We start from the raw sequence: 72089 nt of genomic DNA on the forward strand, positions 1-72089 counted from the left end.
ACAGAAAGGCCGAAATGTATGTTTATAACATAACTCTCCAGACTAAGAGATTGGGTGTACTTCTCTAATTTTGAATTCAGACATATTTTTCAGTTAACTTTTCATTATGGAAATATTGAGATAAATCATTTGTATCACTGAAATTTTGTCACTATTAAGAAATTTTGCATGTATTTGTGTTAATATTTTCCATGATATGGCTTTATAGGTATAGGGAGGGAATCATTCCTCCCTCCCTATTTTTGCCCTCCAAATATTTTACCCCATATTATTATATTAGTATAGTCCTTCAGTAACAGTTACAGGTCCAACATTCTGCTATTTAAGTGTATCATGCCCTTGTAGTTACATACAATGGGAGAAAACCTAATATCACATCATCATGGAATAGTTCCCAGTATCACTGGGAGTCCTCCTTTTATCCAGGTGTTGAGATATATACTGCAATCTTTTTGCATTTCCCAGTGTACTAGTCTCTATCATATAGTGCTTCTATGAGAAGATATTTACAAAGATTTTTACCTATGTATCTATTTGGTTTGTATTATGCTTGAATGTTGCTTTATATCAGAGAGAGCATAAGATATTTATCCTTTTGGTGATTATTATTTCATTAAGCACAGTGGTCTCCGATTGAGATCATTTGGTACAAATGGTAGAATTCCATTTTTTTTTAATGATGAATAGTAATCCATGGAGCCGATGTACAACAGTTACTTTATATATTATTCTTTCCACAAACATCTGGGTTGTTTCCACATCGTTGTTATTGTGGATTGTGCTGCTATACTTATGGGATTGCAGGCCACTTTCCCATATTAAAATTTCACTTCTGTTGGACATATTCCCAGGAGTAGAATAGTTGGGTCACAGTAGGTCAATTTTTAGTTCTCTGAGCATTCTGAATACTGACTTCCATGGTGGCTTCACTAGCCTATTGTCCCACCAACAGTAGAATAAGATACATTTTCCCCACATCCACACCAGCAGGTGTTGTTAGCGGACATGCAAATTTAATTCAATCTTCTCACTTCGTTGTACTCTCATTTGTTTGTTTTGGCTTTGACTGCTTTTGCTTTTGGTGACTTTTCTTAGTGTTTACCAATCCCTATATGTTGCAGAGTGCTTCCTATGTTGTTCTTAAAGAGTTTGATTGTTTCTGGGTGAAGATTTAGCTTTTCCATCCATATAGAGCTGATATTTATATAGGTGGGCCTCTTGTTTCTTATCTCTGTAGACTGCTATCCAATTGTTCCAACAGCATTTGTTGAAGAAACCAAACTTTTCCTTGAGTTATTTTTAGTTCTTGTAGAATATTAGCGCTACATGTGTGGCCTCTCTCCTGGGATTCCTTTTCTATTCCCTTATCTTCCCTCTTTCTCTGCCAGCACCAGACTGTTTTGATGACCACTTTCCTATAGCATGTCTTGAAGTCTGGAATTCTGATTCCTCCAGCTTTATTTTTATTCTTTAGGATAGCTTTGTCTATTTGTGTCCTCTCCTGTTTCTAGATGAATTTTTGTATCATCTTTTCTATTTATGAGAAGTGATGTTGGGATTTTATTTGGGATCAGAATGGTTTTGTATATGATTTTTAGTAATATGGACTTTTTGGTGATATTGGTTCTACTGATACAGGAATATGGGAAATGTTTCCATCTTTTAATGTCTTCTTCTCTTTTCCTTTTTTAAATGTTTTGTAATTTTCATCATAGAGGTCTTCCACATATTTGGCTAGGTTTATTACAAGATAGTTAAGATTCTTTTATATTATTTTTAAGGGAACTACTTACAAGTTCTTTCTCAGCTAAGGAGTTATTTGTGTATGTTAGGTCAAGAAATTTATATTCCTTAATTTTGTACATTGCTACCCTGCCAAACTCTCTTAAGAATTTCAATAGTCTCTTAGTCTAGTCTTTTTGCTTCTTCTAGGTATAGAGTTACATCATTTGCAAACAGGGGTAATTTTAATTCCTCATTTTCAATTTGAATTTCTTTAATATCTTTTTCTTGTCTAGCTCTAGCAAGGACCGCCAATATTATGCTGAATAGCAGTAGTGAAAGAGGACACCCTTGTCTATTTCCAAACCTTACTGGAAATGCTTCCAGTGTTTCCCAATTCAGCATAATTCTGGTGATGGGTTTTTGTATATTGGACTAATTGTGTTGTACAAAGTTCCTTCTATGCATATCTTGCTTAGAATTTTTACCGTGAAGCGGTGTTGGATTTTATCAAGTGCCTTCTCTGCATCTACTGAGATAATCATATGATTTTTATTCTTCATTTTCTCATAAGACGCATCACATGCATTGGGTTTTTTCTATGGCAAATCATCCCTGCATGCCAAGGATAAATACCTGGTACAGGCAAATGATCTGTCTCATATGCTGTTAGATTCTGTTGGCTAGTATCTATTGAGGATTTTTCATCTTTGTTCATTAGGGATATCAGTCTATAATTCTCTTTCTCTGTTCTGTCTTTATATGGTTTTTGCATCAAGGTGATGTTGGTTGCATGCAAGGTTTGAAAGGATTGCCTCCATTTCTATTATTTTGAATAATTTGTGGAGGACAGAGTAAGTTCTTAAAACTTTGGGTGTGATTCAGTGATGAAACCATACCTTCCAGGATTTCTCTTAGTTGTGAGGCATTTAATTACTGATTCAATTTCTGACCTGATTATATGTCTATTGAGATATTTAATTACCTCATGATTCAGTTTTGACATGCTGTATGTATCCAGAAATCTATGCATTCTTTTTTTACATTTTATTATTATTATTTATTTTATGATACAGTTCCATATTCCCATATCCCCTCCGGAATTCCCTCCCCCCACCTAGTTCCTCTATATCATTACTAACATATAGTTCTTCATACTCAGTCATATGTCCATCATTGCAAGCATGGACAATTGCAGAGAGTCCAGAATCCTATTTTCAAGATATAGGAAACAGTTTCATTGTGATTCCATCTTTGTCTGGAAGCAGAAATGCATACTACACTGCATCCTCACATCTGGATGTTAGTCTCCATTTCACAGCTACTGTACATCCCCATAAATGAAAAGTCATAATACAAGTCTTAATGCATAATCAAAAGCGATCTTCACCAAGACACGTGATTATCAAGCTCTCTTCAATTGAACATAAGGAAAAGATCCTTAAATATGCACGTAAAAAATCAATTGACATATAAAGGAATGCCAGTTAAACTCACAGGAGATCTTTCACAGGAAACTGTACAGGCAAGAAGAGAATGGAGTGGCATATTGCAGATTCTAAAGGAAAACAAAAGCCGGCCAAGGATAACATATCCAGCAAAGCTTTCTTTTGTCTTTGAAAATGAAACAAAATTCTTCCACAGTAAAGAAAAATTAAAAGAATTTTCCTCTTTCAAACTTGCCCTACAAATGATACTTCAAGATGTTCTCTTGACAGAGAAGAGGAATAGCACTTACCAAAACCAAAGGCGAACAGGAAGAACATCCCAGTAAAATGACAACAGAAGACTAAACCAATCCAGAAAACTTTGCATTTCTTCTTGGTCTTTTGATTTGTTGGCTTGCTGTTGCTAGTAATAGTTCCTGCTTATTTTATGTATGTCTGAGGCATCTGTTGTTACAGTTCCTTTTTTAATCTCTTATTATATTAATTCATCTTATCCCTCCTTTTTAGATATTATTTGGGATAGTGGAGAACCTATTTTGATTTTCTCAAAGAGTCAGCTCTTTGATTTGTTGAGCTGATATATTTGCTCTTTTGTCTCCATTTGGTTTATTTCCTTAGTCTGATTATGTATTTTTCTGTTAATCTTGGGATTATATTTGCTGCTCTTTAATAGCTTCTTCAACTATGTGGTTAGCTTGTTTGCCTGGTGCCTTTCTAGTTTCTTAACAAAAGCACTAATTGCAATGATGCTCCCTTTTAGGACAGCTTTGACTATGTTCCACAAAGTTTGATAACTCCTGTTGATGCCTTCAATGATTTCAAGGACTTTCTTTTTTATTTTTTCTTTGATTTTTTCTATAATCCATTCTTCATTTTACAGCATGTTATTCAGTTTCCAAGTATTTGCATGCCTTCTATTCTATTTTGTTGATCTCCAATTTCTCTGCCTGACCAAGAAAATACAAGTCTTAATTTTGATTTTTTTTTCCCCTTAATTTGCTGAAACCTTTTTGGTGGCCTATAATATGGTCAGTACTGGAGAAGGTTCCATGTACTGAGGGGGAAAAAAAAGTTTATTCTGTATCTGTAGGATGGCAAGTGCACTAGGTATTTGTTTAGCCATTTCTTCTATTGTCTGGGTGAGTTCTTTTGTTTGCTTGCTGAGTTTCTGTATCATCGGTCTGTCCATAGAAGTTAATGGGATGTTAGGTTCCCTCACTGCTACTGTTTTGGAAATTTTTTTTCTCTTTAAATCCATAAGTACTTGTTTCACGTAAGTAAATGCCCTCACATTTGTTGTGTATACATTTATTATCATGATTTCCTCTTGTTGAATGGATGCCTTAATCATGATTCTGCCATGGCCTTTGTAACTGAGGCATCCAGGTCACCTGTTTCTATTTTCTGTGATCCTGTGTTGTGACTGCACCATTGTCTGCTTACCCTTTCACCTGATCGTGGTTCCAGCCGTGTCCAGAATTAGGAAAACACTAACTGTGACCTTGTCCTAAATCATACAGCTATCAATGGAGGCCATCACACAAATTTTCTTGTTTTCCTCTTTTTGTTTCTTGTTGTAATCTGTTAGTAATAAGGTCTGGAAGCAACCTGGACCTATTGTTCTTATTTTGATGGAACTCTTGGAATACCAATTTGGTATTATTTTCCAGGTGGGACAAGTGCAAGACAGAAATGAATTCTGGCAGGTTGCTTTTTTTTTTTTCAATAAAGGATAAGTACGTTCAGTTTCATTTATAACATGATGTAGATATAATCAGATCATCACAAAATGGTATACATCTCTATTTCTTCTAATGTCATTATGTAAAGGGTTCCAAATTTGCAGTGAAGAGAAATCTTCATTATTTATAAATATATTCAGTCAAATGATACTCTACAATATTTTTAACAAGTGCACCTTTCCCTATTTTGTGTCCCTCAGTAACTTAAACTTATGATAATCTACTCTGAATTTCACACGTCTTTGATGTTTTGGGAAGATAAATTATTCTTATTTCTTATTTTTTAATTAGTTGAACCTCACTCAGCCAATATTAAAATTTCAAATATGTATTGGTCAGGACTTTAATCCCACAAATAAAGTTGAAATCAATCTTTCTTTGTTTCCTGAAAGAGATATATTGTCATGGGTAAATTTTCAACAAGTTAAACATAGCTAAGGAGGAAGCTTGCCATTTCTATTTGTGCATTACTCAACACTATGAGCTTCTAGAAGCATGTAGAAGCATAATTGAGGTTTGTCATTTGAGTGGCAGCGCTCCAATTTCCTGAGCTGTCACTGCTACCTACCTGGGTCTTGCACTGGCAGGCAATTGCAGTCAAGGGCCAGCTTGGGAATCAAACCCAGCACTATGATTTGAAATACAAGAATCCTAACTCTTCAAACTCAAACTATATTCCTATTTTTTTCTCTCATAGGCATTATTTGTTAATGTAAAACTAACATCCATTTCTGACAATCTTTCTAATGGTGGTGAAAAGTAGAATTAGATGTTCATTTTGATGCACATTTTTTGAAATCATGCCTATTTTTTTACAATTCATACCTTCTAGAATCTTTTTAATTGAGGGAACTATCTATGAATTTTATTTTTATACGAAAATAAATTGTGCTTTAATTCCACTTTAAATGAGCTTAAAATGAACTCATTTTATTCCTTCTCTTTTGATTTTTTTTGTGTAGAAACTTAAAACTAGAAATTTCAGTCTATTTTTGAATTTAAATTACAACAAATTGTTTTTAGATTTTATACTCATTGACTTCCTTTTTTTATTTAATATTATTTCTTTTAATGAAAAGGAGAATGAGAGTTTTGATTTTCTCTTTAGAGGCTCCGGCCTCAAGTGTCCGGACCAACAATGGCTGTGCCTGGGGGCAGCCATGAGCGCCTCACTCAGTGAGAGTCCCCGCAGTGGGTGATGGGAACCTAACTGCTTCAGCTAGTGCTCACTGCTTCCAAGGGAGTGCAGCCAAGCAGCCAGCGCTCAAACAAGTCATGTAGATACAAGATCGGAGCATCTTAGCTACTGTGCTCCATGCCCATCCTGTCACAACAATTCTTAAAAACTTTAAGACTGATAAATAAAAGGTGAGATAGAAATTGGAGGAAACGTCAGAAAATCTAACTTAAGAATCAAGGTTGGGAAATTAGAGCTTTGATTTTCTGACCAAATAATGCGTGTTCTGCCTGGATTTGATACTTACATCCATTATTACCCTTTAAAAAAATGCTCAATGTAAGGAGAGATATTATTCCACTAAAAACAATAAAGATTTGGGAGGCATACAATTTGCCCATTTTATTAAATGGTGTGTTGTTACACTCACTGATAAAGGGTAATAAAAGTTATAGAGATTTTCAGTACTTAGTGTGAGTTGAGGATAGTGGAAAAATATGAAATGACATTCATAAATTAGATAAACTTAGAATTTGGAGCCTCATTTGGAGATGAGATGAAGTTGGTCATGTTTTGCAGTTATTGAAATGAAGAACTGCCGGGGAAAATGATGACAAAAGATATATACTGCTTAAAGAAAGCCAAAAATATGAAGATCCAATACAGTGTTAGATCTGTACAATGAGTAACTGCATTAGGAAAAATAAAGAAGAAAGCAAAAGCTAGTTTCCTTCAAATACAGGTTTAGTTACAAATATGCTTTCAAGCTGACCAGTTATATCTAAAATTACATGTAGCTCTGAATTCCTGTTAATGCTCACTGCAATTAAAAGGGAAACTTTTTTTTAAAGATTTACTTATTTTTATTACAAAGTCAGATATACAGAGAGGAGGAGAGACAGAGAGGAAGATCTTCCCTCTGATGATTCACTCCCCAAGTGACCGCAACAGCTGGTGCTAAGCCAATCCGAAGCCAGCAGCCAGGAGTTCTCCAGGGTCTCCCATGCGGGTGCAGGGTCCCAAAGCTTTGGGCTGTCCTCGACTGCTTTCCCAGGCCACAGGCAGGGAGCTGGTTGGGAAGTAGAGCTGCTGCGATTAGAACCGGCGTCCACATAGGATCCCGGCGCGTTCAAACTTTAGCAGCTAAGCCACACTGCCGGGCCACAAAGGGAAATATTTAGATATGAATAATCCACCAGAGCACAGTCAATCCTGATGGGAAAAACCTCTAAAATAAGGTTAGATTTCACCCACACATTGTGCTGTTTCTTCAGATTAATACCTCAGTGTCACATCTATTCCGAATGTGATAAGAATGTTTTATTAGTTCCATATAATAATTTAATCATGTATGCTCTCTCTTAAATAGCAAGAGTTTGAATGCAAATCAATTAAGACAGAGCTTTTTTTGTAACACTCCAGTGTTAATATTATGCTGCTTCTTATTCTGCATAGTACAGTAGTAATATAAAGGTGCCACTTCCAAAGCTCCCTACCATATTTTCTCTAAATTTGCCAGACAACGAGTGACATTTTTTGTTAAAATACTTCTAAGAAAGAACATAGGGGCAAGGTACAGTAGTTAAACACAGCTTGAGACACCCTCATGCTATTCGAATGCAGGGATTGAAGCTGCAGGTTCCTGCTTAGGTACACCCCCAGAAGGCACCACAGCCTTCTCACAATTCAAGTCCAACCCTCTATGTGAGGGATGCCGATGGATCCCTGACAAAGCTTTACAGCATATTCAGGGAAAATATGCAATTATGGAGAGAACTGTGAATCCCTGATTGAATAGAAGTCCTCAGGAATTTCTATTCTTTTTCCTTGATGCCCTAGACATGTGCTGGTCCCTCCACCTCACCTTCAACAAATTAAAGCATATTAAAGCATATTTTAACATCACTAAAAAATTTCCCACGTTCTTTTTCCTCCTCAAGTTAGCTTTGAAGAGTGCATTAATTTCCCCTCAAGATGATATTTATCATGAGGGACAACAAACCATGAAGAGCAGTGGTGAACAAACTAGTTCTCTAATATTAGATCTGAGTTTTGGTGTCACATAATCAAGGAGACTTGATCACTTGAACCTCCAACTTCCTTTTAATTTATTATGTTATTTGAAAGAGAGACAGAGACAGAAAGATCACATCTATTGCTTTACTCCAGAATTGTCCATAAGTACAAAGAATAGACCATGGAAAGGGAACGCCCACGTGGTGGCAGGAATCTGATTACTTAACCAACCACAGCAACTTGCAGGGTTGGCCTTAGCAAGAAGTTGTGAGTCAGGAGACAGAGCGAGGGATGGAACACAGGCTTCTGATACAGGATGTGAGTGTCTTAACTACCAGACTTAACACCTGGCTTCCTTGATTTCTCTTCTAATTGTAAAATGAACTTATATTTTATATTTCATTTTCATTTTTTTCTTTAGCAACTAATTTTACTTAGGATTGTGTTATATAAACTTTTAAGAATACATAATTAGAAAACATAATTTTCAAGGAGAAAAGAATAACAAATATATAATATATAAACACAGCTCAGGAAAGAATAGCTATGTGTACTGATTGAGTTTAAATGTTTATTTTGATCTAATGGAAAGGCAAGCAGAGTAAGCAAGACAGAGCGAGAGAAAAAGAAATACACAGTTAGTTCTTCCATCTGCTGGATTACTTCCTAAATACCTGTAATAGACTGGCTTGGTGCAAGTTAAATAGGACCATGGAACTTTGAGTCTCCTGCCTGGGTGGGACAGAAACGTACTCGTACCATGACTTCCTGTCTCTCTTAATGCACACAAACAGGAAACTATAATCACAAGTGGAACCAGGATTCAAATCCAGGTGCTCTAAAATGGGATGTTCGTGTCCCAAGAAATTTAACCACTGCATCAAGCACCTATACACACACACAACTTGCAGTTATATTTATAGTTATATAGTTATATGGAGGCAAATAGATAACTCATTGTGTAGAGATAAGTCAAAATATAGATAGATAAAGATAACTCTATATACTATTTTTAATAATGATGAGATCAGGTCATAAGTATAGCTTTTTTTTGGTGAGAGTTCCAATATGAAATTATATATAAAAATGTTTTAAGCTCCACGTAACACTTTGAAACACCACTTTGTTTTTAACCAAGTAACATATAATTTCAGCAAATACATTTCTTGCCTCAGTAGACTTAGTATGATGTTTTCATACCAATTCTGGCTTCCACCTCACAAAACAGGTAAGAAACAAAAAAACAAATTCAATTTCTTGCAGTCTGGGGAGGACCTGAGCTTTATACATCTGAATTACTTAGACAAAAGACCTTCCAGCTCCTTACTTTTTATTACCTTGACTTTCTTAAAGAAGATCCTGAAACTTTTCAATTTGTAAACAGCAGTTTTATATGCATACGCACATGCATATTTTCTAATACAAATTTAATCAAATTTGCCATAAATATTCACATGATTTAAAAAACACAAAAGCATTAAACATATTTTACATTCTTCCTAATACAGAACATTTGAAAAATAACTCAAAGCAATAATTCAAAAAATACTTCTATTCTTAATATATGCCTGAGTTCACTGACCTTCTATGTGTGTTCACAGGCATGCAAAAGAAACACCTGGGCCATGCCAAAACTGAAATAAAATTGTACCACCTGGAAAAAATAGTGCACATATCTGTAATACCTTCATATACCACACAATCTAACAGAATTCATATGTGAAGCAATGGAACATGTTTTATGGATTAGTAACTCTAAGCCTTTTGGCACAAATTGAGCTTTTCTGTGTCTTTGCACACTGACAACATGCAAACCTGAATCCTTGTCAGTTTGGTGTGAATGTTCTTATCAACATGGCCCAGCCCACTTCAGGGTCATTCTTCTCATATTAAATCATCCTTTCCCATAAGTGTATAGTCCAACATTGACCTATCATCATTTTTATGGTAATTGAAAGAAACTATATTTTTCTTATTGTAATGCAAATTAAAATTAAGAATGTGTTATCCATAGGAATGAAAAAGTTTGAAAGGAACACCCTGATTCAGTGTTGTTTGTTACATTGTCACTCAAAAGAATTGAAGGGGTTCAGTGATTTGAAATCAGTTTATTGGAAAATGTGTATTAATGAGAAAATATGACATGAAAATATTTGCATGCCTATGAACTTAGCTGTTAATTTCATTTACCCTAAATATTTTCAAGTATTCTGGTATTTTCTACCATCTTCACAGACCAAAAGTATCACAGCATCAGACTGAATTTCTAAGAATCTTTAAATTTCATGAAAACTTTCTATTCTGCAGTAGTGTATCCATCCAGAAGGCTTTTCGACCTTGGAACTTCCCATTGATTAAACTGAGGGCATCTGCGGTTATCTCATCACCAACTTCGTAAAGATAAAACTTCTCCTATCACTCCTACTGCATGTCTTCTCAAGTTCTCCATCCCAGTGGTCTATAACTCCTTAGTAAATCATGCTAATGAGATTTTTGACCCTGCACTGGTAATTCATGCTTCTGCTTTGTTACTAAATTTCCTGTACACTGTTCATAGTTTCTTTGAAATTTGTACTTTACCTCTGCCTTTATCATTGCCTGCATGCTGTCAAAGGCGTCTCTGTCTCAATCATTGATTCAACAACCTTCTTTTTTGTTGGGGTCCATGCAGTGGATGTGGGGGACACAAAGGTGTGAAGAGAACTGTTCCTTGCAGGCAGGGTCACAAGGAATTTCCCGCTGCATGGCAGGGGGCCAGCGGATGTCTCTGCAACCACCTAAAGGCAGCTCCACCTCCCTTTGCATGGACACCAGAACACAGAATTGTGTAATCTATTCAAGTATTGTTTGCCACTGAAGAGTTGGTTTTTTCTACCAATGTGAGCTTGGAAGTTGATGTTACTGATAAGTCTTGCCAAAGCGCCTTTTCAGTCCATGCTGTCTCTGTCTCTGCTGCCCTCATTTGACCATCCTTGATCTTTAGGTTCCCCCTTTTTTGTGATGCATTTCCTCCCTTAACTGATTCAAGATCAAGTTGTAGAATAAGGATTGTAGTAGGAATGTGTTACTGATTGATAGGCACCATCTATTGAGAACTTCTATTGAGAGGTTTAAGGTGAAAAGAAATGCTAGAGGTTGTGACTGTTTCTTTATAAATAAAGGGGACAGCTTTCTTTCATTGTCCATTATGATCCTGAAATTATAGTGGTCTATTTCTTTTCTTTCTCTACGCCTACTCCACGCACCATTCTGGAGTTCCTAACTCGGCTAGAGCTGGACTCCGGCAAGCCACAACACCACTATTCAAGTAGTGTCTTTAAGAAAAGAATTTTTAATAAACATAAAATGTCAGGAACCATGTACTATAGCCACACTGAAGCCATTTTGAATATAGAACTATGGGCCAGTAGAAAACCCCTGGCTGGCCAGATGCTTGGGAAAGAATTTATGAAACTAATCACATGCTTGGCTTCAATTGTTTGTAGCAACTGCTTCAGAATGTGATTTATGCTGTACCTGCCGACATCCTGTTACTGGTTATCTACACTATTGTTGATATGTTGGTTACTATTGTTGATATGGTGGCTGCTCAAGAACAATCAGTCTTGAGACCATGGTTTGTGTCCCAGTTTCTACTTTCCTCCCTGAGCCTTAGTTACTGATGAATATAAAAACCCTCAATTAAAATCAATAAACTGACAGTTTGATCAGACATCCTGTCTTGCTGTCCATTCTTCGTGTCTCTTGTCCAGTCATTCTCTCCTAGGGTGGTTGCGACCCCTGTTGACTGTCCTGCTGGACGGAACAATAAAAGGCAGAGTTACAGAAAGAGGTACACACACACACACACACACAGTAAGAAAGTGAGAGAGAGCTCTCCCATTTGCTGATTCAATGGTTCACTGTTTCACTCACTACATTGCCGTAACAGTCCTGTATCCAGGACTTGGATGCTTCCTCCAGGTTTCCCATATAGGTTCAGTGGTCCAATCACTGGGACATCCTCTGCTGCCCCTCAAGCGTATTATCAGGTCACTGGATCTCAAGTGGAGTGGCAGCAACTCGAACAGATGCCTGCATGTGCTGCTTAACTTGCTGTACCACAGCACATGCCACCCAACTAGCACCTTAGCTACTACTCCAGGTGTCTGTCCCAGGATCAGACCTAAAATTGGAAAAAAATTACAATGACTTTAAACTTCATCTCATTTAACTTTTTTTTCAGTCTGTTACATTTATGATTGCATTTGTGTTCTTATAATGCTTGAATTTGTCATTTTCCCTATTTTCTTCTTGCATAAAATTTTCCCTATTTTCTTCCTGCATATATTGTGAACTACAATTGAAAAAACATTAGGATTAGCTTGGATTTCTTTTTTCCTGTTTTCTATTATGCTTGATGCTTTTTGTTGAATTGATATCAACCTATTCCTTGCTATGGCTTTTGTTTTGAATTATGCACATAGTTATCAGTAATTGTAGTAGAAATCAGGAAAGAATTTGAGGGATTTTACTGTTATGCTGAGCCACTTAATTATGCTGCTTTTTTTCATTGTACCCTCCCCAAACCTGGGTGTGGCCCTTCTGCAATATCCCATTTGTTCTAAACACATGCATTAGGAGATTTCCAAGGAAAATGTTGCCTTTAGTCACAAATCAGTAAACGTCACATGTAATTAAACTATTTTATCACATATGGTTTTCATTTCCCTTTTTTATTTGCTTTATTTTACAACAATTATATATGATGCAGTAACCAGAAAATAAGAAACGATGTTTAAAATACATTTCTAACCATTCTAAAAACATTTTTAGTTTTCCAATAGTGTAGTCTTCTTAGTTTGTAAGTAGCCTCTTCTAAGTGGATGAGCCAGGCTGTAAAAGTGGATGAGCTCTTCTGTGAGCCCAGTTGTGAAAGTCACCACTTCTACACTTGAGTTACAGGGAGGGAGAGACAATGAGAGAGATCTTCCACTTCCTGGTTCAATCCATAGATGGCTTCAAAAGCAAGAGCAGGGCTGATTTGAAGCTGGGAAGCAGGAGCTTCCTCCAGATCTTGCATGCAGATGCAGAGGCCTAAGACCTTGGGTCATCTTCTGCTGCCTTCCCAGACCATTAGCAGGAGTTGTGGCAGAAGTGGAGCAGCTGGGACAGAACTGGCCCCCCTATGTGGAACTGATGCTGTAGGGGGAGGAGTAGCCTGTTACACCACTGAACTAACCCCTGAGATCTTCTTTTGAAAAGCTAGAATGAAATAAAAGACAGAAATATCGCGAAATAGTGTAAAACAGAACTGCCTCAGGTTTTTCTTTGTGTCTGGCCATGTGACTCAGAAGGAGACATCTCTGAGATGTCCTCATGATTTTATTTGTTTGTTTTACTTGGGTTTAGTTGCTTATTTTATTTTTGGTTTTATTATTTTTTTTCCTATATTTGCTTGCCCAAAGCTGGAAATCAATAGGAACTTGAGTTCCCATTCAGTTTTTAATTTCTCAAAATCTCATGCTTACTCATTTTTGTGCTGCCACCACATTATGTATGCGTTTGTTTTGCTGATTTGGAAAGAAAAAAAAAACTGTGCTGAAACTAATTTTCTAATAGACAAATATCTTGCAGTGTTTGCTCATTCAGAAAGCCAAACAGTCCATTTCCCAAGTGCCTTTTGTTTTCTAATATATTTTAACTGGAAGAAAATGATCCATATCTGCCATCAGTTAATGGGATTTTTGACTTACGCAGGCATAACATTTTAGGGATTTTCTTTAAGTGGCTTTCTTCTAGAATTGAAATCTCTTTCTGGAGCTGTTTTCCTTGACCAGTTTATCAAGGAGAAACTCTTTAAGATCCATACTTGACTGCATTTCATGCAATTACCTTCCATCTTCTGTTGCTAATCAGGTTAAGCTTGGAGCTCCTTTGTAATAGTCTACAAAGTGGGTATTCACTCCAACAGTCTTTGAGAGAAGAATCTGTTCTACCCAATTTGCGGGAAACTCTATTGGTATAAGACTGTTTGGACACTCATTATCTTGATTATATAACATGCAACAGAAAGCTCAGTTTCACATGGAAGATATTTTATTCTATGCAGTGAGACTCATATTTCTGACAACATGGCTTTTATAGCAATTTTATTACTTTTAATACTATTACTTGGGGGGGGTGGGTAACATGGTTCATCAGAGATAAAGTTTTACCTTTTTGACATCTTTTCAGTTAGCAGAAGTATCTGTAAAGTAATAATTCATATTGATTTACATGAGGCTTTCACAGTGTACGCTTTCATAATTATCTGTTTAAAAGTCCATATTCATTCAATGAGCCCTTTAAAGCGCCTGCTTTGTGCTTGGTGCACACATAAGTGCTGCAAGTTTTGCAAAATGGAAAACTCTTGTTCCTTGGCCCTGTGATAATGGTATTAAATACATGCCTAAGGGATATAGTTATGTAGTTAAATATTCTGCAAAGAAAAACTACACAGCAATGTCAAAATAGGTAATATGGAGGGGCCAGCATGATGGTTCAACTGGCTAATCCTCTACCTTCAAGCCCTGGTATCACATATGTGCTCTGGTTCAAGTCCTAGCTGCTACTCTTCCATCCAACTCCCTGCCTATGGCCTGGGAAAGCAACAGAAGATGGCCTAAATATTTTGGACCCTGAATTCACAGGAGAGACCTGGAGGAGTCTCCACACTCCTGGATTTGGATTATCTCAGGCACAGTTGTTGCAGACATTGGGGGAGTAAACCAGCGGTGAAAGTTCTTTCTCTTTTCTCTCTCTCTCTCTTTTTCTTTTCTTTTTTTTTTTTTGCCTGTAAATCTGCCTTTCCAATAAAATTGGAAAAAAAAAAGAGAGAGAAAGCGAGAAAGAGAGAGAAGTAACAAGGGGAACCAGCATGGAAAGAACATTGGAGCTGAGGTAAAGATAGATTCTAGGACTTGTCCAACTCTGAGACAAAAGGATAATAATTTGAGAAACAACAACAAAAAAACTTGAGGCCATTGAATTTGGCCTCAGTTCCCCCCTCCTCCTATAATCGTAAATGTTGTCCACGTCCTGGGAAAGACAGTCCTTTGGGGCAATTCAGGACAGATGCAGAGCAGTAGGAAACAAAAATGCTCTTGTGCCTGTTCTGAGTTCTCTGCTTGCCTTGCTGCTTCTCAGTCATTTGACATTCGACTGTCATTAGGCCTAGGCTTTCACGCTTTCCTTCTCTGCTGATGATGCAGTTGATAACAGGAAAGATAGTCAATATATCAGAAATCATTGATTCCTGACTTTCAGGAATCAGTACAGGAAATCCTCCAACAGGAGAGTTAAGATGTCACTGGGGAAAGAAATCATTTGACGTGAACTCAGGCCTCAAAAACCTCATGCCAACCAAATTCTGGCTTCCTCCGTATTAAGACTTTTCGTCCTGTTTTCAGTTTACTTGGAACAGATAGACAGGTGTTGATCATGCATGGCCTACTTTTCCAAATGCCCACCACAGCCATTGGGGGCCAAAATAAAGCCAAGAGCCAGGAACTTAAAACACTCATATCTCACTTGGGTGACAGAAATACAAGAACCAAAACAATCATCTGGTGCCTCCATGGTACACAGAGCAGGAGGCTGGATCACAAGCCAGGCCAGGTCACAAACTAGGGCCTCCCATATGGGATTTAGACATCTCCAATGAAATTCAACCTACTGCACCTAAAGCCCACTCTCAAAGTATTTCTAGCTCTTTGATGACATTGTGAACTGCTAAACCAGTCATTGTTCCTATATCTAGACACTTGATTCAGTGATAGTGAGTAAACCTGTCTAGGAAGCTTTCTCAATTGCTTCTGCTCTCTGCTTCCTATCACACTGACTATACCTTTAATTTCACCCCATCTCTTCTAAGTCTACTTTTCCAGTCACAAACTATCAACATTTCCATCTTCTATTCAGAATCTTCTCTGCATCTGTTGGCTGTTCATTCAGAAGGAACTTCATTTTCCCCAGTTCAAATTGCTCACTCTCTGCTGTCTGGCGGCCTCGCCCTCAGGGAGTGTAACAACAACACTCCTCTCTGCACTGAGACAGATCCAACTTCCTCCAGTTTATGAAATATCAGTCCTTTGACTCCTTTGAGTTGACTTAACCTCTTACTGAGCAGTTCTGGTGTTGTTGTGTCTCTGCACTTTGCTCCTAGATTCTTTTGCTCCAGTACTCCAAGTCATGATTGATTACTTAAGTTCATGCTATCAATTGGAAGAAACATTTTAATATCTAATGTTTTCCTGATTTTAATCGCTTCCCACCCTCTGCATCTATTAACTTCTTGGTGAGTCACTTCTTCAACTAACTTAGATCTCATGGCCGATAATTTCAAAACATTCTTTTATCCCCATGTATACTTCATATATTTTTTTATGTCAAAACCTATTGCTAGTTTCTTAAAACTGGAGCTATGAAAGGCTTGAAATCTTCTTAGGTGTGAATGGAATTTGCAGCAGCTCGTGCAGCACTGGATATCTTGAATGAGGAAAAGCATTGCTATCCCCACTGACGTTGAGTCCATGTGCCCATCTCACCCCATGGATGAGGGCATGTAGGTGTCTTTTCAACTCGTTCCAAGGCATATAGTAAACTGTGGGGAATTAGTATCATATTCCAGAGTAAGGCAAGGGAAGGTATCTGTGGTCTATTTGCCATTGCTCTATGAAGGAGAAATCCACAGTCTGCACAGACTGAGACCAGCCTGGAGAATTGGTAGAAAGGGAACAAGTTAATCATTTAGTCCTATGAATAGATGGCATGTTCCTCTCCTCCACCCTCCCAATAAAACTCTCTTAGATGGTCAACCGATTCCATAAATGAAGCGACACTCTCTGTAGATGGGGAGCCTCACAAGGCAAAGAGTAAATCCCCTGCACCCCATGGTTGTGGAAATTCTATGACTGTACAATTGTCAGAAAACCAATATGGGATAGGGTATGCCTTGGTCTTTGGGCAATCACTGGCTGCCGCTGCGGAAGCTCAGATCTACCTGGATGCCAGGGGAGGTGGAGGGGTGGGATCATTGCAAAGAGGTCCTCTTGTATGCATGAATGGATGGGGTGTCAAGGTACTGTGGACTCACTCTGGGCAGTTGGTTCACTTTTGCAGACAAGGGCTGGAGCTGTGAAGACTCCAGTCAGCACAATTATGTAGCTCCCCCTGCTGAAATAGAGGAGATCCACCACAACCAGGTTTGGTGTCAGTTTGGCCTCCTAACCAACACTTGGACTCTAACCAGAAATCCTTGGCCAACCTGTTACACAGCTCTGGACAGCTGCTAGAAGAGAAAGCTATGCACTAAGTTGTAAAACCACATCTCAAAGAAGAAATCCCTCATTGGAATATCAACTAACATTTACCTTGGTGCATAAAAATAGATATAGAGACTCAAGAAACATGACATGGTCAAGAAATTATGCCAGGAGATAAAGATACTAAAGACAAACCAAACAGAATTACTAGAAACGGAGAATTCAAAAAGTAAAATTAAAAATAGTCATAAAGTGTTACCTACATACATAGTGAAGCAGAAAATACATATCCAAGCTAGAAAATAAATTTTTGGAAATAAATCAGAAAAAAAGAGAAAAATTATGAAAACAGAAAATAGTTTGAGCTCTTTGACATAACATCAAATGACTAAATATACACATCTTATGAGTTCCTTACAGTATGGAGAATCAGAATTCTATGAAAGACTTATTCAGTCAAATAATTTCACAAAGCTCTTTAATTTACAAAAACATATGGACATCCAAGTGCAGAAGCACATAGAATCCCTAAGACACATGATCAAAAAGATCTTTACTACTACCCATTGCAGTCAAACTCCTATCCCCACCCACAAAAAAAGGAGAAAATATTATTAAAAATCATGAAATGTGTGGAAGAGAGATGCCAGACCATCATGCAAACCTAAAATAAATGATCAGATTCACTAGCCATCAGGGAAATGCAAGCAAAAACCACAATGAGGCTTCATTTGACGCATCCCAGTTGGAACGTCAAGCATATAGAAATAAGAAAATAATGGTGAGAATATGGGGAAAACGGTACCCTAACCTACTACTGGCAGGAACACAACCGAGAATAAGCATTATGGAAGAAAGTCTGTCAATTCCTCAGAAATCAGAAAATAGATCTAACATATGACCCAGATATCTCACTCCTGAGAATTTACCCAAACATAAGCAAGCAGCATATTTATCTGTTCTCCTATGTTTATAATAGCTTAGCTCTTTACAGATAATATATTGAATCAACCCAAATGTCCATCAGGTTGCATGAAGAAAGTGTGATATGTAACAAAAAAATAGTATTGAACCATAAAAATCATGATACCCTGTCTTTAGCAACAAAATGGATGCAACAGAAAACCAGTATGCTTAGTGAACTAAGCCAGTTCTGAAAGGATGAATATATTTTTCTCTGTGTGTAACAACTAATAGAAATATTATAAAAATGCAATTTAAATGAATGAGATTCACAATTTGAGATTTGGTTGTTGTTTGCAGCATTTCTCTATACTCTAGGAACAGCAGGTTTTCTTACTTGAGGTTTTTTAAAATTTTAAAATTAATGTAGCATTAAGCTTCTAATTGTAATTGAAGTTAATTTTTTCCATATAAATAGGAGTGAGGTTAGGGTGTAAAGTGTTATTATGTTCCTAAATTTCTTTCCTGAAATGCATAAAATTCATATTATTAAAAATTATTGATGAAATTATTAAAAATTAAATAAAACACCACTATTATATCAACTGCAGATTTCTCATCAGAAACCCTACGGAGAGACATAGTTCAAATTTAAAAGGGAAAGAAAATAACTAAATCCAAAAAGCTGTACTGACAAAAGTCATCATTTATAAGCTAAGCAAAATAAAGATATTTCAAAGGAAATGGCAGTTAAAGAATTTTTTTACCACTCAACTAGTCTAAAGAAATTATACTTGTGATTGTGGAACAAACAGAAACAAACAAAAAGATTATCAGGAATGATAATGAAGGATATGAAGGATATTAAAATAGAAACTCTTCTAGTAAAAGTACAAAGGAAATCCAAAACAAATAATATGAGTATGTATGGAAAAGTGGCAGTACCACTGCATCGCTTTTCAATAACAATTTTGAATGCAAATAACCTACATTGTCCAGTTTAATGATAGAGTTTGGTTACAAGAATTTAAAACTAGGTCCTATCTATATGCCGCCTGAAAGAAATCCACTTCACCAACAAAGATATAAAGTGGCAGAAAGTGAAACCATGAAAAAATACATTACATGAAAATGGAAATCAAAACCGAACAGGAGTAGCCAGTCTACCAGCAGACCAAGTACACTGTAAGTCAAAAACCGTAAGGCAAAAACTGATAGAAGAGACAAAAGGATCAAGAAGGTGTGACAATATTGCAGGCATATGCACCGTTTACTAAGGCAATCAGATATTTAAAATAAATATGAATGGATCTAATGGGAGACATATATTCCAATGCAATTACAGTAGGGGATTTCCACAGCCCACTTTTGCTAATCGTTACACAGACAACAATCAGCAAAGACATAGCAGAGTAAATCCACCCTGTTGACCAAAAGGGTCTAATTGGTAGCTACATAGCCTTTCATCCCACAAATGCAAAATACACATTCTTTTCATCAGTGGACAGAATTTATTCTAGGATAATCATATACTAGGTTATAAAGCATGTCTCAACATTAAAAAGCATTAAATTGCAGCATGTATCTTTTCTGACCACACTGAAATGAAACTGGAAATCAACAAAATATGAAATTCCAAAAATATGCAAATACATACTGTTTTTTTTTTAAAGATTTATTTTTATTATTTTTTCATTGGAAAGGCGGATATACACAGAGGAGAGACAGAGAGGAAGATCTTCCGTCCGATGATTCACTCCCCAAGTGAGCGCAACGGGCCGATGCTATGCCGATCCCGAAGCCAGGAGCCTCTTCCGGGTCTCCCACGCGGGTGCAGGTTCCCAAAGCTTTGGGCCGTCCTCTGCTGCTTTCCCAGGCCACAGGCAGGGAGCTGGAAGGGAAGCGGGGCTGCCGGGATTAGAACCGGCGCCCATATGGGATCCCGGGCGTGCAAGGCGAGGACCTTTAACCACTTGCGCCACCGCGCCGGGCCCGTACATACTGTTTTTAATTTCTATGACATGAGATTGTCATAAGTGCCTTCACAGTTTCTTTTTAGTTCATTTGTAGATGTAATTGAGCAACCAGGCATAACATTTCATAATTCATTGTCTTTTTAAATTCATTTTTTTAAAGTGCTATTTTAGAGAAAGTTCACACTCTACATGGACACAGATCGGGACTCGGACAGGCTGAAGCCAGTTGCAAGGAGCTTCATCTAGTCCTCTTACACAGGAGTACAGGGCAAGCACGTGGACCTGGCCTTTGCTGAGCTGGTCTGGAAGTGGAACAGCTAAGTTAGAGCCAGCTCCAAGGTGGGATGTTGGTCTTACAGGCAGCAGCTCAGCATGCTATCCACACTTTATTAAGTCTCATGCATAAAAATTTTTATCTATGTATATTCAGTACATCAATATTTAATGAAGCATAAATCCGTATTACTTATTTTGATAAAGTGTATTGTTAACTTTATAACTTATTTTTCCTCTTCAGTAATTTGTTGTGCCTATTTCTACCTTTTGGTATTTAACAAACTTCAAGAATATATTTTCACTTGTCCCCTTTACACATGAAGGCTATTTTGACCGTGAATACCCACATTTAATGCATTTCTAAGCTTTGATAACTTTCCTGTTGACATTTTACAGTAAATATTCTTCATTTTTATCTTATGTTTTTTCTGTTACTTAAAGGTTAATAACAATGTAGGGTATGCTCCGAGGTTCTTACTCAAGTGATTTTGATAGTTCAACGGTTATGAATCGGTGCCAATCTTGCCACTCCAAGCACAATGAGGTCTTTGAAGAATTCACTGATTGACATAGTCCATCAGAGAGTCTCCATTTGCCCCGTATTTTGCTGCCAACATATAGCTGAGATGGTGGATTGACCTGTTCTGTCTTCTCTCTTTTCTTGGTTAGGGTTCTGAGTCCAGCATTTCGATTGGGGAGATCTCCAAAGAAACTTTGTCCAGCACCTGGGGAGGGTGGGAAAATTGAAAGAGCCTTCTCCCTTAATACCTCCCCTTTTAAACATGAAGGAAACAATGTGGAAATAATAGTCTTACCCACTTTCCTATAGCCCCTGAATCTTTTTACCCTAATTAGCTATGTAAAGATTGTCAAAAATATAATAATAAAAAAAGGTTAAAAACAAGACTGCTTTGCAAAGTTTTTCATAAATGGGAAAGAAAAATTGTGTTTGTGGCTGAAATATAACTTAATGTGACACCCATCCTCTAATTTTCTTTTTATTTCTCTTGTCATTTCTTTTCAAAGGTATTTGTAAGCTCCTTCTTTGCTGATTTTCATGTATTCTCTCTTTTTAAAATTTGGTCCTTGTTACACTCTTGATATGCAGACCTACTTTGATTAATATACTCATAATTCCAATAAATATTTCTGAATGAGTCAGTATTTAAAATATTTTCTGTTAGGTGATTGAAAAAAAAATCCTAGTCACACAGACAGTTTGACAATATAACACTTTAGTTACCTGTTACTTATTCAAGAGTTCAAATATGTTCATATTAATCTTTTCTTGAAAATATACTTGTAATAGCAAAACATTTTAGGTGTTCAAAAGAGGCTATTTTAAGTCAAAGGGCAAAGTTAATATCCATGGTTAGTAATAAGGATTGTTTGAGGAAAAATACTTTTTGATGCAGGGTTATATAATTACTCTGAGTCATATATCAAGGTAGAGGGATTTTTTTTTCCTACTTTTCACATTGTCTTTCCACTGGTCCATAATGGCAAGTGAAAAATCTCAAGGTTCAGTGGTGGAGCTGGCATCATAGCACAGTGCATTGAGCTACCAATGCAACGTTACTTCTAACCCCAGCTGTTCTGCTGGGAACCAGCTTCCTGATAATGAGTCAACAAAGGCAGTAGAAAATGGCCCACGTGTTGTACCCAGGTGCACAATGGAATTCTGGACTCGTGACCTAAACCAGGCAATCATTTGGGAGAGTGCACCAACAAATGGAAGATTTCACTATCATTCTACCTTTCAAATAAATAAATAAATGTCTAAAAGTATAATACTCCTTGACATTATTTCTCACTAGTTTCCTGTTACTTTATTTCTGAACTGCAAAATACAAACTGTGATAACCTTGAGCCATGCCCTCTGGTACAATAATGACAATTATGAACTTAGCAAAGGCAATTAGATTCTTACCCTCACGATCTTATTAAGGGTAATCACAGTAGATTGGATAATTTTAAAATGCAGATTCCAACTAGTCAACAGAATCTTTCCTGTAAAGAATATTACTTTCTAATAGTATGATTAGAGACAATACTTCAACAATTCATAAAAGAAAAATAATTTTAAAAATAAAGGAAATGTCTGTGTGTACCAATAGTACAACTATAATTTGTTCAAATTTTGTTTATACCTTTGTCAATCAAATTAGGAAGAATGATAAACTGTTATGATTTTAATGATCCATAATTATTTTCAAAATTTTCTGTACATAAATGAAATTGATGTGTTTTCATTACTTATACCCCTTATCTCTATTATGATATATAGACTGAATTGCGATCTTTTTTATATTTATTTGCTGGATCCTCTGTTTAGTGTAGTATAAGCCATTGAATATCAAGTAAGTTAAAATACATTAGCTCAAAAATATTTTAAGACAATGAGAGAAAAAAAAGAATTATAGGGGAGAAAAGGGTGAAGTATTACATTCTTAAAATTATATCTGTGAACTATGTTAAATCCATTCTCCTTATATTAAAAAGTTAAACTAAAAGAAAAATGAATTTAATTCTAAGAGTCAAATAAAGATTGATATCTTTTAATGAATAACACAAAGTTTCAAATCATAATTAATATTACCCCTATAATGTCAAATTTTACATGGGAAAGCATGGAAATTGATTAGTTCAGGAGTTGGAATTTTATTTTTTACAGATTTAATTCTTTACTTGGAAAACAGATGTAGACCTTCATACAAAGATCTTCTATATACTAATGCACTTTCCTAAATGGCCGCAGCAGTAAGAACTGGGCCATTCGGGGCCAGAATTCAGGACTCCATCCTGGTCTCCCACTTGAGTGGCAGGGGCCCAATTCCTGGATGATGTTCTGTTGCCTTTCCAGACACATAAACAGGAAGCTTAATCTAAAGCGGAGTAGCCAGACATGAAGCAGTCCTTCAGTGTGATGTGTGGGTGCCTTACCTGGTTGCTTAACCCACTGTGTTACAATGCTGGCTCCAGAAGTTAGCATTATATACCAGACAATAGTGTTTGGCAAGTGGGAGCATTCAGATGTTAGGATAGTTCAAGCTCCTTGTGAAAGCCGAAATCCTTCTATTTCCAACTATATCAGTAGGGCCTTGGTTTATAACAACCCCAGAGGACTGGCTACTATTCAGATTAATAACAATTTCAGGGAGTAAAGACCCAGAAGCCTGGTAGTGCTGACTCATAAGCATACATTTGTTCCAGGCTTCTAAGGGAATTAGATATGCAACTTCCATGAACATTGACAGGAGACATAAGTTCCCTCTCAGCATGCTGAATACAAACCCCATAATTTGAAGGATCTGCAGCTTTAAGCAAACTACATTGTGATCAAAAATTGCCTATGATGAAATGAAATGATGGAAAAAATGCTTTATCCTTAATTTTAAATGACCTAGTATTTCACAAAGCAACTCAAGCACAAATTAAAATAAGGAACAGTTATACTGCAAGTAGCATTTACGCTTTAACATTTGTGTCTAGCCCTAGCACTCTGATACATTAAAAATCAAAAATCTAGCTTCTTAAAATTCCACTGTGAAAATCACTTTTGTCTGAACTTTTTAAGTCTGCCAATAAGCAACCAAGTTGCCCTGAGTAAAATACAATAGATCAAAGTATGGTGGGGTATGCATTTTGCCTCATGATTAAGAGTATATCCATATCAGAGTATCTGGGATTGATTTCCCACAAACCCTAACTTCAACTTTCTGTTAGTTCAGTTGCAGAGATGTCGAGGTTATATTCATATAATTTGACTCCTACTACCCATGCAGAAGGATTTGATTGAGGTCTGGACACCCAAATCAGAGCTGAGCCTATATAAACCCCTGTAGGCATTTGGGGAGTGACCCAGCAGATTCTGTCTTTGTCTGTGTATGTGTCTCTCTGTCTCTTGTCTCTGTCTTTCTTGCTCTTTCTCCCTGTCTCTCTCTATCTGTATGTCTTTCAGTCTCTCATAATTCAAATAAATAAATGTAATACATATCTTAAAAGGAAATGTCAAATGTCATTGTTTTTATTGAGATTTGAGGACCAACTTTAGTATGTCTTTCCTGTCAGCACAAATGAAGATCACTGAAGGATCATAGAAATCATTGAAAAACAATGTGAAAGCAAAATATAATATTACCATGCATAATACTCTCATCATTTTTTAAATTTTGAAATTAAGGCTCTTGTATCATTAACATGCTTTTTAAATATTAAATAATTAATTGAAGACAACTTCTAAGGTTGAAGAATGTAGAAACAGGAATTCAACGGCAATGCCTTAAGGATATAAAACAAGGTGATATAAATTATGATTAAAAGTATACTTCAAAAAGCTTGTGGAAATGAAATAAATGGCTAAGTGTGTTTTGGTACAAAATTTTTATATCCAATGAAAAACAAGATCTTCCAAAATCCACAGAAAACGAATATTATAGAACAACAATGTCAGGATTAAATATAATTTTTGCAATGAAAAAAAGTTATTTTTAATTTTATTTTTCACACATTTTAAAAAATACCATAGTGTTTGTAACCTCACTGAAATCTTAGTCTGAACATGAGTTACCAATACAAAATAATGAGGTGCACATCTTAAAGAAAACTACCAAGGAAGGCAGAGGAGAAGTGTTGGGAGATGCAGGTGATGAAAGACAGATTTCAAGGCGAACACTGTAACAAGGGAGTGGTGTAAACGTGTCTGCTGCTGAGATTTTGCCAAATTCAGGAGTTTTTCTCACTCATCATCTTCACTGATTTTCATCTCTTTCACATACTTCATCACTCTTACAAGTAGCAATTCTCTTTGTCTCTGCCTGTATAACCACCCCTACTTTTATCCTTGTTGCTCTTTCTCCCTGAAAAATGGTATAAAATCTTCTCAAAGGAACCATAAATGATGTGAGCGCCATTTACAGGAGTTAATTGTTAACAATTACTTAGAGGTACTAGATGCATTGATGATGATGTGGATAATTATGCTATCAGCATTCCAAAATTTAATTTTTAATTAAAATAGGCTTATTACAGTGTTCTACAAAAGCATGGTAATTTTAGGATTATGAAGGAAACATTATTTTTTTCTTGCAATTATTTTAATTATTATAAGGATGCCAAGATATAGGATGTACAATATAATATGAAAGAATCCCTATTGTATGAAATGTTTCATCTGACACATCTGGAGATGAATGTCTGCTGGGTGGGGTGAAATTCCCGATCGCTTCCAGCAGTGAGAGTCACTTGGCACTATGCCACTCAGAACCTACAGATATTCCTAAAATGACCTCTTATCTAGAAACAGTCAAGGCAGAATGTTTTTTGTTATCACCCCTTTCATGCTTTGAAACGCAGCAGATTTATCAAAACTCTTAGAAAGCACCATAAAAGAGCTTCATATTATTTTGCCAGAGTCACAGAAAAAGAACCTAAAAATAAAATTCCCTCTCTGCTCCTGGAGTGTAGACACTTCATGTAGCTCTGTGATTTTACATCACAAGAAATTCCAGGGGAGGCTGTGCAAGCGGGGAGGAAGCCGAGGTCAAGGAGCAGCGTGTTCTGAATCCATGCTTGACTTACTTTGATGGTCTTATTTGTTACGGCAAATGGAGCTGAGCTAGAGGGAAAAAGCTCTCCAATGAGCATAAGAAGCTACTCTTGGTTTTAATTCACTCACTTTGATTTCCCTCAGCAGCATAGATTAAAGATGGGTCTTTCTTTTCTCTTGGTGTGTCTCACTGTGCCACTCACTAGGAGAGAGAAAGAGGCAACTTTAAAGAATTCTTTGTCCAACATGGTCTCTTTAACTACTGAAACATCATCCAGGATGAAGTGCCACAGTGTTTGATGTTGGCTGAACTAGAAATCACTTTCTGTCAGTCAAATACAAGCCCAGTAACCAGGAACCTAGTTAGGAAAATCAGACAAAATGATACAGAAAGGGAGGAAAATGTTCCACATTAAAAATTCAGTTCTGAAAAATAACTATCAGCTCTGAATTAGCTTACTCTGTTCCTTTAACATAAATTTAGAAGTGCCAAGTAGAAGAAAATATCAAAACACCTCAACTGAAATACTCAGGATGGTTATGAAGGGTCAGTCTCTTATCTCCCTGGACTCACAGTGCTTACGCCGCAGAGCTAGCTCGCGGCCCCATTCACCTACCAGTTGATAATGAGTGTCAACGCTGATGTTTCCAAATCAGCAACCATTGCCAGGACTCAAGAGCAAACATGTTTCAAACATATGTTTTACATGGTACAATCAATCCATATACAACTAGTCCATCTAACCTTACGTGTCTGGTATTAATATACACTGTGAGAGTTGTGCTACAGAGAGATAACACGTTTCCCAGCTCATTGGAAGCTCTAATTTGCCCCGTATGCCTCACAGCACTTTCCAAGAAGTGTGTTATCTAGAAGGAACACACCCTTGGCTCAGGCCTTATTGCTTAATTGCATCCTAAAAGCGTCAGATCCAATAATTGCCACCCCAATTTGCCGTTACCCATTGCAGGATTTCTAGCATAAAATAAGTGAGCATTTTTAAATGAAGTAAAATCTTACTGACCTTGAAGGAGGAAATTTCTTTTCCTTCTAATTATCCGTTGTGAGCAGAGAATGCCTAGGGAGAATCAAGGAGCCAGATATTTTTTTTTCTTCTTGTTTTTCATGTGTCCAATGATATGCATTGCAGAGTACATATTTTGCGTTATACCGAAAGGAGGCCACAGTGTACACTGTTAGCACCAAATTTGACAAGAGCAGACAGGGCCTGCCCTTTGGTGGACAAGGACACAATTCTGAATCCTCTGAATGAGGCATTTTTATCTTTTACTTTTCTTCCTAAACGTAGCATTTGTCCTTACTGACTGTGGAATGGTGCACCTTAGAGTAAATGAAGATGTCTCCTCTTTCTTCTTGCAAAATGAAGAAAATATGTCTCAGACTAGTAGTATTCATGATTCCTTTTGTGTAAGGTAAGAGTTTGCCAACTAGATTCTCTAGAACAAGCAATCCTTCCTACTCTGGTTTCTGAGTCTTTTCACTCTTCCTTCGGTCTGCTTAATGCATTCATGCTAACGTGTTGTGTATGTGTAATTTTATCTGCAAGGTGTGCCGTTGCCTCCATTTCTTATCTAGTTAATTTTATACAGTTCCCTGAATTTACAAAGTACAATGAGCTGATGCCTCCCTTACGATCTTATGTTCATGATTCATCCCTTGGTCAGAACTATTGCCATTTTATTAGCCAGATAAGAATATCTCCCCAGACCACCTCCAGTGGAAGTCAGCTTCTCCTTTCTCATGTTTTCATTTTCAAATCCTACTAAGAGAAGTCAATTCGGTGATTTTTTTTTTCTTTCCTGATAGTGCAGTATAGTAGCCAAATCTGAACTCCATATGAGGTTAGGAAGAAAAATTACCTGATTTGTGCTTTCTTCTTAAGATAATTCCCTGTGCAACTGATTTATTTCTTAGAAGAGAACTGGGCTCATCACTCTCTACCTCCTGTGATACTGTGCTGAGGCTGCACCATTGTCTGTGCAACCTTTCTTCCACTTCTGGCTCCAGCAGTTCCCAGGAGCAGGGAGACAGCAGGAGTCCTACCTTGGTTGTTTGTGTTGCTAACCTTGCTGGAACCTGTTGGCTATTAGGTCTGATGTCCACATGGACCTATTTTGACCCTTACGATATCAAAGTTAGTATTATTTTCCCTGTGGTACCAGTGCAATGCACTGAACAGTAAGTGAGTTCACTCCCAGCTCAGAGCATGCGCAGCTCACTATTGTCCCTGTAGTTTTAAAGCCTTTGTCATACCATACAAATTGGCGCCTGATATGCACCGTTGTGTCCATTGCTTTCTTGTGTCTGTCAGTCTCTAGGTGTCCCTCTACTATTCTGTTCTCTCCTATTTCCTGGAATGTACCCCCCATGCTTCACACTGGGTAATGTTTCTCTGTCTGACTCTAGACTTCATTTTTAGTTAAAAAAAAAACCTTATTCATGCAAAGAGAAATATGAAGTTTTGGAAAACTCCTTTGGTAGTGAGGGATTTTTTAAATGTAAGCATCAGTAAGTACTGTTACAGCTAATCAATCTTTTTCTGCAGGCTAAAATGATAGGTTCTCTGGAAAGACATCTATGTCTCAGTAATAACTTTCAATATCTATTATTTATTAGATGTAATAATATAATCCTTTTTAAACAACTTAATGATCTTAGAATTTTCTAAAGCAGATTGAAATCAGGTACATCAAATGGGTAATCAGCAAAAACAACATCCAAAGAAAATTTGTTATTCTGTTTTGTGTTAACATTTTTTTCTGAAGCTAGAAATTTGACTTTTATTTCTCTTACATTTGAAAAACAGTCATTAGATGCTAATTATTAATCATAGCTGTTTCGTCCAAGAAACTATACTTAAATGTTACTCAAATGTACATTCTGTAAACATATTTCCACCCTGAAATAGCTACTTCAACTTTTTTTCTTTTAATTTGATAACAGTGACATTTATGTGAATTCTGAAGGTCACCTGACATTAGAGAATCACAAAACCTCAACTTCTTGCTCTGATTCTGCTCATCATAGAGCCAATACATTACTAAAACTGCTCTCAATCTTAAGAAAAAAAGTGGGAGTTATAACTTTTACTGTTCATTTGAAAAGTTCCTGAGAAAACGAAATACATTGATTGATGACAGGTACTGGATTGAAATTTCTGTAAGAAATAATATACTGCTGGCATTAATGATGAAATTTTTCCTTGTTAGGTAAATTTTTTACACAATAACTTATCAGACACCAAAGTCAATGTTTCCCACTTACTAATTAAGAGATTTTTTTTAAGAAGATATATATTCTTTTTGTGCTTTATTGTCCCTTATGTATATCTGTGCACAGACATGGTTTCAGGATTACAGGAACATGTATATTGAGATTAAACCAGGGTCTTGGTCCTTGTATACACTATTATGTGTATGAGCACCTATTAAATCAAAGTTATTTCAAATGTAAACTTTTTTTTTACTTTTAGAGTTATCACAGTTTTTAAGACATATCAAATCCAAATTTTATTGCACTAACCAATTAACAAATCTTTTTAAAAATTATTTTTTAAAGTTCAGCATTTCCTGTTCCCATCCCAGTTGTATTGTTTTAAGAGGAAAGCAATAATTTGAAACTCATTTAGTCATATTGAAGCATACGGAATCTATGGCTTTTGAGTACGAGAGTAAAACAACTACCTTCAAATCTTCTTAACTATTATGTCTATGTAAATGTATCAAGATTTGTATTCCATTGTTTTGGTTTCTAAAGCACTAATTTTCTGAAACATGCTTTTTTTCTATCAGATTTCACAAAGCACTTTTAGGCATCATTTTGAACTTCATAATTTTTCTCAAGTTATGTGAGCATCAGCCAAAGCCATTATTCCATCTTTGTTCAAATTCTCTTGTAGGAAAATCGTTTTCTCTTTCTTGATTTATGCCTGTCCTTTGTAACTTTACGCTTTCGGATCTCTAATGTCCTTTTTATTCTCGAGATCTTTTCAATGTATTTATAGTACTGACACAGTAGAAAAAACCAGAGTGTTATTATTTTGATGACTAACTTATTCATGTTGCATTTATGAAAATGCAGACTGTATTACAATTCTGCTCTCATATTTGTAAGAAGCAACTCAGAAGGAAAATGGCACTTAAACAGATTTATATTGTGACTGTAGAAAATACTGCTATTCCTCATTTTGTTTTTATTTTTATGTTGATATTGATCATTGTTTTTAAACAAATAATGGACTTTGTAGTTAATTTATATTCTAAAATGTATTGTCAAGCTACAGAGCAAATTACTGAATGCTTGCTTTTTCACTTTTGCTTTTCAAATTAATATTTACAGGGTAAATTTCAGGGATCAATGAGGTAGCATAGTGGCTAAAGTCCTCACCTTGCACTAGCTGGGGCAGGGATCCCATATGGGTGCCAGTTTATGTTCCAACTGCTCCACTTCCCATCCAGCTACCTGCTTATGGTCTGGGAAAGCAGCTGAGAATGGCCCAAAAGCCATAGGACCCTGCACCTGAATGGGAGACACAGAAGAAGCTCCTAGCTCCTGGTTTCAGATCAGTTTAGCTCTAGTCATTGCAGCTACTTGGGGATGTAAATAATGAAATAACCAGCAGATGGAAGATATTTCTATCCCTCCTTCCTTGTGTAATTCTGACTTTCCAATGAAAAGGTGACAAAATATTTTAAAGAGAAGGGTAAGCTTCATTATCAGGCAAGGTACTTAAGTCTAACAATATGAAGATATTTCTTTGTTTATCTTTTTAAAAGATTCATTCATTCATTCATTTATTCATTCATTCACTTGAACACCAGAGTTACACAGGGAGAGGGAGAGACAGAGAAACTGATCTTTCATCTACTGTTTCACAGCCAAATGGCTGCAACAACCGGAACTGAGCCAATTTAAAGCCAGGTGGGAGAAGCCAGGTAAAAAATAGAGCAGATAGAACAAGAACCAATTGCCCATTTGGAATGCAGAGCCAAAGGCAGAAGTTTAACGTGCTGTTCTTAGGCACTGGCCCTTGAAGATTTTATTTTCAGTCCAAACCTATTACTTATGCTCGAAGTTGTGTATTATGTACTATATTTGCCTTTCCCTATTTGCATAACAGGTTTATCTGAAATGATCAACTAGGGACAGGTGTTTGGTCTAGTGGTTAAGTTGCCAGTTGGGAACCCTGCATTTCAGGTGGTTGTTTGTGGGAGCAAGTCCCAGCTCTGCTTCCGATTCCAGTTTTCTGTTAATGTGTGCCCTAGGAGGTAAGGGATCTTAGCCCAAGTGAAAAAGCCTCTCAACCCACAGGAAAGACCTGTACTGGGTCCCCAGTTCTCAGTTCTACCTTGCCTAGCCCCAACCCTACAAGTATGTGCTGAGTAAACCAGCAGATTAGCACTGTACTAATTCTCTCTCTGTCTCTCAAACACGAATCATTAACTACTTACAACACTCTCTCAAATTAAATTTTAAAACAACTAAATGCCCAAATGTATGCTACATTGTACAGCATTCCTTTGCTTTTATATTTCCAGATTGTATTATTTATTAGACTTGAAATTTGGACCAAATTCATGGGGTCTATTACTGGGGTTACTCTTTTCTGGTTTACAAATGGCTGTACAACTAGTCAATAATATATTATGGATTTACACCCATGTGAACCTAATTTTTGTGTTGTCTGTATTTCCTTCAATTGACTATATCCTAATTATACAGATGCCTTATATATAACTTTCAAGATCAGAAATTCCAGTTAATAAAATGTTTGTGTCTTCTTTATAAAATTCATAATTCAATATTTATAGCCTTTTTGACGGACAGATTTTACTCCACATGTTTTCGTACAGCAAAGAGTTTAACAAAATGACTCATAAATGTATCTGGAAAGAAATACATGCATGAAGATAAAATATATCACAAAGTTCTAAACAGGTAGGGATACATTTTTCACCTCTGCCAGTATTGCTAAGCTGCTCCCTTCCTCATTACAATGAATAGAAAAAACCCTTAGCAGTTAGATCATCTCCATTGGGACTCGGAGTTACCTGCCTTCCCATGGGCTGCTTTTCTCCTAAGGTCTGATTGCCATGAATGAGTCTTAGGCACTTACTGGGATTACCACAGTTTATTCTGGCAGTGCTCTTCATGGATAGCATAGCTAAGCTAAAGCATGATTCAGATAATTCTCTGAATGTAAGAGCTTCTTTGGGGGAACCGTCTTCAGAATTTGGAGAATTCTTTCCTACCTGTATGCAATCTGAGTCAGTAACCAGGATCTTTTTTTTTTTCCATAACAGAGTTCATAATAGATCTTAAACAATTCCTTCAATAGCAGTAAAGTTTGTCCTAAGGTACATGAAAGTTGTGTCTGTGCTGAGGCATCATTCTGTCTAAGGCATTTGGTGTTTACAGGTTGTTGACACGGGGAACTGGATTAGAAACCTCCAGTCAAGGTTACATCACACAAAGTGACATACAGGACCCACCCACTCCTGCGACTGGTCTGAATGAGCCTCAAGGCTATCATTAATCATATCATCACAGTGGGACTCTTACTGCACACCACATTATATAAATAAACATCACACATATTATTAAGGCTTGCTAAGATATACATTGCTAAAGAGCAATCTGATTTTACATTTATCCTCTTGGGAAGCCAGGGAAATTATTGCATGTTTCCATAGTCCAAATGTGTGTATATGGTAACAACTGAAGCAGCATTTGACGAAAGTAACTCTGAAATATGTGAATAATAATAGAAAAGATACCTATTACTAAAGTCGGCACAAAGACAACTATAAATACAGCATTTTAAACAAAGTAAGTTTCTGGAAATCAACTTCTGATTTCTCCTAGTTGCAGCAACCACATTTGTTTCATTGGGATCCAGTCTGACTTTTTCCTCCAGTTTGATCATATTCTGTGACTCTGTGTTGTTCTCCCCTAACTTCTGCTAAACTCCATCAGTTTCTTACTCAGAAACACTTAGCTCTTATAGATTAGTCTCTGCCTTGGTTAATCTGATTTTCAAAGTGTGCTTCAAGTTAGGAAGCCCTTCACTTTGTGTGATTTGGAGGTTTACTTGAGTTGAGCTCCCTGCTCTATCCGGAGCAGGAGCCATGTGCTGTTGCTCCCTGCTGTTTCTCTTATCCTGCTGCAGAGATTCACTGCTCCGTTTCATTGACTGGAAATGTCACTCACTAATTCAGATCAGAACTGTAAACGGATTTCCAGGTATTCAGCAGAATTGTGACTCAACATATCATTTTCTTTCGAATCAAAGATGTTTGTTTGTTTGTTTTCTATTTCTCAAGCTCTTGTGCTACTTCCAGAATAGTTAAATGACACAAGTTTTCCTTGAGGATAGCATCTCAGGATTTAGGAAAGTCCAATATTTGCTGCCCTTTTCGGGTCTGTCAGCTGTTGCTATTATCCTACTAGAAAGATTAAGGATCAATTTGTCAGCAATTGACAGTGACCTTCATGAAGAGTACTAGAATATGCATGATATGGAGATATGACTCCTGATTACTAAAAAATACCAAGTACAGGAGAGGAAAAATAAGGCTTTCAAAGACAAAATAAGCTGTACCATTTTGACCTTTTGCTTTAAATTTGTAATGTATCATAAGAAATACAAATTTCCAGATTATTATTTTGTAAAACAGAAATGCCTATTAATTAGATTTAATTTGTAGATATGTTGAAATTTCTTCTTGTTAAAGCATAGACTTTCTTTAATTGATATATTCAAAATTCTTATTGAAGAGCAAGTTTTGTGCCTTCCAGATGACTTTTGCTACACATTGTCGATACTTCAAATTTGGTTTTCATAAAATGGATGTAGCTTTACTATTCTTTTTCTTTTTTCCCATGGTGGACTGCACTCAAGGGGATATGTTATGGATATATAGCAGAAATTAATATGTCCATAGGTAGAAACAAAAAGAAGTAAGCCCTCATACATGCAGTACAAGAATGGACTCACAGCAAAACGACTGACAGTCTCCTAACTTGTTGGGAGACACTCTGGTGGCAGCATGATGGACTTGTGAAAATGCAGGAAAGACACTCATTGTGAGACTGGAGGGAAGAACAGAGAGGAACAGTGGGGGAGGAGAAAGACAGGAAACTTAGGAAGGGGGAAGAAAGATCCCAGTACCAATCAAACTGTATCGTAAAACAATTTAAAAAAAAAAAACTCTAAAATGAGAGCAAGATTACAAAGTTTATAAAGTTTTTTGTGAAATTTTAGAGAACGTGAAAACCAAATAAAGTTGAAGTATTTTTTGCCAATTATCAAGATTTATTCATTGTAATTTCTAAGTAACATCACATATACTATTTTTTTCCCCGCATGGAAGCCATCAAAATAACACCATCTGGGGAGCTAACTCAAACAGAACTGAAGTGCTGAATATATGAAATTATACAATTATGGGCAGTGTTGCCCTAAACAATATATGCACAAGTATAGCAAAGCAATTTTTAAAGGACGCATTCCTGTGTCTCAATACAAAACTTCACACAAATTTCAGAACTATTAGAAAACTCTTATTCAACAGAAAATAAGAGTTTCTCTCTTATTTTTCACAATCATAGAGATGATATTTTTAAGAGATTACTTCCTATGGAAACAGAGAAACTAAAGAGACAAGTTTTTGAAATTCTGCACTGGTGCCTCTTAATTTCATCGATAAGAAAAGAAACTTCTCTCCTTCAGCACCTTGGCACTTACGTTTCTTCTACCAGGGCACCATTCCCCTTACTTCTGTGTGGATCCTGACTTTTTTCCTAGATTGGACATCAAATGTACCATATTAGGAAAGTTTACTATGGTCACCATATAAAATAATATGACTTGGGGACTAACATTGTGCTATATAAGGCTAAACTGCCACCAGCAACACTGGCATCTCATATGGGAAAAAGTTCATGTGCTTCTGCTCTACTTGCAGTCCGGCTTGTTGTTACAGTTCCTGGGAAAGCAGAGGATGGTCCAGTCCTTAGTCCTAGCACTCACATGAGAGACCTCGGTGGGTTTCTGGCTCTCATTTCCAGCCTAGTTCGGCTCTGGCCATTGTAGCCATAAGGGGAGTAAACCAGATCTAGAAGATCTCTCTCTGTCAGTCCTTCTCTATTAATAGTCTGCCTTTCAAATAAAGAAATGTTTTTTTAAAAAATAATATCAAATCTCATCAGCCTTTCTACCTTAGCATGCTTTGTCTTGTTTTCAACTAATCTCCCTCTGTGTTTATTTACAGTTTCACCTCTTTATTCATTTTATGCCTCTTTCTACCAAAATACTAAGTCTGCGAAGAACATTAAACTTGTCTTTTTGCTATTGTTCCTAAAGCATAAACTGGCCAATAGAAGGATCTCAATATCTATTCTTTTAAAAGAATCACTGGACAAACAAAATAGTAAGTTGAAAAAGTTCCAATAGAGCTTGGTATGTTTCACAGGGCTACTGTTACTCACAGGATATTGATTTACTTTGATTTGATTTACTAATGATGTTACATGGCCCATTTCCACTCCGCTGCTTCATAATACATAAAGAAATGAATTGCATAAAATCTTTCCAACTTACTGAGTCTTTAAAACTTCAGTGCTCACGCTAGTTTCTCAATATGGAATAATCTTTCTACCATTCTCTACTCAAGTGTTGACAATAGAAATTCTGATTGCCTTTCAAAGTTTAGATTATACATTTTCTTCAGAAAGTTATTTTCTCAATCATAATGAGTCAATTGTTTCCTCTGAATTGCAATAGCTATTGCTATATTCTTGTATATTCCTTATTCATTTTAATTTTTGTGTTCACTTGCTTCCAGCTACATAATAGAATTCAAAATCTCACTTAATAAAGAAATATATTTATCTCTCAATGCCATGAGACAATCAACATATTATGCACTTAAGGTGCTTAAAATATTTTGTGGAAAAGAAAATAAATGTCCATAATTCACTGGATTAAGTAAATGTCCACAAGAATATGAAGCCTGAGACTGACTGACATTAAGATTAGTGCAAATTCTTTATAATTAATTCATCACACCTGTTATAACCAGGAGATAAATTTAAACTGGTTAACCTACATATGGAAAGAAATGATCTGCAAAATTTTCTCTTGCAAAAACTAGGTTCATAGACTGAATTGTGATTACTTTTTCCAGCAAAAAAAAAAAAAAAGCATCATCATGTCTAAAAATCTGCCATCTTTTCCTCCATAATAAATCACTGGACATTAGGAAATGTTGAAGCTACCTCACACAAATCAAAACAAGGGGCAAGAATACATTGAGGGGCCCAGCAGCATGGCCTAGCAGCTAAAATCCTTGCGTTGAACATGCTGGGATCCCATATGGGTGCTGGTTCTAATCCCGGCAGCTCCACTTCCCATCCTGCTCCCTGCTTGTGGCCTGAGAAAGCAGGAGAGGATGGCCCAAAGCTTTGGGACCCTGCATCCACCTAGGAGATCTGGAGGAAGTTCCTGGCTCCTGGCTACTGATCAGCACAGCACTGGCCATTGTGCTCACTTGGGGAGTGAGTCATTAGGCAGATCTTCCTCTCTGTCCTCCTCTCTGTATATCTGACTTTGTAATAAAAATAAAATAAATCTTTAAAACAATTTAAAAATTAAAGAAAAAAGAATACATTCAGAGTGCACCTCCAAACCATTCAGACACACACACACACATATATAATCTTGCCTGTTGGTAATTAGAGCATGTCAGGCAAGCAGTTGTAACAATGTCCTTTTTCTCTGCACCTTCTTGGTTTCTAAAGCTGCTTCCTGGTGGGTGAGCAACCAATAACCATCAGCATTGCTACCATCCTGAAAAGTATCTGATCCTGTCTTTGAGGCCATTTCTTAACATTAGTGGGAAACAGCACGTATTGACACTGAAATCTATTTAAAAGTGAGGTTGCAGACAACTAAACATCAAGAAGGCACAGCCTTTAAAAATGCACAGAGACATGTTGTGTTGACAGCAGGCACTATCGACGTTTCCCACTGAACAATGCTCTGCCAAGGGCTCAGCAAAGGCACAGGGGAGAAAGGTAGTTGATTTTTCTTAAAAAAGGACCTGCTGTCAGTCAGATTGGCATCATTTGGGACAGCAGGTGCTCCACAAGAGAAAATGAAAGATCTTTATAGACTGCGTTTTCTTTTCTTTTCTTTTCTTCTTTTCTTTTCTTTTCTTTTTTTTTTTTCTTTTCTTTTCCTTTCCTTTCCTTTCCTTTTTCTTTTTCTCTCTGTTTTTGACAGTTTATTGGTGGTAAGAACTAGTTGTAATGAAAGCCCAGTTTACCTTGACAAGATAGCTTTTTCACCAGGCAATCAACCCATTCACCAGCCTGAGACATATTAGGGAAAATACAGAAATCTGACTTTTTCTATCTTGGCTCCTTGTTTTCTGCAAGCTAAAACTGGACAGAGGAAAACCAGGCCTACATTTCAAAAACAACTTCCCAAAGCCAATTACTATCCAAGTATTTATTTTTTGTCATATTGCTGTTTAATAAATGGGGGCCCAGCACCACGGTTCAATGGCTAGATCCTCACCTTGCAAGCACTGAGGTCCCATATGGCTCATGTCCTGGCTGCTCTCTGCTTATGACCTAGGAAATCAGTAGAGAATGGCCTAAAGCCTTTTTACCCTGCATGCACATGGGAGATCTAGAAGAAGCTCCCGGCTCCTGGTTTCAAGTCAGCTCAGCAGCGGCTGTTGTAGCCATTAGGGAAATGGACTAGCAGAAAGATCTTTGTCTCTATCTTTCTCTTTCTCTGCAAACCTGCCTTTTCAATAAAAATAAATAAATCTTTAAAAAATATATACTTAATTGAGACAGACACAAACAAATCTCCTATCTGTTAATTCACTAGCCAAATGCTTACCTGGACCAGATTTGGGGCTAGAATCCAATGCCATAAATGCAGTCCACATCTGATACGTAGCTGTCAGGTACCTAATTGCTTAAACCACCACCACAGTTCCCCAGGGACAGAGCTTAGAGTCAATAGTGGAATCAGGAACCAAATTCAGGCATTCCATTGTAGGTTAGGAACATTCCAAAACTATGCTAAATGCCCACTCCTGCTGTTTTTTGTAGGTTTATCCTTTTAACATCTTTATATTACAGAAATTTGCATATGACATCACCATGTCTTGCAGTATTGCCTGTGGTGCATGAATTGATCTTCAGGTCAGTAGATTAAATACAAGTAACTTTGTACAACAGCATGGAATAAGTCATAATTTACTGCAAGAAAAAGTGACAGTACATAATGTCAAATTTCATGACTCAAATTTCTCTTCTTCTATGATAACAAAAGACTTTTGTGTTGAATTATATTGCAAAAAAAAAATCTATCCTGTCTGTGTGGAGCTCACAGATAAATCCATGGAAGATGCTAAAACTGATAGAATACTACATGTTAATACTGTAGGAACAGTGGAAATCTGTGCATGGACTCATTTGATAAATGCATGTGAATATTTATAGATTAAAGAATAAAACAGATGAAGGGGCATTTGGTTTAAGCAATGAATTAATTTTAAGTCAAAGCTGTCACTATTACAAGTGAAGAAAGGAACAGAAATCTTTAAAATGTTCTTGTTAAATACAAAGTAACAGAAAAAGAAGGCAAGGCAGCATATGCAACGAACAACATCAAGAAAGATTAGATTCAAAATCGAAGTTTTAGGAGGTTTAATTAGATTCACATGTGAGCATATCATCAAAATTTAAAAATGCTCTGTGAATTTCTAAATTTAAAACACTAGTAGGTAACACAAACAACATAAAGATGGCATGATATGCTGAATACTTAAAGAGCTTAAGTTTTTTTTCTGTGTTTTTGAGCCACATGATGCTTAGTTACTTCTTCAAACAACAATGAGTTTTGTGGAAAAGCAGTTATATTCTCCTAGCAGCATTGATCAAAATGTGTTCGATGGAATCAACAGATTAGAAAAGGTTCTGTTGATGCCACAACTCATGAGTAATGATGTGCCACGACTTGATCTGACCTGCTGAGATGCACAAAACATAACTGTCCTCACACACGTGGCCTCAGCATTTGTCAGACTTTGCAAGGATGTGCCCTGCAAAGTTGGATCCTTCTAATTCCCATTCTAAAAGAAAACAACTGTATGGTGCACTTTTAATTATGTACAATCACTATCAGGAATGTTTTTCAGGAATATTCCCCCCCAGGAAAAGTACCTTTGGCAAGACATTCATGAATACCATATTTTTCATCAAATTGACTAATGGTTGGAAGGATTTCTAACATCCACTCTGTCTCCAGGTTTGTGCTGGCAGTGTGGATGTGGTGAGGGTGAGAGGTGGGAGGAGTAACGGATGCAGGTTGCTTGGGCTGAAGACCAAAAGACCCAAAGTCAAGCTGCAGAGCTTGGGCTCACGATTATGGCAGTCAACTACTAAACAAATGATTTCCAGTTGCTCCATTTTGTATCTTTATTTTCTAAACTAACTCTTGAAATTAAATCCATACACCATACACTATGCAACTCATGCAGCAATTCATTTGGCTTTTAGGACATGAATTATTGAACCTTCATTTCCACAACTTTAAAATGTCTTCCTTGTCCCCAAAAGAAACCTATGCCTTTAATATTCACTCCCATCTTCCCTGTATTCAGATCCTTAACATCAGCAAGGTCCTCTCCATGTGTCTATGCATTTGCTTACCTTTAACGTTTCTCCTTAGTGGAAACATATGCCATCATTCTTTCATTCCTGACTTCTTAGAATGATATTTTCAAGATCCTTTCATGTTATATTTCATTCATTTTTATCACTGAATGATTAGCTATATATACATTTCATTTTCATGTATCCAACGGAGTTGTCATTTGAGTGATGTGCAGTTATTTGTCATTATAAGTTTTGTATAAGCATAGATATTATTTATTTCATGTTTATGATGAATATTGGAATTGCTAGTTCATATGAATTGTAGTTTTAACACTTTAAAGTACATATTATTTTTTAAAATTACTGAACTATACCTGTAAACAGGATATGAGATTTCTAATTTTCCCACATTCTCACCCTGGTTAATTATTGCCGTTTCCTATCCATCTTAATGGTTGAGAGATAATAGGCCTTGGGACCCTGCACCTGCAGGAGAGACCAGGAAGAGCCTCCTGGATCCTGGCTTCGGATTGGCTCAGCTTTGACCATTGTGGTCGCTTGGGGACTAGAGCATTTGTAAATTCTATTACATGCAAGAACAGATTGCTGGGAGTCCTGGAGCCAATGCTCCATCACTCTACTTGTAATATTCTCAGCTTTCCATCCTATTAAATGACAAGAGTTTCTTCTTTTGTTGATTTCTTCCCTTAGCTTTCCATAACTCACCAGAAAGCAGCTATTGCACCGGCTTTGATGATGACTCTGTAACTTGGGAAGAAAAGTTAGTTTCTGTCATTTTTCTAGCTCTGTTGCAACCTGTGTTACCAGACACATCCTTCTGATTAAGTTTACAGGTAAAAGAAATGTGGCTTGGGGATTGGAGCTGTTTGAGACGATAATATGTCACAGAGTGTTAAACATTATTAAATGTCCCATCTGATCAAGAAAAATTATCATATTTAAATTTAACATACATATTACATGAAAGTGTAATAGGTATAAAAAATAACTAGTTAGCATTATTTTAATGTCTAACTTTCCTCTTTTACTCTTCTCTCATAAAAATAACGAAAGAGCTATAACTAGTTTATTAAAAAAAAAAGAAATTCTTATTGTCACGGTGTGAATTTAAGCGTATATTTGTTACCTGATAATATTTGGGCCTGATGGGTTTTTATGTCATTTTCATAAGAATTAATGGTAGTCTGGGTCAGGAATTAGCAAAAGATGATGCATGAGTCAGATGCAACCATAAGTAAAGTTTCTTAGAAACATTCGTTCATGTGCTTGTTGTGTGTAGATGCTTCTGCATGATTAACTTTGTGACCAGCCAAGTCTAAACCCATTATCAGCTAGTCTTCTTGAAAGAAACCTGCCTATTTTTGGTTAGCTGCAAAATGAATAGAAACGTAGACATTTCTTGCCAATGGACTCTCATCAATTTAAATAGATGAGAAGAGCTAAGTGAATAATTAGTGGATAGTTTTCATTAGGAAAAATCGTTAAGTAGCTGGGTAGTAAATTGTATCTTTGATTTTAAAACCCATCAGATTATTGACCAATAATAGATTTTTTTTTCTGGAGTGCTTAAATATGTACCTAAATAACATATTTTAAAATCAGGATTACCAATGTAATGTTGTTGAAATCAAACCACCTGATAATTAAAACCTGCCACTTGCTTTATGATTTAGTGCCGTGTTGATTGTCCTATGTTAATACAACTGCATTCAAAAGCATGTATAATGATTTTCTACTCTAAGAAAATTAGTGTGTGGTTAGCCTAATGCATATTGACTTATTTAAGAAGAAATCAAATATCCCACATCAATTCTGTACATAAACAAATGGTTTTAGTTATTTCTCTTTGAACCATATCCTTCTTCTGCACTCCTGTGTTAAAATTAGTTATATATGCAGGGTTAATCTTAAAATAGAAACAATCAACATCATTGGGATCTGTTTACCACCGTGAAACATGTGGCTATGCCAAAAGGGCTCTGTTTGCAGTAAAACTGTCCTGGCAGCTCTCATTTGTTTCTGACACACATTGCAGGTACCTATTTATGTTGCTTTACATCTGACAAGTTGTATACACAATTTGATTGACTATCTGGCATTCATGTCATTTTATTCTTTAAATACACCAGTGCATATTTACTTATAAGTATACTTTTACTTTGTTGCATTCCTATGGTGAAATACCTACGTATCAACATTTCTGTAGGATTTGACCAAATTCAATACCACTTTCCCACACACCTGCTCCTCTCTCAAGAATTATCACTTTCATTAGATGCTCTCAATGCAGGAAATATTAAGAAATGCCAGGTTTAAGTTTGATCCAAATGAAAATTCAATAAACAATTGCAAATATAAGTTGCCTAATCTGATTCAGTTAAAATTTCACCTAATCAGCATCTTCTTTTCAATTCATAAGAACTGTGAGTGAAACAGCATATAAAACTGTTAAATCAGAATGCTTTATGTTGAAACAATTTTTTCCAGAAACACTTTTTCACATTGAAATAAGAACCAAGGGCAGGAATGATGGTGCAAAGCATTAACTACCCTTTGGGATGCCTGCAGCCTGTACATGAGGGCTTATTTGAGTCCTAACTCTGGCCAGCTTCTTGTTAATGCTTCCTGGAGGAGACAGGCAAGGGCTCAAGAACATGGTTCTCTGGCACCCAAGCAGGAGATCAAAAAAGAGTTCTGGATCAGCTTTTATGTTATACACATTTAGGAAGTAAACCAAGAGATGGAAGAATTCACCGTCTTTCTTTCCTTTCACTCACTCTGCTTCTCCAGATAGTTAAAAAAAAAAGTAAGCATTTAAAGAAATTCAAAAATTCAAAAGCAGATTAATTTATATTAAAGTAAGGTTTAATTCTTGCCTTCATTATTTTGAAAAGGAACTAATAAAGGCCAGTGTTGTGACACAATAAAGTTGCCTCCTGTAGTGCTGGCATACCATGTGGGTATGTTTGGTTCAGATATTCCTAGCAACAAATAACACAAACCCTTTCTCCATTTCAGATCTCAGGCAATAGACTTCACCACTCAAGAAACCAATGACCTCTGGGTCAAAACTAGCAAGTGTGCTGTCAAGCCTATTAACAAATTGCCATTGTCTTACCTTTCAAGAGGCTATGTTGGGGAAAAAAATGCCCCTTCAACTTTGGAGAGCCCCAGTTTTCCTAGTGGTCTTCAATCTTTTTTTTTTTAAAGATTTATTTATTTATTGGAAAGTCAGATATACAGAGAGGAGAGACAGAGAGGAAGATCTTCTATGCGATGATTCACTCCCCAAGTGAGCACAACGGCCAATGCTATGCCGATCCGAAACCAGGAGCCAGGAACTTCTTCCGGGTCTCCCACGCGGGTGCAGGGTCCCAAGGCTTTGGGCCGTCCTCAACTGCTTTCCCAGACCATAAGCAGGGAGCTGGATGGGAAGTGTAGCTGACGGGATTAGAACTGGCGCCCATATGGGATCCTAGGGCGCATTCAAGGTGAGGACTTCAGCTGTTAGGCCACACCGCCGGGCCTGTGGTCTTCAATCTTACACTTTCTACAAATGTATAGTGTTCCATATATATAAAAGCACATTTGTTCGTTTCAAACAAATATTTTCTCTATGGTTCTTCATTGAAAACAAACCAAAAAACTGGCATAGGACATTCATCCTAGCTCAGTGGTATACAGGCTTATACCTCTGCCTGTGGTACCTCTGCATCCCATATGGACACCAGTTGCACCGACCACTTCACTTCCAGTCCAGCTCCTGCTCATGGCCTTGGAGGCAGCAGAAGTTGGCTGAAGTCCTTGGGCCTCTGCAACCACGTAAATAGAACACAAACCACCCTGTAAAATGTCGAAGTACTCATTAGGAAAAATTGAAGATATTAATTTCATCATTATAATAGAAAATCTAAAAAGAACAGAAAAATCATATTTGTAGTCAAAAATAAAATTAATAAAAGATTTTAATGTGCAGATGTCTTATCTATTATGTAGAAATTTTAATCAATATAAACAAATGCCACTCTATAATGAGTTTATTTCCAATCTTCTAGTCCTCTGTTTTATTTTTGAAAAGTTAAGTACCAGTGCGTGATTTATTTCAGAGCAACATTTTGCACCTGGAGAATCGGTTGCAATGTAGATTCAGATTCCATTAACTGGGTGGAGCCCGAAATTATGCATCATATTAATGCCTTTCATTCAGGAATCTGTTTTAAATAGTAAAACTCTAGTCAGGAGCACAGATATGCACAGCTGCTTTACATCAAGAATATCATTACATCACAAATATATGTGAAGGCAATAAGTGGTTTACACTGTAATTCTTCATCCAGAAATACATAACTTAAACGCTTATGTTGGGAAACACTTCCATTTAAGATATTTATTGAGTAGTGACATTCCTATTCTTAAATTAACTAATTTAATTTTTTAAATCCTTGTATAATCTTAACATCATTATGTAAGTCATAAATATGATCATACTAAACATTTCTTAGTTCTTCACATTAATCCTTTGAGTAAAACTATATCTCTTTTCCTCATTTCACCAGTGAAAAAGCTGAAATATTGAGAAGCTACCAGTTTATCTAACATCACACAATCCATTAATTATAACAGCCTAGAGACGAAAATATTTTTATATTTTTGATAAAGCTAGAAATTATGTAAAGCTAAGGTTTTCTTGTATCATTTTAGTAGATTTGACCAAGAAAATCATGAATGACTATTTAGCACCAAATGAAAGCTCTTCATAAAGTTCATGAAAAATGTCTTCAATGAAAATATTATGCGTGGATTTTAAAGTTTTGTTAAGCCAAAATAAACTCAACTTTTAGTCCTATTTTCTCACCAATAAACTTATCTTTTGATCTCATTTTTCCACCAACTTTTGAGGTACCCTCATATGGATCTAGAACAGGAATAGGTTTTGTTTTGTTTTGTTCTGTTTTGTTTTACTATGGTGTTTTCAACAATTTTGATCTAGAGTATTTAATTTTATTTATTTATTTATTTTTCATGATACACTTTCTTAGGCTTAGGGATATCCTCTTCTACCATTACTTAATTCTTTGGAAATTTTCTGAGATCTTTTGAAAACTTCCAAAATTTCATTAAAAACAGAATTAAAATAGAACTTTATTTTCATGCAACAAAACTTGTAATCCATGCATAGCTTTTTCATAATAAATATGTTGCACGGAATATTTGCAATCATGTACAAATTTCAAAAAATGTTGCTTTAAAATAAACTCATTTCAATTGTTTTTTTGTAAGTTTTGGAAAAGTGTCCTCTTTGCTGTTATTGCCAATTTTCAGGTAATGCTGCAAAGACCGATTTTAGTTAATAACATCACATAATTAAAAAGTCATACATAGACTGTGTCAACATTAATTTTTATGACATTCAACCAAGCTTCATTTTAATTTTTCTACTTTTTGAGAAGAGAAAGAGAGGAGAGAGGTCATCCATTATAATCTTCAAATGGATGCAATAGCCATGGCTGGTCCAGGTCAAAACCAAGAAACCAGATTCAATCTGGGTCTCCCACATGGGTGGCAAGGACCCAAGCAGATGGGTCACCATCTGCTGTTTTCCCAAGTATGTTAGTGTGGATCTGAAGGAAGCAGAGCTGATGGGGCTAGAGTTAAGCATTCCAATATGGCATGCAGGCATCGCAGGCTGCAGTTTAACTTGCTGTACCCACAATGCTGGACTCCAGATTTTTTTTAAATATCTGTTATATTGTCCTCCTCAATAACAAATATGTGAGAATTGTATCAAATTATGTTAAAATGCAATATCATTAATTTCTTCTAAGAAAATTGGAAATTCTAAGACACTTGTAATGTGAATTAAAATTTTGAATCTTATACAGTAAAATAGCCTAGTATTTTTTCATTATAGTAGTTCATACAAAATTAAATGCCTAAAACATTTCACTTTCTTATTTAAAATAAAACTGTAAAATTCAAAAATACACAAAAATAACTTATTTGAAGTTAAAAACATACACTACAGTACCTAAGCTAGCTTTAAATGTGATGAAAATGTGATCATGGGGAATCAAACTCATGTGTTCTTTTACAAGACACTATGCTGCATACTGCTCATATTCACTTAATTAAACCAGCAATAAATAAGTGCATTCCTAACTATTGATTTACCAATCACAGCTTTCTGAGAAATTTCAGGGAAAAGTGGCACAAGGAAAAACAGCTAAAGAAAAGATAGGTATTCCATTGTGAAAAGGTAACAGAAGTAAAATTTTATCTATAAACAGAGAGAGTAAACAAGACAAAACCCTGGAGAAACCAAGGACACGGGGACTTCCAGAGTAAGGAGGCCCAGCTGCTTGATGTCTTTTACTTAGAGATCCTGTTACCTAGACAAACCAATCTGCACCTGCCACTCAAAGACGTAACCTTCAAAGTCAGCTTTTGCGAATGGTCAGGACTGCATTCTCCTCATAAGGGAATGTCTGCCACAGCTATGTATTAGGAGTGACACCTGACTTTAAAGGTTAATCCACACTTTAAAATAAATGTCTCCAATTGACGTTATAAACATTATAAACAATTAATTATTGGACTTTACTTTATTACAGTGAGCCTCATTTATTAAACTGAAGATCTCATGTTCCAGTTTCCTCAGCAATATAAACTATCCTAAGAGATGCACAGTGAACAAATTTGACATACTTACAAAACTGCAGACACTCTCCTATTCCTGGCTTCTCTGTCCACATTCCATTACTGCTAGGCCTCACTGCTCTTGGAATCCTGAAAAGTATACAAATTAGAAATAAAAATTATCTTAGCACTTGCATCTTCATTGCCTCCCCCACGCAGTGAACAGTGAGTGAGGAATACAGACAGAGGCCATGCTCAGGAGCTACCTGTCGTTGGAATCTGTCCTCAGGATGCCACAGGGCAAGCAGGTACTGGAGAGGCCAAGTGTCAGAGTACAGAAGGGACAGAAGCACATGACTAAGAAAGAGGGTCCGTCCCTATCATGGGCCTTTGTGGGGGCTTGCTAGGGGAGTGGTTATGGAACAGTTCAATACTGCCCCGCTCTCAGTTTTCAAATATGGTAGGTGAATGTCACAGGTGGGCAGAAAGGATCTTGTAGGTGGGGGAGATGTGGCTTCCATGCTCATGACTCTGAAGTAGCTGCCCAAGACTACAACAATTCAAATCGTTGGAGGTTAACTTTAAATTTTAATCTTTAGGAAAACAGTATATTGAGCTCATATGTGGATTGAATTTGAGAACAATTCAACATAGTCAACAATGGATACAGTAATCATTGGAAATTGAGCCTCTCTTCATTTTCAAATGAATTTGAGAAATGGATGAAATGTTTTCTATATTTTCTAAAATAAAATACAGCTTCCTGTAATTTCACATAATGAAGTTGTTTCATTGTTGTGTGGAAAGCCAAACCATGAAAGCTGAAGAGCCAAAGGGATAGGCTGTGCCAGTAACCAACTGATTGTCTCTCAACTCTCATTACATTATCTTTATTTCCCTCTTTCATGTTCTTGGAGCTGAAACTTGTATACAGTTAGCAAAATATTATGCTTGATGAGTAGAGGATCTTGAAGGGACACTTCCAGAAGCAACATCTCTTTCCAAATTTTTACTCTTTCTGTCCTTTTGAGCAGACTTCCATCATTGTAGTAAAAGACAAGACACAAAGTGACACTCAGCCCGCGTAAGTTTTTGTGCTAGTCTCAGACTGTGGATCAACTGTGAGCCAGCTGTGCACCAGCTGTGTCCAGAGATAACCAGAAGGTTTCTCAGTGATCCAAGTCATCACAGCCACACCTCTCACAACGTGGCCTGAATCCTCAGGCTTGTGAAGATGGCTCGCTGCCTCGGGCACTCCCTTCGCTCAGAGAATCTCTTTGAAGTTCTCTTTCATTCTGTAGCAATTTTTATCACATAATAACTCCTTATGTTAAATTCTACATGTTCAAAATATTAGTGCAGTTACTAGGTCATAACTAGACCTTGAGTGATAGAAAAGATTAAAGGCTTAATATAGTAGCTAGCTTTCTGAGCACCTAATAAATAAAATGTTTTAAAATGTCTTAAAATAATTAATCAGTAAAAGAATTACATCCTATATATTCCAATGCGCAATAGGGGGAAGAAAATCACAAGAAAATAAAGTATAAGGAAAATTTAGCAAAACCTAAAGGAAAGCAATAAAAAGTATATACCAAGAAATGCTGTAAAAAAAAACCCTGAAAATATAATCTTATACAATTGGGAGAGTGGATTTATCTCTTTATTAATCAGACATTCTCAAATTCAAATAAAATGTATTTAATTATGTAGATATTTCTGAAAAGACTGCATGTTATAAAAAGGAATTGTATCAGCATATTAAAAATAAAATATACTCACATACATTAATTTAGGAAAATAATTTTTACATAAAAACAAAAATGTAAATGTTATGAAAAAACAATATGTCAAATAAACTTTTCATTAAGTTACACAAAAAGATCGCTTCTTGGTCTTTTGGCTAACATCAAGTGTAAATTACACAAAAAGAGAGTTGCGTTGCTGGAAACCAAAGAACAATTCATATAAGTTTATTTTTACTGAAATATGTAACATTGCAATCTTAAACACTTACTAAATAAATGAGATTAATTAAAAGCTAAAGGAAATTCAGTTAAACGACCACCAGATTTTTAGTTAAATTTCTAAAGTTAAACAACAAAATTGCAAATGATATATCCTTATAAAATATACAAGAAAGATTGTTCAAAAAGTCTCAAGTACCAAATCCTTAACATAACACAATACATTATCCAAAATTGAAAATGAACAATTTGCATATAATTAATAATGCAGTAAAATTTTGAAACCTATGAAGTAACAAAATTAAAAGCAAAGAAATGAACATTTTCTTAATAAAAATGATAGCAACATGTGAGCTTATTTTCATAGTTTAGCAAAAAACAAAATTCTTTTAGCTATAATACTAACGTAGCAATCTGTGAAGAAAAGGTAGATGAGTATGTTAATCAAAAAGAAGGGAGGGGCTGGTGCAAGAGGAAAGCTGCTAACCCAACACTGTGGTTCAGGCGTCTCTTACAGCACTGGCTTTAGTCCAGGTTGCTCCACTTCTAAAGCAGCTCCTTGTTTATGGCCTGGGAAAGCCTTAAGACCCTGCGCCCACACGGGAGACCCAGAAGCAACACCTGTTTCCCAGCTTCAGATTGGCTCAGCTCTGGCTGCTAGGGCCACTTGGTGATGGGAGATGTCTCTCTCTGTCTCTCCTCTCTGTAAATTTACCTTTCCAAAAAAATATAAAGAAATCTGTTTTGAAAAAGATAACTACTTCCTTAATTGTGTGTCAAGTTAGACTTCTCAACCTAATTAAAAATTCAGAACAATAGAAAAGTTAGATGGAAGGACTTTAATAAGAGAAAAGCTATGCATTTTATAAAGCAACAGCCTCTGTTTTGAGCCTAGACTCAGAAACAAAATCACTTTTACACATTTAATTTTATTTTCATTACAAAGTCAGATATACAGAGAGGGGGAGAGACAGAGAGGAAGAGCTTCCGTCCAATGATTCACTCCCTAAGTGGGCGCAATAGCCGGTGCTGTGCTGATCCAGGAGCCAGGAGCCAGGAACCTCCTCCAGGTCTTCCACGTGGGTACAGAGTCCCAAAGCTTTGGGCCATCCTCAACTGCTTTCCCAAGCCACAAGCAGGGAACTGGATGGGAAGTGGAGCTGCTGGGATTAGAACTGGCGCCCATATGGGATCCTGGCATGTTCAAGGCGAGGACTTTAGCTGCTAGGCCACATCGCCGGGCCCACAAAATCACTTTTATAAAATAGCCACCTCCAGACCCATGTTGTGGAGTAGTGAGTTAAACAGCACTGCCTGTGTGAACAGCATCCCCTATGGTTCATGCCCAGTTGCCTTGCTTCTAATTCGGGTTCCCAACTAATGCACTTGAGAAAGTTTGGAACGAAGACCCAAGCCATCTGGGATCTTGGTACCTGCATGAAAGACCTGGAAGAAGCTCCTGGCTCCTGGATTCAACCTGGCACAGCCTTAGGGGTTAAAGATATTTGAGGAATGAACCAGCACATGGAGCAGATGGAAGCTCTCTCAGTAGCTCTGCTATTCAAATAAATAACCCCTTTATTTATTATGTAGCCTAGGCCCTACCTAACCAAGTATGACTTTAAAGTATATTATTATGTGAAAAAAATATTCAGTGAGATATTCTTCATAGTAGATGCTGTTTCACAAATTATGTTAGTAAATATTTGAACAGCATGTGGAGTCCCTTTAGTAGATCTTATAATGTAGCTTTGCTTCTATTTAGCTTAACTCTACATTTACATTGCTTTCTTTAATTTACACAACCTCTTTCTTATGGTACAGTAACATTAATCTTAAGATGCATGTATAAATATTATGGAAATTCAACTCAATCTTGCTGTTTAAAATGCCAGCATAACATAAAAAAATGGCAATATCATGTGATTAATAATTTCTGTAAAGTGATTTGTTAACTCTGACACACAATATCATAAAAATTTGGTTTCGTTCCCTTGAAAATATTCATAGAAGTCTCCTCAGTCTTACCGAAGTGTCACTGGCATCTTGTTATTTCTAACAGATAATGTGAAGTGAACATGGAATAGTATAAGCGGTTAAAACGATCCCTTGGGGAAAGAATGTGAAGAAAGCCATCTTCCTTGGGTCTTTGTACAAACCTCAGATGTTAACCGGCTTCACGTAAACTTTTTTCTTTCTTTTCCTTAGAAATGGTATTCACTTTTTATTTTCATTTGAGAAGCAGAGAAAGCTAGGGCGACGTTAAGAGAGCTCCCAGCCACTTGTTCACTCTTCAAATGCCTGCAACAGCTGGGAATGGCCGCACCAAGGCTGGGAATTCAGTTTAGGCAGAGAACCAACTTCATGAGCAGTGACCAGTTATCTCCCAGATGGCAAATTAGTAGAAATCAAGGATGCAAAGTAAAGCCAGGACTGCAAATAAGGCAGCCCCACATGGGATTCAGATAACACTCACCCATTTTTTAAAAAATTATTATTATTATTTTAAAAATACATTCATTTGGGGCCCGGCGCGGTGGCGCAGTGGTTAAGGTCCTCGCCTTGCACGCCCAGGATCCCATATGGGCGCCGGTTCTATCCCGGCAGCCCCGCTTCCCTTCCAGCTCCCTGCCTGTGGCCCGGGAAGGCAGTCGAGGACAGCCCAAAGCTTTGGGACCCTGCACCTGCGTGGGAGACCCGGAAGAGGCTCCTGGCTTCAGATTGGCATAGTATCAGCCGTTGCGCTCACTTGAGAAGTGAATCTTCGGACAGAAGATCTTCCTCTCTGTCCTCTCTGTATATCCGCCTTTCCAATAAAAAAAAATAATAAAAATAAATCTTTAAAAAAAAATACATTCATTTGATGGAATGAGAGAGAGAACACATTGTTACTCACCCATGCACTCTTCAGATGCTGCAGTAGCCTTGGCTAGGCCCGGCCAAAGGTGGGAGCAGACACTCATCCTCATGTGTCACACGGCTCAGTTTACTTAAACTTTGACTATCATCCCTCCCACTGTTTGCATTAGCAGGACGCTAGACCCAGGAGCCATTGCCACGAACTGCATTCAAACACTACAATATGGGAATTAGGCAACTTAAGTTCTAGGCTAACACCCATGCCCAATCCTAGATTAAAAACAAAATGTAATATTACTACTGTAACAATAATAGAAACACTGTGATCTGTACAGAAACAGACCCTTCCTGGGAAATTACTTTATAAATAGACATACTGTCATAAAAATAGCAAATAACTCTTCTATTCTCTTAAAGGTGTGAAGTGCGTTCCTCTTAAAGAATGAAGTACATTCATGGAAGTTAATAGTTTAAACCAAACTTCTGCCTTTAATACAGTTTTCTTTGTGTTGTCCAGCTCTATTCAGAGTGACTTGACTTTCCTTTTTTAAAAAAGTTGTATTCATTTTATTTGAAAACATGACTTACAAAAAGAGGCAGGAAAGATTGAGATATCACCCTTTTTCAGGTTTACTCTGCAGACAGCGACTTTGCCCCAATGCCAATCACTCATTACTACTTTAATTTTCAATTATTTAAACTATTCAAGTAGAATTCACCCCCTTTTTCCAAATTATCATTTTATATGTTAAAGTTATAAAATAAAGACACTAGGATACAACCTATGTAGTAAATGTCAATGTATTTACATTATAGGCCTTCTATATATGTAACATATTGTCATGAAAGAGCATCTTTCTCAAAGTGAAAATAACCATAAATATCTTTGAAAACAGATTGGGAAAAGTTTTGAGAACTTGTGTTTGGTCAAATATTTTCTTTTTCAAATGGAGAAAAATAAGGGCATAAAAATTGGTCACATGTGAGTGACACGTAGTAATAGTTTATATTAAATAACCACCAAATGAGTAATAGAAAATCATAGTCTTTTTAGGATAATACTGAAAAGGATCAGCAGAAAATATAATTATGTTCCAGTGAACACTTACATTGACTAAAGAAATATAAATCTAGGCCACCTGCCAGGTCATTTTTCATTTATTCTATTGGTTGAAGTAACTTGAGTGGAGGTGGATGCACAGCGGTAACTACTCTCGTCTTCAGATTTACCAATTGGAAAACAGGCAGCTGGGAGCAAGTATGCCGTCAAATCTGGTTGACATTCAAGCTCAATCTTCTGAAGTGTCAGATATCATAAAAAAAACATATTTCAGCAATTGTAGTCATTTAAAAATGAATCACGGAATCTTAAAAGTTTTAGTTTTCCTGTGTCTGGCATGATGGCTCAACAGGCTAATTCTCCACCTTCAAGCAGTGTCCCATTTGGACACTGTTTTTGTCCAGGCTGCTCCATTTCTGATCCAGCCCCATGCCTGAAGTCTGGGAAAGTAATGGCCCAAGTCCTTGGGATCCTGCACCCATCTGCAAACCTGGAAGACATTCCTGGCTCCTGGCTTCATATCAGTTCAGCTCTGGCCTTTGCAGCCATTTGGGGAGTAAAACAGTAGATGGATGATCTTTTTTTCAGCCTCTTCTCTATGTAAATTTGAGTTTCTAACAAAAGTAAATGCATCTGTTAAAAAGTTTTAGCTTTACTGAAAAAGGAAGAAAAATCATGGGCATGAGCAGCTTCAGTGTTTGAGACAACTATGAAACAGGTGGGTAAGAGTTTCTAGCTCTGTAGAATGGATTCAATTGTATCCCCTGCCTTTTACATTTGTTGCAAAACGAGCATCAGACAATGATCTAAAGAACTCCTCTTCATCCCTGGAACTTTTTTACACATTTATAAATGTCAATAATTTACTACTTCGTAAATCCGTTTGCTTAGAAACAAAGCCAACTGTTTCTGTTCCCGCATCCTTGATCTTTTTGTTGATGATATTGATCAGAATAAAATTGAGTGAAATTACACTAAATTTTGCTGTAGTTCAATTCAGATAATGAAAGAATTAAGCTTGGAACTAGCTAAGGTAGCCTGTTATCAGTACCATGTATAAAGGGAATAGCCTGCCTTCTTCATCGATTCGCGCATTTGGTGTTATCTCTACCCCACTGTGTACTCTCCACTCATGGCAATATATAGAACAAAATTAGAGCTGATAATTCATTAGAAGCATATCTTTCATTTTACTTTTAAAATATTTCATTATTCTTTACTTGAAAGCATGTATACACACACACACACACACACACACACACACACACACACACACACATACACACACAAGAGATAGAGATCTTCCAACCACTAGTTCATTCCCCAATTGGCCACAATGATTGAAGCCAGGATAGAAGTCAGGATTCTTGAGTGTCCTCTGGGTTTACCAACGGGGTGCAAATGCACAAGACCTAGGCCATCTTTTGCTTCTTTCCCAAACACATTAGCAAGGAGCTAGATTGGAAGTGGAGCAGCTGAGATGAACCAGTGTCGATGGGATGCCGGCACTGCTGACTGAGTTCTAGCATGCCAAGGTGCCAACCCCTAGAAGTTCATCTTAATGGGCAAAACTGCCATGTAATCTAAACAGTATTGAGCACTCATTACCTGCAAAACACTCTGTGAGTCACTATACGGCAGCAATCAACACAATCAATGTGTGAATACACAGTTACAGGGGCAGTCATGTATTACAAATGTAAACACATGGAGACCAAGTTAACCATAGCCATGGAGATTCTGGATGAGAATAACTTGAAACATAATCAAGAATGTTTATGTAATAAATACTGTAGAATAGCAGCATTATTTGTAGTAGCATATGTGGCTGCACACTAAGTGTATCAATAAGGAAAAGGATATATAAATTATGTTACAAGCATAAAACTCAATATAAGAGTTGTGAAAAATTAAAATACATAATATGTGCTTAGAGGAAAATTTGTTTTACATATTGCTAAGTAGCTTGATATTGTGTAAAAAGTTGATGCAAATAGACCAAGAATTTTCATTTACATTAGCCAGAAAATTTTTAAGAGTAAATTATGCATAATACAGAAAGACACACGAATGATAGCTTGACTGAGAGTAGTAGGAATCAGATCAACATCAATGTTTCACTGTAAACCCTTTTCGTGTTTTCTGCGTTTGGAAGAGAGTACCTATCTTATAGTTTCAAAATTGTTTTTCAGAACAAAACAAAATTTTGGGAAATAACTACATTGCTTGCAGCTAGTTACTACTGCAAAATAGGCCGTAAGAAATAAATTAGACAGCAGGGTCAGTTTTTCGCTATTGCAATGGCCTAGATAATAGAAAATAGAGTTGATCCTGGATCTATCTCAATGAAAAGCAGAAAGCTTTTGCGGAAACGAGATGTAGCATTTAAAACAAAGGAAAGAGCAAGGAAAACGTAACAATTGATAATACAGAAGACGGGGAGAAACAAATTTGTGAGAAAACACAAAATGTTTCTGGATATGTGTTGCTAAAAACAAAAGGAGATAATTGTGGTATGAATGTATGTGACAGATTATGTAAATTGGATATTAGATATTGATAATAACTGAAGATTATTTTTACTCATCAAAAATTAGATTAAAATCATAATTCATATTAGTATATACTTATCTTCTCATGTATTTATTTATTGTACATGTCTACTTGCCATACATTGCTAGAAAACTTTCAAATTCATCCTCACTTTGAATGTATCTCAAAATGATTTTTTATTGGCTTGGATTTCTGAAACAGTATTTTTATGTAATTTAAATTTGAATGTCTTTGATAGGGTTAATTTAAGACTTGCGTTCATTTCTAACATTGACAATATTTATATATTGATTATCTTTAATGTTATTTCCCTTTCCTTGTGTTAGTGACCCAATTACATTCTGCCTTTCCACAGACTATTTTTTTAAATAAGCATGATTTAAAATGCAGTAAAACATTTGAATAACTTAGTATTAAGATTTCTTTTAATGTAAAGAGATATCCAGATGAAATTTCTTAAATGTAATTATGCAAATAGGCAAAACAATATGCTATCACAAACTACTAGTTTTAAAATTCTATGTGGCCTAAAAATATGTTAGACATTCACCACTAAATCTATTGAAAGGGTGCTTTCATAAAGCTTAAGATATCAGTTCCTTTGAAAGTTTCTAAAACTACTGATTAGTGGCTTAAGGAAATGTTGAATACCTTTGTCATCATGCTAGATAATAAGTAAATAATAGAGCAAGGCATGAAAATTGCTCATTGTACAGTGAATGGTATGGATCTAATCTTATTTACATAAGAGTTGGGAATTTTACACTCATGCACACACGCATACACATTTGAGTTCTAAGGTTGTTTTATTTCATCATAATTCTTATATTATTGTTTCTTTCAAAATAAGGAAATGCCTTCTATACTTACGTATATCAAAAGAAAAGGACTACATGATTCAAGCAAGGTAGACTCCATATATTATTATGTAACACACATGCTCTGGAGTATCTCCACTTCCCTACATTGTCTACCTAGCCCCATAAATATTTCAACTTATCTATAAGCATTTCTAGACAAAGGAAAGAAACAGCTAAAGAATGTCATGAGGTGGGTGTGCACAGATATGGGCAAGAGATGTCCAGAAGATAAAAGAAAATACATACATTTGGGTTTATATACTCAGTAATATCAAATTGTACCTAAAACCATCTACATGACCAAGCTCTGACTACAAAATCAAACTACAGGGACCAGTGTGGTGAGCTTAACAGAGGGTCATGGGCTAGTGTCTCAGTTACCCCACTTCTGACCTAGCGCTCTGCTTATGGGATGGGATAGCAGTAGAGAATGGCTCAAGTTCTTTGATCTCAGTACTCACACAGGTCCTGGAAGAGTTTCCTGGCTCCTGGCTCCTGGCTGCTGGCTTCGGCTCAGTTCAGCTCTGGCTATTTTGAGGATTGAACCAATAGATGGAAGATCCTCTCCATCTCTCCTTCCTTCTTTAATTCTTCGTTTTAAATAATAACTAAATCTCTTTTTTAAATAAAATAAGCTGTGATCAAATATGCCACAGACCCTCCAAGAAAAAAAGTTTCAGAAAGATACTTTGGAATTTCTTCTTACAGGGAATGTGGATGCTTTAGAACACCCAACATTAAGCACTATGAACACCCAACAGCTCATACTAGTTCTGCAGAGAAACAGAACCAACAAGACAGATGTTTACATAGAAAGAAATTTACTTTAAGATAGTGAGCCACATTATTTTGAGATTGCTAAATCCAAATTGTGCTGGGTGGGCCTTATGTGAGAGATTCAAAAAGGGTCAAAGTCATGATTCAAGACCAAAAACCAACTGCCAACAGCAGTTCTTTTTGCCTAGACAAAGCCAGGCTTGTTCTGCTCAAATCTTTAACAGGATGAGCCCACCCACACAACAGAGGATGATCTATTTTCCTCCAAGTCACTGGTTTGAATGCTCATCTTATCCAAACCGCTTTCTCAAAAACATCCAGGATAATATTTGACCACATATCTGGGCAGCATGTGACCCACCTCTGTGGACACAAGCTCATACAGCTCATCTCAGCAAATTCTGAAAGAGCCAACATAAAAATTCCCACATTTTCCTTTCTGTGAAGTCTCTCTCTCTCTTCTGCCTTTTGTTAAAAAGATATTAAGAATAAAAATTTTCAGTATAAAAATTGTCAACCATCCAAAAATAGCTCATTTGGAATCTCCCCTGAAAACCTTGAGGAAATTTAGGCATTTGTTCATTTTATTTAACTGATTCTTACCAGCAAAGTTAAATGTGTAGCAGGCCGTAAAGATTCAAAATGTTATCAATTATGAATATTTTATTTACATTAATATTTACCTGCGTGAGAATGTCGGAGTGCTAGTTCTGAATTATATCTCCATACTTAACATTATCAGTAGTTACAACATGTTTTCCTGGCTTAGTCCATGCCACAATTTCATACCATATTTACCAGCTGGTGGGAAGAAAGCATTTATAGAAATTAAATCAATGTTAAAGCATACTTTGATGATATTAGCACTTATGTCAATGGCTGGTATGTCTTAAACCTCATCACACTTACCAACATCTCTATTCCATGTATTGATCCTGAGTTTCACCACTTGAATAAAATTGTTACCTTTATACTTAAAGATTTGGATATGACAGCTTCAAATTTTTCAAAGACTAGAGTTCTGGGGAAAGCGTATTTGATTATTTGAAGGAAGGATAAAGTGCGTCTATATTATTTAGAACAGCACTATTACTGAAATTGGTATTATCCTTCTTTTCATTTTTACAGGAAACAGATTTCTGAAAGATTATAATGGACAGTTCAGTAAGATTTGTGAATAAAAACAACATGGACTTTAAAAGAATATTCATCAAAGAAAGGATATTAAGTGAATAAATTTTTATAGCAGGCTGGTGCAAAAGGGATCTCCAAAAACACTTTAAAATAATTAATTTATTTGTCCAATTAGAACGCAATGTAAAATTATTAGTAGTAGTTTCCATAATACAAAAAAAAAATGGAAGTTCTGTTACCAATAAGTTCACCTAGGAAAATTTTAAGAAGATAAAATATTCGCACTGGGCACAATAGCTCCACAGCTAAATCCTCACCTTGCATAGACCTGGATTTTAAATACGGACATGTTTGTGTACCACCTGCTGCACTTCCCATCCAGCTTCCTGCTTGCAGCCTGGGAAAGCAGGAGAGGACGGCCCAAAGCCTTGGGACCCTGCACCCACGTGGGAGACCAGGAAGATCTTGTTGGCTCCTGCCTTCAGATCCAGCCACTGTGGCTACTTGGGGAGTAAACCAATAGACAGATATTTCCTCTCTGTATCTCCTTCTCTCTGTAAATCTACCTTTCAAATATAAATAAACAAATCCTTAAAAAAAACAAGAATTTTTTAAAAAGTAATGGTAATGTTTATCTCATAAGTCTTTTGAATCTTGCTGATGTATATAATTTTCATAGTATGATATTTTAATAAGAGTTGTCCTTTCTAATAAAATGCTAACTTTTCTTCTTCTAAGATTTATTTGAAAATCAGAACTACAGAGAAAAACAAGAAAGATCTTTCATGCACTTGTTTAACTCACTAAATGGCCTAGACAGCAAAATGGGCCAGATCAGAGCCAGGAGCCCAGAGCTTTATCCAGGTCTCCCACGTGGATTCAGGAATTCAGTTATAATTTGCAAACAACTATTTTTAAGGCAGTGATTTGATTGACATATTTGCATAGCTTTCACACTGAATCTCAAAATGAGAATATGGAATTTACTTCATATGCAATGACAATTCTCTCAAAAACTATTTTGTTGCTTAAATTAAATAAGAATTGCCAGAAAGCTTACATTACAAAGATTTTATGAGCTTTAAAAAAATTCTATTTTTATTTTTATTTTTATTAGGAAGGCAGATTTATATAGAGAAATAGAAATAAGCAGAACAATCTTCTATCCTTCAGTTCATCTCCCAAATGGCTACAGTGGCCAGAGCTCAGCTAATCTGAAGTCAAGAGCCAGAAATGTATTCCTGGTCTCCCATGTGGGCACAAGGTTCCAAGGTTTGGGGCCATCCTCCATTGTTTTCCTAAGCAAAAACAGGCAGCTGAGTGGAAAGTGAAGGGGCCAGAATTTGAACTTGTGCCCATGTGGGATTTCATTACTTGAAAAGGGAGGAATAGCAATTGAGACATCGCACTAGGCCCCTGTAGGTCTTTCAGAAAATAACACGCTTGCTACCAAAATCTTCATTGCTCACAATGACCAAGCTCTGCCTAAAGATTGCTTCCTGTGAATGAACCATTTTTATCCTATGAACCCAACGATTATTTGACGCTTAACCAGGTGGTTTACTTTGACATATGCATAGACTTAATTAAAATGTCAAGATTATATTACCAGTTTAATTAATTTCTCATATACAGATAGGGAGAAACAAAATGTATATGAATGAGTAAATAAGGCTCAATGATATGTATGTTAAAGAAAATGTAGCTGAAAAGAGAAACCATACGCCTGAGTGATGCATAACTGGATGTAATTTTTTTTTTTACATTACATTGGGCGATCCTAATGCTGAACCTTTCAAAGCTCCACTGCATGAGCTGTTTATCAAACTTCCAGTAATAACTGCTTCTCTAATTGTTAACTCTCCTCAAGATCGTTGGGACTTCTGTTCATACCAAATCTGAAAGCCAATGCATATGAATTCATTTTTGTTGTTGTTGCAAAAACAACTTCCCAGAATTTTTAAAAACAAATTCTATTGTGATACTTGCCCGCTTGAGACTATGATTTGTGATTATTTTGACTGCTGTTTTGATTAGATTGGGAAGAAATTTTCCTACATGAGAACTGCACCGTGTATGACTTCATGGGATGAAGACCTTGGATGGGAAAATTACTCAGAAAAAAAAAATCTTTTGGAAATCTTTCACTTGAAGCCCAGTATGCCATTTCCTGGCAAATCCATCACACTCCAGCCTTGGAAGAGATTTTTCTTTCTGTGAGTATCACATGAAATGTTGACTTACATTCACAGATCATGCTGCATGAAAAATCAGTGCATTTCAAAATCAGAATAGTAATCAGATGCAGTGGGCCAAGATGCTCATTTTATAAGAGACAGAAGGGAAATGTAACTGACTGAATTAGCAAAATTCTCTTACCCAACTGGTAATCGCCTCAAGGCATATTCACAGAGAATGAAGAAATGGTGTAAAAACACCCTCCAGGATTATCACACAAAACAAAATTTAACTAAAGTTCTGAGGGGAGATTTTTGCTTTGGGTTATTTTTGTTTCTCCATTTGGCTCCATTTCCATGTATTTGGCAAAGATTCTTCAGAATTTAGGAACAAAAAATATACATATACTTTGCTTTTTTAACAGCCATATTTTTTCTGGTACTTTATTCTGTTTATTTTTCCGTCTCAGAAGACATAAACATACTTTGTTTTCTCACATTTAATATAAAGTTAAATTTCTAATTCAAATTTATTGTGTTCATTTTGGGAGTGTTAATATTTAACAGAAAACTGATGTTAATAAGTGAAATACTTTTCAGCATAACAACCTATTACTGTCTTTAGGATAAGAATTCTGCTTTTCGACATTCTATTTTAAAAGATCATTTTTAGAGTGTCCACATTTAAATAAAATATTGACATTTTAAATGTTTTTGATATATTGCAAATGTCCCAAGATAGTGAACAAAGTGTCAACTTTACTATTTCATTTGAAAAGTATTAGCAATTTTTATAGTTTTTATTGAATGTTCACTAAAAAGCACGATGATTTAACTACATGCATTAAATAAGAATATGAGAAGCTCAGAGTTCAAACATGTGCATCTGTTCTCAAGTCTATAATCATGCCAAAGCTATTGCTGGTTTTATTTAAATTCCTATGGTACAAACTTTCCTTCAGTCACATGTATTCACCCTAACTTAGTTTCCCAATTAATTTCTATATTTACTCTAGTTTATGAGAAGGAAAGGATTTGAATATAGAAAAGAGTTTTCAAGATAGCGCTTCAGATACACATTTTATTCATTTAGTATTTTTTATTCTTTTTGAATATCTTTTCTTTGCTTCGTTCACCTGTTTATGTGTAAATGAAAACTTGGTTTGTTGCAAAATCTATGCTTATTTGCTGGAAATATCACATTGATCAAGATGACCATAGCACGCCCCTTTAAGAAACTCAAAATACATTTAAAAATTCATGATAAAATGACAAAATTATTATATATATACAAGTGCTATGAGAGACAAATACAATTTAAAGACATCACACATTGGGAAAAGCCCAGGTGAGTTCAACCTTAGGGTTTGGGAGGAAGGACCTTCTGGCAGTATGGCAGTTGCTGGGGGGAACTGAGCCAGGGCAGACTCAATGCTTGGGGCCCTAGCACCAGTCACCACCGTTAACGGGTGAATGCTGGGCTTGCCTGGACCCAGGTTTTTACCCTTTAAAGTGTAATTACTGGGCCCGGCGTGATGGCGCAGTGGTTAAGGTCCTTGCCTTGAACATGCCGGGATCCCATATGGGCGCCTGTTCTAATCCCAGCAGCCCCGCTTTCCATCCTGCTCCCTGCCTGTGGCCCAGGAAGGCAGTCCAGGATGGCTCAAAGCTTTGGGACCCTGCACCCATGTGGGAGACCCGGAAGAGGCACCTGGCTTCGGATCAGCATAGCATCGACTGTTGCGGCCGCCTGGGGAGTGAATCATTGGCTGGAAGATCCTCCTCTCTGTCTCTCCTCTCTGTATATCTGCCTTTCCAATAAAAATAAAATAAATCTTTAAAAAAAAAGTGTAATTACTGTGAAGAGATTTCAGCGGCTTGGGTCCCTGGATCTGCCCAAAGCCGCCATCTTGATGAGACAGGCCCTGGTGTGTTCGACCTCAGGGCTTGGGTGGATGGAGCTCCACTGGTCTTGCTGGGACAGGAGGTGGACTACGTAGGCTTAGCCTATGGATCCACTGATGTGCATGAGATCTGGCAATGGAGAGGTTCAGATAGAGGAGTTTAGCAACTCCTCTGCTGGGACACAGTCTCTGCAGGTGAGCTCAAGAACCAAGAATGGGAGCAGCCCAGACCAGGCTAAGCAATGGTACCCATCAGCATATTTTAGACACAGGTTGGGGGCGAATAAGGCTGGGCCAGTTCCTATCACCTGCTCATGAGTCCAGCACCAGAGTGGAAGTGTGGTTCAGGCCAGGTTGGCCTCAACACAAGCCAGTTCACATGAGGGCTGGGCCTGGGGTAAGCTGGGCTGGGCCAGGCTGCAGATACCACTAGAGCAAGCTGGAATTGAGTGTAGGCCAGGCCAGGCCACACTACAGCACATATTGGCAAATACTGAGGCAGGCCATGCCAGACTGGGCTGCAGCACCCAACCAGAACATGTGAGACTTACAGGAGAAGGGGACAGAGCTGGTATAGGGGACGTTGTGGCTTCCCATGCTGGGCCACCATTCCCACTGGAGAATGTGAGTTGGGATTGGGGCATACCAGGGCTGATAGGCCTGTTGGTTTCATGTGAGCTGGATCATGGGAAAGCTGGGTTTGTTTGAATGTTCCTACTGGTGCATGCACATGCCAAAGTGGGTGTATGTTGGTATGGCTTTGCCTCAGCATCATCTGGCAGATGCTTACACAGGGAGCAAATTCTATAGAGTTAAACTGCAGAACCCTCTGAAGAGTGCAGGATCTGGGAATGGGAATGGGCCCAGTCAGGATACAGTGGGCACCTCCCTCTTGGTGAGCATAAGAACCAGGACTGGGGCAGGCATGGCTAGACAGAGAGTGGTACCTACCAGCACCAGTGTGAACTGGATAGTGGGGCTGGTTGGTTTGAACTAGGCTTCTACGCCTAATACATATGAGAGCTGAATGGGATATGAGACAGCATCGACCAGTCTGCTGTACATACTGGCAAGTGGGGGAACTTGTGCACAAGGCAGGCATGGTGGGGTTGTGGTGGATCACTCTGACTAGGCTGCAGATCCCACTGGTTTGTGTTAGGGCAGAGTGTGTGGTGGTCAGAATCGAGCTGGACTCCAACATCCATTGGTTTGTGAAGACAGGGCTAGAGATAAAACTGACATAGCAATCGCAACCACCAGCATGTGCATGAGCTTATTAGGGCAACAGACTATACTGGTCCTGTATTGGCGGTGCACACAAGAATCGAGTCTGGGGCAAACTCAGATGAGGTTTCTTTGGGGATCTCCCTGACTAAATTACTGGATTCAGAACCCCTATCATTGGGAGAATTGCAGGTTCCATGGTCTGACTGTGGAATTCATGTGTTAGAACTTGGCCTCCTCAGTGGCTTAGACAGAGCAGTGGACAACATATCTAGGTGCTCCTGGAGGATATAGCATTACATTGAAGTCTGTAGAGAACACCTGGTACTACAACAGAGAACAGAAGAGACAACAAATTGATCAATTACCCCATCCAAGAATTGGCAGTCTGGGCAAATGGAGATTCTAAAGCAGACTATGTCAACCAGTGGATTCTGGAGAGATTTCATCATGATTGCAGTGGCATAATTCAGAACTGTTGAACTCTCAAAACCTCTTGAGCAGGACCCTCAAAACATGCCCCACAATGGGGCATGGCAGGTGCACCCAAGAATAGGATGTGTGATAAATTGGGCTACAATATCCACTAGCCCATACAAAGGCCAGAGGAGCAGATTATGGTGGGTAAGGGTCTCTAGCACATGTCAATTGTGGCTCTGGGGTGGGACTGGCAGGGAAAATTGTGAAACTCCCCTGATGGGCCATAGCTGCCGTTGATGAACATATGATTCAGGCCTGTGTATTGGTCAGCCTGTGCAAGGTAGCATCTCTTATTGACAAGAATGTGGGTTGGTTCTGGAGGGGACAGGCCTGGCAGGGTCAGACCAATGTAAACTGTCTGGCCTGTGCAGGAGCCAGGCTGGAGTGCAGGTCATGCCAGGCTAGGCTATCACATTTACATTTTGCAAGAGCAGGGAATGGGAACAGTCTGGTCAGGGCTAGGCTGCAGCATCCATCAACAATAGTTGGGACTGGGGGTGTACTGGAACAGTTCAAGCTGTAGCATCTGATGGCAAAGGTCAAGATGGGGGGTGGATTATGCAAGCTATGTCAGATAAACCACTGGCACATGAGACCTGGGGCTGGGAGCAAGCCTGGTTGATGAATTGAGAGGATGCATTGCCTAGGTTGTGATTCCCACTTGGTGAGCACAAGAGCTGGAACGGGGGTGGCATTCTTGGTTCAACATAACTGCAGTCTCTCTTGGCATGGGTGTGGACTGAGTCTGCGGTGCACCAGACTGGGCTAAATTTCACCACCCATCAGTGCTCAAAGGAGTACAGGCTGGGTTACATCTTGGCACCTGCTGAACCACATGAGAGGTATGTCTGGGTGTGGACCAGATGTGGCTGGGCTATAACACACAACATTAAGAAACAGAATGGGTGTGAGCCAATTGGGCAAGATCATTGTTTCTGTAAGGTCAGGGGGTAGATTAAGTCAGACAGGGCCAAGGATCTACTAGTGTGAATGAGAACTGACATTGGAATGAAGCCTCATAGAAGAACCTGTGGAACTCCTTTGTCAGAATGAAGTCCCTTCAGGTGACAAGAGCCAAGGCTGGGAGCAGCCCAGACCTAGCCAGGTTAGAGTACCTGCCAGTATACTTGGTGGTCAGATCTGGGGGCACGCTAGCCTGGGCCGGTTCATAACACATACACGCATATCTGAGAACCAGGACAGTGTAGATGATAGGCCAAAGTGGGCAGGAACACCAGCCAGTTCACATTAGGGCTGGACTAGGGGATGGCTGAGCTGGGTGGTGGCACCCACCAGCATGATCTGGAACTAGGGGCAGGCTGGAGTGCAACATGCCACAATATTCACTGGATAATGCCAGGGCAAATTGAACCATTCCGGACTGGGCCGTACCATCCACCAGCACACATAAGACTTGGGGGCTGTGCAAGCCTGGTAGGGGAGCTGCAAGGGACTCTTCTGCTGGAGCATAGCTTCCACTTGTGAGCATTAGTACTGGAACTGGGCACAAACCAGGCCAGGCAGGGCTGAAATATCTGTTGGTCTGCACATGTGCTAGTTTAGGGGAGATACAGCCTGGGCTAACCAAATGCATCTACTGGTACAGGCATGAGCCAGAGTAAATACAGGCTGGTTGGGTTTTGACAAGCATCAACTGGCAAAAGCTGGGCCTGGGGGCAAGTCATGTCAGGCAAGACTACAGAACTACACATGACTATTGCCAAGATCTGGGGCTGGGAGTGGGCATCTCTCTGATGGGCTGCAACTTCCACTGGTGAACAGGAGAATCAGGGTTGGGGGCATGTTTGACCAAACAGGCGGAGACCCCCATTGGCATGAGTGTGGGCTAGATAGTGGGGTAGGTTGGTTTGAGCTAGGTTTCAACATCCATTGATGTATATCAGAGATGAATGAGATGTGGGACAGACTAGGCCAGTCTGCTGCACATATTAACAAGCACAGTAACTAGGGCTGAGAGCAGGCCTACTAATGTTTTGTGCATAGGCTGACATGGGTGACAGATTAAGCTGTACCCCACAATGGCTAACACACACAAGAGTTAGGTCTGGGATCAGCTAAGAAGAGGTTTCTGTAGGGATCCCCCCAACTAACTCTGGGACTGAATTAAGAACTCCAACCATTGGGAGAATTATAGCATCTGTGGTCTGACTATGGAATGCATGTGTCAGAACTGGTCCTCCTTTGTGGCTCAGACAGCACAGTAGTCAGCATGCCCAGATACACATGGAGGATACACAGTCTATTGTGGCCTGTAGAGAACATCTGGTACCACAGCAGAGGAAGGAGAACAGAACAAACTGTTCAACTGCCCTAGCCAAGCATTGACAACAAATATCTGGGAAATTGAGGCTCTGGAGTGAACTGTGTCAGAAGATGGACCTTGAGGTAATTCCTCATCCTTGGACCAGTGAGTTCGTCAGCATTTCAGAACTGTCGAAACGACTTGAGCAGAACCCTTGGAGCAGGCCCCACACTGGGGACCCTGGAATGGCATCAGGTGGCCATTCCCCATCCCCAAGTACTGTGGTGGTGGGGAGGCTGAGTATGAATTCTCTCTTAATTTCTTCCTTTCCCACAGATACAGGAGGAAGGGTGGGGGGAATTAGCAAACAATGGGCTTACTCACTCTCCCCTAGCCCTCAACCCTTCCCACTATGGTCAACTATGTAACCATTATAAAAAAAATAAGAAATAAAATTTTTAAAAAGATAGGAGTAATATCATTCTTTCCCCATATTCTGGAGATTCAGAACAAGAAGCAATCACTTTTTAAATATACTCTTCCTGATAAATTTTATTTTGAAAGAGGTAGTTTGATAACAAGAAAACACTCCTAGAAAAGTTTCCAAACCGAAGGAAGTCTATCGATGATGAAGCACAATTCTCAGGCCATAGTGGAAGACTTTCTACAGGGCAGCAATAAGTTGAACCTGAAGTGATGGGTCTTAGAGACTACCCAATGTCAAGTCACATAATTTTGTTCACAGAAGAAACCAGAGATGAGAAACAAGCATGAACTGAATTTTGTCTGAAAAGATGTTCCAAGGCGATAGGATTTTAATTCCAGAAGTTGGTGCTGCGGTCTCTTTTGGTTAATGTGATTGCAAAAACAGACAATATATTCCTTCTCCAAGCATGCTCAATGTAGGATTCAGAATTCATACTCATGTTGAGTGGGTTAGATTACTACTGGTGGACATAAATGCTTCCAGTAGCACTTACCTATGATACAGCACACATTATGTGTTGGGATTAAATAGAACTGCAAGATAATTAACCCTCTCAACAACTCTAGGAAGCAGTATCAATTTAAGGAGGAGGAAAGAAAGAGGATATGGACACTTTCAAGCATTCAGAAGGATTTCTCATCTGTTGTACTGCCCACAATAATTGTGTTTCCAGATAAAATGTGTGAGAAAAAGAAGACATACACACAAGAGCAAGGAGGCCAACCTCCATCTCTGGAGACCCATCTGTTCAAGGTCCTGCAACATTTTAACATCAACAACACACAGAGAGCTAACCTTCCAATCACTGAACCCTTGGTGAACACACGTATCCGATACGGAGATGACATAATGGAACCTAAATGTAGTTGTAGATTATGAAAGTAATAAATAATAGAAGCAAATACTAGAAAATATTAGAAATTTAGGAACAATTCCATATGCCACATATTAAAAACATGTCTTGCAAAGGAGAGTATAAAGATAAGTGTGGCCCATGTATAGAGATTGGGTTAGTAAATGGAGAAAGTTTAAGAGCTAAAATGGCCAAGTTTTTAACTGGTTGCCTTTGTTTTTCATTAAGAGTAAACTAAGACATATTTTACTTACTTTCCACATAAAGTCCTGTTAAATTTTTGGCAGAGGTTACACTATAAATAATTTGTTCATACATATGTTATATAGGGGAAAAATGTTAGATGTAGAATGACAGGACAAAGGGAGTGAAAACAGACTGGGGGGAGGAGAAAGGCCTTTTCAAATATTATGAATCTGTAATTATGTAATTTAAATTTCCAAGTACATTCAAAGCTCACAAATGAAATATATAAACTTAACGTTTAAAGTCACATAAGTGTCCATGTGTGGGTCACAGAATATCAAGTAAGTTTGCACCTGCACAGCCTTAATTTATAAACTCATGCTAATGACTTCTAATTACATCAGAATATTTTAATAACTCTGTATATTTAGCCTTATGAGCAGACTCACTTTAAAATGTCACTTCATTTCCAAGTTTTAAATAGGAGTTACCCAAGGAGAATTTTTTAGTAATGAAATGTCTGAAATTGAAACTGAGACCTTCATGGTGCATTTGAGAAGGATGATTTCAGGAAGATTTCTATGGCAAATTGTTCATGTGACAGTAAATTCTTTAATAGACGTTTCACCAGTGTGCTAAAGTTTCAACCATGAAAAATTCTGTAAAGAATGAATTTATCTCAATTTTGCTTCAAAAAATAGTCATACTTCTAAAAAACTTACACAATTTTAATCTCTATACCTGACTCCTTGAAAATATGAAGTTTTAGCTGAAGGAAAACAAGGAATCTTGTTATAGAATTAAGCTAATATATTTATATCTTGAAATTATGTAGAAGTAAGCACTATATAATGAGACTGCAATGGGTTCATCACCAGCATTCAAATCAATAATAATAGAACTTTCTATCATTAAAGATTCTGAATGAGAAGGTTTAAGTATACAGTAGGTTTGAAGGAAAGAGAATCTCCTTTTTCTCACTGATTTTGTCAATTTATGAAAATAGATGAATGAATAAGGTACACCACAGTCTTCCTTGAACAGGGCAGGTCACCACCAGACATGAAGAGCTGCAGGGCAGAACAGGCGTCTCTCTCTGGTATGTGGTCAGCACCTGTGCGAATGTACTATTTCTTCCAGTGTTGCGTGGGTTGGAGCTTTGGTGCTCATTTGATGATGGAACCTTTAAAAGGCGAGGTCATTCAGTCAGAGGTTGCACACTCAGTTGGGATCATGGGATCCCAGTCTTTCTCCAACTTTCTCTTTGACAACATGGTCTCTTCTTTAGTTTCCACCTGTGCTTGTGCCATGATGACACTAGGCTTTTTGCCTAGACCAAACTGGTGGTGCCAGCTGGTCTTCAACTTTCAATCTCCAAATCTGTGTGGTGATTTTCTTTACGAAATTAATCTGCTTCAGGAGTTTTGTTACAGTAATGAAAAATGAAAGGCAACAATGCTCATTTTTGTGTATAAATGTACTCCCTCACAGTAGAGATTCTGCCCTTGGTGACTTTAGCAAGATGTAGATTTGGTTCATAATATATACAATATAACTGGATGCTTCCAAATAAGATTCCTCCCAAGATATTTCAGTATGAAGAAATGTTTTATTGTAACTGCGTGTTTTCCAAAAGATGCCTGAGTATACATTCTAATCTTACATAAAAGCAAACGTATTTCTATTTTTACCTTGTTAAAATCAATGCTGATAATTCTCCCTAGATTATGTTCAATCATCTCAAACATTTCAACACCAGGGACACAGCAGTGCATGAGAACTCCCAATTAAATCTAATAAGAGGAAATATCGCTTTCCTCTTGCCATTCTTTAAGATTTTCTAGAGGATAATCTTTCAGGAACAATTTGTAAAACTGTGTGTATAATAGTCATCTTGTTGTACTTCCCCATATCTTTCATAAAATCTTAAACACAATTCAGCCCAATTCCTTCCCAACCCAAGCTGATGAAACACCTATGCCCACTTCATTACACTGATTTCTGTCTTCTACAGTTATTATTTCATTATTTGAGAAGGTCTTAAAACAATAACTGGATGACCAATTAATTTATAAGCGTGCATTCCACTATTAACATACTAGCTAATTGATAGCAACAAGTTTGTATGCTCGAAACAATGACTCTCCGTCTACATTGTTTCCCTCTTTTAGGAATATACCAGAGCCGGGATCCAGTAGCCAAGCAGCTGAAGTCCTCGCCTTGAATGTGCTGGGATCCCATATGAGTGCCAGCTCTAATCCCAGCGGCCCCACTTCCCAGCCAGCTCCCTGCTTGTGGCCTGGAAAAGCAGTTGAGGATGGCAAAGATGCTTGGGACCTTGCACCTGTGTTGGAGACCTGGAGGGGGCTCCTGGCTTCTGGCTCCTGGCTTTCGATGGGCGCAGTGATCCAATCAATGGATGAAAGATCTTCCTCTGTGTCTTTCCTTGTATGTGTATATCTGACTTTGCAATAAAGATAAATAAATCTTTTTTATAAAAAGAATACACCAGGACATCTTAAATAGTTTATGGAAAACTCAGTACAAAGATTTCAAGTCCAAGCATAACTTTCTCATGATGCACATTTTCAAGAAGTTTTAAAAGATTCTTCCACAGACATACAATTTGTTTTGTACCAAAATAAACATTTTACTGTGAACTTTTTGAAGTGCTCACATGTTCAATTTCAAAGTGAACATTTTATTTGACTATATTAAATTTAAATGTATAAATATACCATAGTTCATTAGTTACCTAACAGTGAGTTGGGTTGTTTCCACTACTTTCCTAACACACATAATAGTGCAATAAACATTGGCATATATGTGCAATATATTGCGTATGAAAAATTAATTGTTGCATAAATTTCTAAGGAAGAATTATTGAGGGCCCAATGCAAAGACTCAATTCGCTAATCCTCCCCATATGGGCACTGGTTTGTGTCCTCTCTGCTCCACTTCTGATCCGTCTCCCTGATTTGGCCTGGGAAAGCAATGGAGAATGGCCCTAAGCCTTGGGACTCTGCACCCAGGTAGGAGACTCAGAGAAGGTTACTGGCTCCTGGTTTCAGATCAGCTGAGCTCTGAAACCACTTGGGGAGTGAGTGAACTAATGAGTGAACTAATGGAGGGAAGATTTTCTGTCTCTCCTCTCTGTAAATCTGAATTCCAAGTAAAATAAACATTTAAAAAGTTGTTGATCAGAATAAGCACGCATTTTTTTAAAAATCTTAGTTTTTCTTTCAAATGACTATTCCAATTTAAATTGCCTACATAATTTATGAGAAGGACTGTTTCCAAAAACACTAAAAAAATGCAGTGTGGATAAACTATGTTCTATTTTTAAAATTTTATTCTAATTGAATATCAATATATTTTAGACACTTAAATATCATGATCTTTGTTATGTATGATTTTTGAATAGCTGACTCTTTTCATATAATTTTTCAGGAATTTATTGCTTTAGCAACACATATTAAAGTGGCAAAGTGAATAAAATAACCCATCTCTTTTTTTTTTTACTAAAATCTAGTCTATTTAATTTTTTAAATATTTTTAATTTTAATTTTTTAAAATTTTTTTGGTGAACAACCTAAAGTTGTGAACACTAAGGTTTTGAACACTCAAACCTATTATTTTTTTTTTATGGCCATGCAATTTGCTTTTGTGTTTACAGAGGCTATCCCATTTCAAGATCATAAAAAAGTATCATATGTTTTCTATTATTTATTTTTATGGCCTCAGTGTTTTACAATAATTTTGAGCCATCTGAAATTTATCTCCTTGTATGAAATGAAGTCGTTATGCAAACTTTTTTCCATATGGCTAGCCCTTATCCCAGTTCTGTTTATTGGAAAATATTTCTGTTTCTGCCAGTGTAGAAGTATGTCATCATCATGAACTAGACAATTGGGTTCAATATCTGGATTCTCTATTTTGTTCTATTTAGTCTTCCCCGTGCTATGATTGCAAGACATGTTTTTCAGTTTCAGTACCTCTAACATTGCATTGTTTGTTTCCAAGTTTTCACTAAAGAAACAGCAATGTGATGTCCAAGAAAGTCTTTACACACTATTTGCATATATTTAAATATATGGATTTAGGCATAGCTATTATCATTATAATTTTTTAAACAGTCTGCCTGAGTGAACTATTTACTTGCACAAGGAACTTTTTACTACTCAGTGTTAAACAGATGTATATGCTTCTTAACTTGTATCACAGTCTTAAAGGTTCAGTGAAATTTTATTATATTTATTGTATATCTATAGGGCTTACTTTTAGTATGGCCAGTTACATCAGTCTTTCTCTGTTGAACACTTCTGTTCATGCTAATTTACAGTATATCTGATTCAGAGCTATCAGTTTTCAAACATCCTTCCAGTAACTTTTCAGAATATTCACTATGACATGATTAATAATAATAAACTTCTGGCCTTAGTTAAGTAATGAAAATGTTAGAACACTTATATAAAATTATCAGAATCCTTATAGACCTAATATTTTTATTTTAGTTGCCTGAAGCTTTAACATGCAGGTAAACTACCAATAATATAGGGTTAAACTAATTTCTTCACTTCTGTTGATCACATTGCTATTAGTTTTTCTTAGAGGGAATAAGAGAAATGTAATGCATAGTATACCAACAAGGATACAGGATCTCTTTCCGCATTGCTGCCAAGTCTGACATACAGGTGGAAAATAGTATTTTTATTAATTTAAAATTGTCCAAACATTTGAACTTATTAGTCAGTTACATGTATGAATCACTTTCATTATCCTTGCCTAAATTTGGTTTAATCTGGAATAATTACCAGTTTTAAAACTTATTTTTTTTAAAGCGATTTTTTTTCT

At 37.1% G+C, this 72089-nt stretch overlaps 2 long non-coding RNA genes across 2 annotated transcripts; one reads left to right on the forward strand and one right to left on the reverse strand.

Annotated features, from left to right (window-relative positions):
* Positions 1 to 16464: 16464 nt before the first annotated feature.
* On the reverse strand, positions 16465 to 26812 carry LOC121156867. Its single transcript, XR_005883932.1, has 2 exons — positions 26710 to 26812; positions 16465 to 16839 (listed from the first exon to the last, which is right to left on the reverse strand). It is a non-coding gene; the product is annotated as an uncharacterized LOC121156867 (long non-coding RNA).
* Positions 26813 to 27082: 270 nt separating this feature from the next.
* LOC121156868 lies at positions 27083 to 59776 on the forward strand. Its single transcript, XR_005883933.1, has 3 exons — positions 27083 to 27526; positions 52982 to 53055; positions 59699 to 59776. It is a non-coding gene; the product is annotated as an uncharacterized LOC121156868 (long non-coding RNA).
* Positions 59777 to 72089: the final 12313 nt, after the last annotated feature.

The sequence above is a fragment of the Ochotona curzoniae genome, unplaced genomic scaffold (genome assembly GCF_017591425.1).
Source record: "Ochotona curzoniae isolate NIBS_2020 unplaced genomic scaffold, NIBS_Ocur_1.0 contig_3498, whole genome shotgun sequence".
Classification (NCBI taxonomy): Eukaryota; Metazoa; Chordata; class Mammalia; order Lagomorpha; family Ochotonidae; genus Ochotona; species Ochotona curzoniae.